The 72,089-nt window shown below is 40.8% G+C and overlaps 1 long non-coding RNA gene across 3 annotated transcripts; it reads left to right on the forward strand.

The window, feature by feature from the left end:
- Positions 1–650: 650 nt before the first annotated feature.
- Positions 651–39,575, forward strand: LOC120392294. Of its 3 annotated transcripts, XR_005591658.1 has the most exons (6): positions 651–792; positions 984–1,075; positions 18,723–18,822; positions 33,862–33,906; positions 37,756–37,844; positions 39,363–39,575. It is a non-coding gene; the product is annotated as an uncharacterized LOC120392294 (long non-coding RNA). The 3 variants fall into 3 exon arrangements; XR_005591657.1 differs by lacking the exon at positions 33,862–33,906; XR_005591655.1 differs by lacking the exons at positions 18,723–18,822; positions 33,862–33,906; positions 37,756–37,844; positions 39,363–39,575 and adding an exon at positions 2,551–2,733.
- Positions 39,576–72,089: the final 32,514 nt, after the last annotated feature.

The following is a 72,089-nucleotide window of genomic DNA, read 5'->3' on the forward strand; positions in this document are numbered from 1 at the left end:
TGTTGGAAGACAGGATACTGGGCTAGATGGACATTTGGTCTGACTAGTATGGCTCTTCTTATGTTCTTATGGTCTTAAAATGTCATTGTCTGATCCTTGGTAGTTAGCAAGCACATTCCGTGATTTATAGTGCCAGATTTGGGCCCACTGATAGCTGCTTTGCACTACTCTGAGTACAGAGACAGTTTAGCTTGCTACACAAGGATTCTACCAGTACAGGGTAAAGTCCAGGTAGCTCAATTCAACCAGACCCAAGGACAAAGGTCTGGATGTGTGTCCCCTAATATTACCTTTGCATGTATAAATTTCAGATATAAGTGAATTTGAGGCAGATCCTCATATCATTGAATCAAAATGCAAATCCCTAATGGAATCAAAATGTTGCCCTATAGAGGGGAACTATCAGATTAATTTCAAAGGCAACCATATTAACAGGGTGAAAAAGGAAATCCCTGTGCACTAGTTAAAGTGGCATTTGTTTACCAGTGCAAATATGAAACAACTAAATGCCTCCCTGCCCAGTACTCTCCTCAATTCCCTTTTATGTCCCTTTTAATATTACTGCTTTAATAAGAGATTCTTCACATGTGGGTCAGCTTGTCCTCCTGTACTGAAATCATAATCCTGGGTTTGTGACATCAGTCTGTCATGGAACTGACATTCTCTGACAAATGCAGCATTATGGATTCACTGTAGGATGAAGCACAGAAAATCTGAGACTGAGCCAAAACTCTTTTAAAATAACTAATTACCAGGATTGTAGTGACATTTCAATGGGTAATGCATCCTACAGTAGGTATTTAGGAAAAATATGTGTATCTTTATTTTGTCTGTTATGATTATCCAATTGTATATGTCTGGATCACTGGGCTATGACAGTGATGATAATTATTTAGTGCTCAGATGAGACTAAGAATTATATGGTATTGATATGTTGCAGTTTTATTTTATATCTCCATTCAACACATTTGTTCTCTTTTCAGGAACAAACACACATACAGTGGAGATATTGACTTTAGTGTCCAAGTTATGCTTGTGGAGCTGAGAGCAGAATTCGGACAGTCATTGTTCTTTGGTACGAGTTCCATTCCTTTATATGCATTTCCCAAACATTTTAAAGGTGGTGGCACCCCTCTTTTAATGTAACTAGTAATAGTCAGGTGAGATATTATTTATGATAAAATTAGAATACCAGATTTTGATACTGTACACTATGAGAACGAGCAATGTATTATGCCAAAAAACTGAGGTACTGTAAGAGAAGGTAGCATATGGTTTTAATTATATATTTTTTTCAAATGCAATCATTTATTTTCTTGAATATGAGCCATTTGCCACACACAGAATCAAACCTCAAACTTCCATCAAATGCTGATTTGACAATAAAATGAACAGGTCTTTTTTTCTCCTCAGCTTTAGAAATTCAATAATAAATTTCTGGTGTGTCTAAAGCTCTTCTACAACTAAACTATGGGACGTGGAGATAAAAATCCCCTTAACCAGGAAAATGAGACAATGAGAGAACAGCATGTAACAAAAGAGAATAACAATAGAACCTGTATCTCATTTCATATTGGCCGCATCACAAATCATCTTTGAACTGAGTATGTTTATTCTATAGATTCTGATCCATGATTACAAGCAAAATTCTGTTCTAATTTTTAACTAACAGAAAAACCCAGTAATTGTGTGTGTGTGTGTGTGTGTGTGTGTGTGTGTGTGTGTGTGTGTGTGTGTGTGAAAAATAAAGCATGAATAGAAATGCATATTGCATAACTTATGCAACCCTATCACAAGTGGTTTAGCTTGGCATTACAGTTTCAAAAGGCAATTGGGGCCTAAATCACCACTAACTTACTCCAAGGTTATGCTGGTACAAATTAGTTGAAATCAATGAAATAACACCAGCATAAAACTGTAGTGGTGAATCAGACCTGCTTAGTTCTTCATGGAGCTGTTGAAAAATGTGCACTGTTTTTCAGGAAAAAAATGTTTGAAATTTGAAGTTTTGAAAATTTTGACTTCTTTATAAGCCAGTCAAAAACAGAAAACATTCTTGCAAAAGAAGTGTTGTAATTTGGGAAATATAAAATTTTTAAGATAGCTATCTGCTTAATCTGTATAGCTGCACAGAACACCTTGTTGCTGTGGCTTGTGTATAAGGAAGACGTGAAGATTTCAACAGAAAATATGCTGATCCATAATAAAATGATGGACACAAAACGCATGTGCTCTGGACCAGAGAAGAAGGGAACAAAGATGGCCTTAATCATCTTTGCATTCCCTTGATTCTTTGGACATCAAAGAGTTAGTTCAGCTCGCTGCTTGTTTTAGAGCATAAGAACATAAGAACGGCCATACTGGGTCAGACCAAAAGTCCATGTAACCCCGTATCCTGTCTTCCGACAGTGCCAGGTGCTTCAGAGAGAATAAACAGAACAGGGCATCGAAAAGTATGCTCTCTGTAGGTGGTATTAGGTTAGCAACCAGGACAATTCTGTAGGCTGCACACTCCTGCTACATCATAGACATGATGCACATTTTTTCTAGATTGAAGAGTCACGAGTGAACAATTCTTCTAGGCGAATTCATGGATTGTCATCGATGGAAGCCTTGAAGGAGTCCATATATTGCCCAACCTCCTGGTGAAAGGAAAAGCGCTATGATGACTAGTGGGGAAATGGAAAGAGTTTTCTTTGGAAAATAAAGATGAATAGGTGGTATCAAAAAGAACATATGATTGTTGGTCATGTCTAGATGCTAGTATGATCTCCCCTCCACTGATAAGACAAGAACAATAGTAGCCATAATAATGAATAAATAAGGAAGTAAGATAAGATGAGGTAAGAAAATAATAAAAAGATCTGGATTGTAGGAGCCTAATAGAGGTGAACCAGGCAAGGTGCTTGCTCTATAAAGATGGGATGGTCAAATGCAGTGTGTTTATTTGCTTCCTGTATAGTTCCACCAGCTGTACCATAAAGACATTTTTGACTGAATCTTCACTTAAGAATTTTAGATTGAATTTCTTGAAGTCCTGAGTTTCTAGTTAGTACAAGACAAGTTAGAATTGTGGCAGGAATGCTTCAAACCAGAGCACTTAATGATTGTAATTAAACAATGTTATTGTTTGGTTCAATATAATTATTATAACTAGCAACAGTCCAATTATTACATAATATATGGGTTCACTTATTAACGTCAGCACAATAAAACCAAAGATCTGCTGCCAACAAAATGGCAGATTTGTTAGCAACATACGATTTTCATAGAACATTCGTAAGTGTGGTTTTGGAGGAATTTTGTTACTACCACAGTTTTAGAAGGCTAATATTATCCTCTTTGGTCTTCCATACTCTGCCAATTCTACTTTTGTTGAATTATGCCTGGCTGGTAGCATGGATAGAGTGGGGGTAGGTATTTATAAGCATGAAGAAAAAGGTGTTGTAGACTTTATGGGGCCTAATCTGAAGAGGCCCACTGCTTCTTCAGCTCCAGCACTTTCTGGAATTGTGTCCTTAACGTAAAAATTGATAAATAGGAGGCTGGCTGAGAAATTTAAGCCTGAGTAAATTCTGTAGTTGTGAGAGTTTATACCAGGGATTGGCAACCTTTGGCACGCGGCCCACCAGGATAAGCACGCTGGCAGGCCAGGCCAGTTTGTTTACTTGCCGCGTCCACAGATTCATCCGATCGTGGCTCCTACTGGCCATGGTTCACCACTCCAGGCCTATGGGGGTGATGGGAAGCAGCGGCCAGTACAGCCCTCATCCCACGCTGCTTCCCGCCGCCCCCATTGGCCTGGGATGGTGAACCACGGCCAGTGAGATCCGTGATCGGCAAAACCTGCGGACACAGCAGTTAAATAAACCAGCCCAGCCTGCCAGGGGGCTTACCCTAGCATGCCGTGTGCCAAAGGTTGCTGATCCCTGGTCTATACCATTATGTTTACCATTTTTACCAGACTATGATAAATTTTGTACAGAGTATGCCTTGTGAAATATCATTTGAAAACTCATAACCTGCATTATTGTACTGGTAAAATACGTGTGGCAAAATTGTATATAAAATTATAAGAGTCTGCTGTATAACATTTCTGTAACATGCTTCAAGTTAAAAAGGCAGACCCAAACCAGAGACAAAAGACACAACTGAATTCCCAGCCAGGTGTCAACAATATCAAGTGGGCTATCACTTAGATAAGCAACTTTTCTTGGCAGAAGGAGGGTATGAGAGAAAGCTTTACATATTGGCAATTAAAAAAGCTGGAGATAATCCTCAAAGAAGGGAAAATGATATACGAATAGAGAACACACACAAGACACACCACATCTCTCCCCTCATTGCTATTCATGACATCAACAATACTTGAAAGACAGAAGTAGTATCATTGAACTGGGAAGGGGAGGTCCTGGCTGAAGCAATCTAGCCAGACTGCTGTAAACTTATTGTGAAAGAAACCTTTTTGCTTTTAAATTCACTTAGCTTATTAAGTTATGCACTAGATTGTGGTTTATCTTTTTATTTTCTTTGTAACCAATTTTGACTTGTATGCCTCATTTCTTGTAATCACTTAAAATCTATATTTCTGTAGTTAAAAAAATTGTTTTATTGTTTTATCTAAACCAGTGGGTGTCTGTACTGAAGTGTTGGGAATCTTCATTTGAGATAACAGGGCCTGGGCATATAATTTTTCTTTGGTGAAGTGACAAACTTTCTATGAGCTTGTACTGTCCAGGAGGGTGCTGGTCAGTACAAGACACACATTTCTGGAGACAAATCTGGTCTGAGAGTTGGTTGATATTGTTCTGCAGTGTAATTCAGAAATGGCTTGCTAGAAACATTTCTATAATTCCGCTGGGAGTGATTTTGCATGCTGGAGGCTGTGTGTGAGCAGGACCAGGAGTAGAGGCTCTTACTGGAAAGCAGTGTAAAAGGCATCCAGGTTGGAGAATTGAGGGGGACAGATCTGTTCAACAGTACAGATTTCACCCTGGGGAATGTCACAGTGGTTCAGGGTGTCTGTGTCCCAGCTGAATGCACAAGGGGAAAAGGGTTGGGAGCTGCCAATTATGTGGCCTATATGAAGAACCATGATAGCTGCTGTCGCTGTGTTCTGACAAGCACAGGAATGTTTACTGGTGTCACATAGTATCCAAAAAAGGCACGATGGAAGAGGCAAGGTCATGACCTAAGGGATAGCACTGCTTTCTGTACCCACCAAGGAGCTAAAGAATGATGATGATGATTCCTCCTTGAGGAATATCTCCTCCCCTAGTTGATGTAGTTCCACGCCACTCTCAACACAGGGCCATTCCCTAAAGACACAATCTAGACATAGGGGTCCAATGTAATTACCTTTATCTCCCAAGTATCCAATATTGTTTTGTCCAATATTGTTTTATCCAATGATTGCTGTCACCTGAACCTTCTGACGTGAGTCTCCAAATGTCCACAGAACTACAATGACTCATATAAAGTTATCAGAGCAGTTTGCAATAGATTTGAATGTTAGGCCATGATAGAGCTGGACACTGATCCATCAGTGTCCCAGAGAGAGAAAAGGGCAGTGGCAACAACTTGTGTTGCCCTTGCCAAACAAGACTGTTAGGGTCACTTTGATGTCTTGATTCTTGAATATTTAGGAATTTTTGCACCATAAACAGAGATGGTTGAAAGTGGACTTCCAATCAAATAGACTTTAACAATTTCAGAAAGATGGTAGATAAGGTTCCACCAACCAAAAGATGGAGGCGGCCCAGAGGCCGACCACCTATTACATGGGGTCATCAAGTCTGTTCTGATTTTGGACTCTCGGGCCATTAAGAATGGACCAAATGATGAATGGTCCCTACAGCGGACTGTCTGGCTAAGCATTGAAGAAGAAGAGAGGAAGTACATAAGGTCCCATGGGAAGAAAATCTAAGGTATATGGGAGTTCAGGAGAGCTGGCAGTTTCTCAAAGAGACAATATTAAAGGCACATTGACAAATTAATCTTTAAGAAAGAAAGATAGGTAGGGAGGGAAGAGCTCAATATGGCTGCATCAGGAGCTCTTTAATGACCTAAAAATCAAAAAGGAATCCTATAAAAAGTAGAAACATGGACAAATTGCAAAATATGAGTATAAAAGAATAGCTCAATCATGTAGGGACAAAATCAGAAAGTCTAAAGAGCAAAATGAGTTACAATTAGCAAATGACAAAAGCAATAAGAGCTTCTATTCATGCATTGAACAAGCAAAGGACAAAGGAAAGTGTAGGTCAATTACTTAGCAGGGAAGGAGAGGGCTAGCAAAATGGCTGAGGTGTATAATGCCTATTTTGCTTCAGTCTTCATTAAAAAGGGTCATTATGACCACTTGCTTAACACAATTAATGTTAATTGTCCTGCTCTGTCTGGCACTGATGAGGTCTCAGCTGGAGTACTGTGTCCAGTTTTGCACACCAGACTTTAAGAAAGATGTGATCAAATTGGAGAGCCCAGAGGAGAACAACTAAAAATCCTGCCTCAGTGCAGGGGAATGGATGAGATGATTTCTCAAGATCTCTTCCATAGCTACATTTTTGTAATTCCATGTAGTAGGTATCTCCCGAGGAGGAACTGCAGAACAATGTATTAAATTGATTGATTTATTGGTATTAACTATCTTTGATTGCTTCACCTGCATCTTGTCCACTAATCCTTCTCCTCCTGAGATTACTTCTAATATTTCAAGTCTGTGAGCACCTTTAAAGAGCTGCCATTTGAAAACAAATAATAAAAAAACACCTCAGCTAGACACTTTTTAACTCTCCTCCTGCTCCAAACTCTGAAATTTCCTCACAAAATAACAACAATCTGAGGTTCAGGAAAAGCAATATTGAGTCCTGAACAAGTGAGTCTTATAAAGTTTGGTATCCTATGACATATCTGTGCTAGAAATAGAAGCATCATCTCATTAGAAAGGAAGAAATGGGCTTTTGACTTTAACCCTACTTCAACTAGAAAAAAAGACTTTTTCACAAAATGAGATCAGGGAATAAATATTTTTTGTGTGTGGCCCTTTTAAAATTGTGAGAGCACATACTAAACATCATTATTATTAGGGCTGCTTAAAAGTATTCCTTCAAAATTCCTTTTTTTTTTAAAGAAAAATTAGGTTTTCAGCTAAACAACGTTTCATGTCTGCATTCCATGGAAAATTTCAACTCATTGAAAAGCCAAACACACAAACAATGAAATTTTGATTCAGAAATGTCACTGCAGGAAAGTCATAGATTAAGTGCCTCATTCTCTTCTATGGGCTGAATTGTTCCCCAGGCCAACTACATTTCCCAGGCAGGGAATCCTATGATGTACCACAGTGCCTCAGCAAAAGGGGGAGGGGTGATGTATCATGTGAAATGTAGTTTGTCCAGGAAGTATGTTCCTTAGAGGAGAATCAGGGAATGAGGTATTTGAACTACAACTCCCATGAGACACTATGCTAGCACTTTGATTTGAAATTTTTGACATTCAGCCAAAATATTTTATCAAAGTCAAAACTTTCCACATGGGGGTGGAAAATGTATTTTCCACCCACCTCTAAGGTACATATGGAAAAATATTTTACTGGTTTATAAAACATCAATAATTTTTTTCTTCTCTCTCCTGTCCTGAACATTTGGTCTGATAAAATAAAGGTGCCTGGGTTTACAGACAGGAGGGTACAAAAACAATACAAATAAAAATATTTAAAACTCAAAAACATTTTAAAATGGTTTCTATGTAAAATGTGGTATACAGAATACCTCATGGTGTCATGTGGCATAGACATTTTATTGGCAATTGTTTGGGATGTATTACATCATTTATTTATTTTTATTTTACATCTTGAAACTAATCCAACCATCCCAAATTCACGCAGATAAAACCTTGACACCACATCAATATCATATTGCAATCTAATGTGTGTGTTGCTGTGAATTGAAATCCAGGTATTTTCCAAAAGTATTTGGCCATCATGTCTACCATCATGCCCATGAAATAGACCTGAAAAGTAAAACAGAACCTTTTTGGTTTGCACAAGAATGACAAGAAGTGACATCTTTATACCCCTGAGGCAAGGCTGTAGCTTTCTCTCTCTTCTCCTCAGGGTTATGGATTCCCCTATAAGGGTGCCTGGTGTCTCAACCCAAGGAAACCCCTTCTAGTGCAGAGAACACAGACCGTCCTTTCCTTTGGGAAAATATTTAACACACAATCTGGAGTGTCAGTCAGAGCAGACAATAATGAAATAGCTAAAACAATTCCCGGGGCTTTATTAGGTATGGGAAACTCAAGACAAGGAACAGTGGATACAAAAAGTTACATACACAAAACCTAACTCTTTTGAACTTCAACATTGTTATTAATTTTTTAGTGGAGCACAATAATTAGTGAAAGTTTAATTTCACTTTTTTAAAAAAAGTCACTAATAGCAAAATGTAATGGTCTGTAATTACTTCAAGTTTTATAATAGTTAATAGCCTAAGCATTATTCAATTATATCACTAAATATGTTTTATAAATGCTTTTTAAGCATTAATTTTCACATTTTAGTTGAATGGTTGGTTTAATGTAGCAGATCTCCTCTAATGTCTTAATTTATTTGAAGTACTCTAATGAGATTGTTCAGCTATATTAAAAGCACCAGAAATCATGAGAAAATTCAGAATTGAGATATTAAAATACAGCCATGCAATGATATTTGCTGTGTTTTAAGATTTTTTTATAATTATGGGGACATCTGTTATCATCTCTGTAGCTAGGCATGGAAAGATTAAATATTTATCAGCAAATGTTAGTAAACCTCAATTTCATCATACACATACAGACTGATGAAAAATATTTCCATTGATAATAATCTAAATTTACAGAAAGGTAAAGTAAGAAAAATGCTGCTTGAAAATTTATTAGCGTCAAAATCCAGTGATTTGGACTTAGGAATTAGCCTTCTAACAAATTGACTAGTGAATGAATAGTAAAAACAAGTCTGATTTGTTTCTTTGAGGATATTTACATTCTATTTTTAATATGATATAGACCATTTGTGTTTTAATGATTTCTAAGCTTCAATGTTGTGAATTTCAGTGTCTACTGCCATTAAATAGTAATAATACTGTCTGATATGCCCATAAACTCCTGCAATTGTGAAAATTTAAATAGATCAAAACCTAAATAAAATACTCAAAAATACACATTGATGTTATCTATCAAATATACAAATTAAATTCTGCTAACGCTACCAATAACTCTAGCTATAATGCAAAATGGGCTTAAAATGGTTCATGAATTTGTGTCCAAGGGTTGATGGCCAACTGATGTGAAATTTTATATAGGGTTTGTTTTGGTTCCCTTTGAATTTTCTGTTTAGTTTTGGTGTCATTTCCTCTCACACATTTTTAATTAGAAGACTTTGAAAATTTGACTGAAATTTGTCAATGGCAGTCCTACTTTACATTGCTGACTTATATCCCTTAAAACCGTATCTATCTATACAAAACTCAGTACTGGGGTGAAACCTGAGAACTGGTAAAAGAGGGAGCTTGTTTGTTTCTTTATGTCAGATTTAGGGTCATTTTTAGCCATTTTTCACATTATGCACTCTGTGTCTAAATTTGATTGATAGGGTCAGATGCATATAATCCTGATTGACTGGGGACAGGCACATGTGAACTGGGTTGTTGGGGCTGGGAACACAAAAGCCTGATTGGTTGACTAGGGATGAGAAGAGAAAAATCCTTCTTTCTCAGGAACTAAATTTTTCTGTCAGATTTTATCCTACTACAGCAAAGGTGTTCTGAACAGTGGCTGACAAAATAGTCTCTATTCGCTGTTGTGCTTCTACCTCCAGCAGGTCTGCACCTTCCCACCTCATCACGTCCACTCCTGATTAAACACTAAAAAAACAAAACAAAGAAAGCTAATATACAAATATTTATTATGAAGCAGTTAGGGTTGCACAACACACAACATACACCCATACATGCAAAAAAATCAAAAGTTAAGCCACCTAATAGTATATACCATCTTCTCCTTCACCCAGAGACACATTTAACCATGGCTAAAACTACCATACACAATATAACAGGAACCACAATCCTAACTAAGGATTGATTGTTATCTTTTTAACAGGTCTTCTAAGCACAAACCTTTACCAAGCTATTCCCTCACAACACATCATCTACAACCCCTAACATCCACAACTACTAGTGCTGGGCAAGAGAAATCTATTAAAGGAGTGTGTGTAAAAGGGCAAAAAGTAGTCAGAGTTAGGGTTACAGTAAATGGTCTGTGATGGATAGTAGCCGTGGTGTTTGCCTGTGGATGGAGGAGAAGGGGCTATATACGGTTGGGTCACCTATGTCTTCATTTCCTGGCTTTTGTGGTGTGTGCCAGTTATTTTGTGGATATAGCAATCCGAACTGCTTGACAACAAAGGTTTTTTTTATTAATATAATAGGAACATTTGATTTTACAATCTCTTGCAATAAACAACTGAAAAAATACAAAAGAGTATACTTTCCAAATAGAGGATTGACCAATGCTCTAAAAAGCAACAAAAGTATTCTGCAGCATTCCCTTTCTTAGTCTCTTGATAGCTGGAGGGCCACCAGAACAACTTCAATTCCCCAATAGCATAACAGGACTTAGAAATTCAAAGATTTACAAGGAAGACAAAAACAGGAGAAAAGATAATTACGAACTTTCCATTCCTCTTTCTAAATATTTACTGACAGAGAGTACATGGTGCAGATTTGAGATCACTTTGGAAAAACAGTGCTGTTATAGTTCATTATGACAAGCAAAACCTTAAGGAATGAAAAGTACTAATGCAAATGCATGTAAAATGGTGTCAGTAATTAATTGCTACTAAAATGTACATGAACACAAAGTACACAAGCTAAAATTAAAACTGCGCTAAGCTAATATGCTTTGGAATTTCACAGACAATGCAAATAATAACATTGAACAAAGATTTCATATCTTGGTGAAACAATCTGAATGCAAAATCAATATGTTATGGTGATCAGGGTTTGTTACCATGAGGAAATATTTAGATATAAAATGTGGCTTTAGTAGGTTTTGCATGTGTAGACTGATGGCAAATCAAATACCCCCGGATCAATCTCTGACAAGATGCTGTTTGCATATTCAGTTTATGTCCATCATTGATAATCTTGTCACAACACTGAAGCTTTTAGTGCCCATGTGATCTCTGACCGTACAGGAACATTCCTTGGTACACAAGCTTTGGAATTTGTTGGTCTTCCATTCTTAAAATACCAAACCAATACTCCAAACCAAGAACGCTTCTGATATTGTACGAGGGCTGATGGAGGCAGTTGCTTGGTTTGGTTTCAAATATCCTCATTTCTGATCTTGTATTGCCATTAGATATGGAGAACCTGATGAAGACATTGAGAAAGTGATGTTCTTCAGCCTTTCTCTTCCATACACCAGAGTTTGTATAACAGAGGTTCTAAAAAGACAAAACTTTGTAGCAAGCTTGATGTCATGACTTCCCCACAGAAGCTGATGAAAAGCCCAAAACATGGCAGCAGCCATAGATGCTGACTTCCCCTCTTCCTGGTGGCTGCTCGACCCCACCTCCCCCCTCCCCGCCCCTGGCTCCACCCATGCACCGCCCTCACCCCAGTCCCATTCCCACCTTTCCCCAAAGTCCCCGCCCCCATTCCACCCCCTTCCCTCAAGTCCTCGCTCCTGGTCTGCTTCTTCTCCACCTCATCCCCTGAGTGTGCCATGTCCCCTCTCCTCCCTCTCCCTCCCAGAATGTCATAAGCACTGCTAAACAGCTGTTAGGCAGCGGGGCAGCGGGAAGCACTGGGAGGGAGGAGAGGAGTGGGGACACAGCATGCTCGGGGTGGGGGAAGGAGGCACGTGAGGGGAGCTTGGCTGCCTGTGGGTGCAGAGCACCGACTATTTTTTCCCCGTGGGTGCTCCAGCCCAGGAGCACCCACGGAGTCGGTGCCTATGGCAGCAGCTACTGCTATATGAGAGATCACATCTTTCGAGCATCTTCCAGCACTGTCTATGATGGTGCACCCATGTTGGGGGTGTATACATTCACTCTCTGAGGGTGTTTATACTGAAGTTGACCACTTGTGACAATCTGGTCAATTGTCCTTGTAGCTGAAATGTCCAAGGGTATCTCTGTCACTGAGGCAAAAATGACCATTGAAACCTTGCAAAAGGGCCATTCCAGTGTATTGTGTGTTTGTTGCAACTGTAAAATTGGTGCCTGGGATGTCTGAACATAGTCTGGAACAACTAAAGCCATCCTTCTCATCAAGTAGTTGAAACGCCTGAACATGGAGATCTATGCTTTATCTGAATTGCACTCACCAGCAAGCTATGAAAAGCAAGTTGAGAATGATAGAGTTTAAAAAAGCCCTCCTCTCCAGTGCTCCTTGCTTCTCCCTGAAAAAGGTTCACTACCACAATTATTTTGTGAGACACTTCCGCTGTTTATAAGTGTCAAATCAGAGACAAGAGAAACCATATGATCTGGCATGGGTGACCAGTCATACAGATTGCAAATCAAATTCTTAATATTGAATATACAAGTGAGCATTCACTGCAAACAGCTCACAAAATCAATAGGCTAAATATGCTCATAAAATTATTTATTGAATAAACATTTGTAAAAAAACCCAGGATCAATTCACAGACCATTTGCAAACAGAAAAGAGCATATAGAATACAGTGAATAAATTATTTGCAAAGAATAGTTTAATCAGTTCTATATACGGTATGTCCACACTCAACACTTTTTATGGCATGTGAGTACAGTACATTCACTGCATACCTCCACTCTCAGCATGGGTATAAATAGCAGTGTAGATGGTGAGGCATGGCTTACACAAGTAAAGACATGCCTTAACCCTTAGGGTATGTACCCTACCTAGCTGTCTATGAACCCAAGTAGAACATTCCCCATACACATTGCTATATTTAGCAGTGTAGTATCCTGCTTCCTCTGTGCTGCAAAAGCCTTTTCCTGCCATTCAGAAAGGCTCCAGCAGTGGGAAAAGGCTCTGGCAGTGGGGAAAGGCTCCAGCAGCTCCCGCACTGACAGATGCAAGAAGTTTCTAGAGCTTTTCCCCACCACAGGATTTTTTAAAAAAATATTTATATAATCTCCAAGTTATGGAGGAGTCTATATTAGAACTTTTACTTGTAGACCTAGGAGTAACCAGATGGAATGGCTGGACCTCAAAAAATTCTATTATTGTTCTGAGTACATTAGACTATATTAGAAAAGGGAAATAGCTGCCATTTCAGTTGAACGAACTTCAAAAGGACAAGGAGATTTGGTGTGGACAAACAACTAAACATTCAAACATTTTTTTACCCAAACTTATCCTGAACAAACATTAGGGGTAGGGTATCAGAGGGGTAGCCGTGTTAGTCTGGATCTGTAAAAACAGCAAAGAGTTCTGTGGCACCTTATAGACTAACAGACGTACTGGAGCATGAGCTTTCATGGGTGAATACCCACTTCGTCGGATGCATATGGGGTAGAAATCTTATGAAAACAGTGTCTGCGGATAGTTTTTCAGTATTTTGCAATGTCTTAACTGATCCAATAAATATACAAAGATTTTTTGGCTGACCATCAGTCACTGGTTGTCACACTGGATAGCTAACTTTGCCCCATTAACCAATATATCCAAGTACAATGAACGCTTCTTAGAGCCAAGCTGCAGGTTGTCCCAAGTGTCCAGTTTTAAATCTTCAGTGTACTTGGGTTTTTAATAAAATATCTGATTTGGGAGATAAAAGCACAAAAGGATTATAAGTGACAGCTAATCTGATAAATATTTCAATTTCAGAATAGATATTTAACATCCAGAATTAAGCTTCTAGTATATGTTTTATATAAAAATGTACTGCTAAAGTAAGATTTTCTGAACACTACTTTTTCTTTTCAAGAAACAATTTTGATGTTCCCTGGATTTAGTTAAAATGTGGTGGGTTGTTGGGTTTTTCCTTTAAATGTATGTTTAAAATAAGAGATAGATGTACTGGCATATGCATGGTTTCAGTTCCAGATTGCTCATTGTGTTTAACTTCCAGTTTCTTACTTACAGTCATATAGGGCCTGATCCAAATCCATTAACATTGGTGTCAAGTATCAGAGGGGTAGCTGTGTTAGTCTGGATCTGTAAAAGCAGCAAAGAGTCCTGTGGCACCTTATAGACTAACAGACGTATTGGAGCATGAGCTTTCGTGGGTGAATACCGCCGAATGCATCCGACGAAGTGGGTATTCACCCACGAAAGCTCATGCTCCAATACGTCTGTTAGTCTATAACAGGGGTCAGCAACCGGTGGCTCGCGGCTCGCCAGGGTAAGCACCCTGGCGGGCCGGCCCGGTTTGTTTATCTGCCGCGTCGGCAAGTTCGGCCGATCGCGGCTCCCACTGGCCGCGGTTCGTGGTCCCAGGCCAATGCGGGAGGCAGGAAGCGGCGCAAGCTGAGGGATGTTCTGGCCACGGCTTCCTGCCTCCCGCATTGGCCTGGGACCGCAAACCACGGCCAGTGGGAGCCGCGATCGGCCGAACTTGCCGACGCGGCAGATAAACAAACCGGGCCGGCCCGCCAGGGTGCTTACCCTGGAGAGCCGCGAGCCACCGGTTGCCGACCCCTGGTCTATAAGGTGCCACAGGACTCTTTGCTGCTATTAAAATTGGTGTGACTGTTAGAGGGCTTTCCCTTCACCCTCTCCCCGAAGTCCGAAGTGCAAGAAATTTGATGTCTGTTGGGGTTAGTTCCAAACAAGCATATCCATAGCTCTACACGCCGGCAGAGTCTGTTTCCCAATGTGCCATTCCCAGCTCTGACGCCGCATAACCTTGCCTGTGTCCCCATTCCCCATTCCCACCTCCCCATTCCCTATTCCATATTCTCAATTCCCACCTCCTCCTCCTTAGCAGGCCTAAAAATACCTCCAGTGCACGCACCTAGTCACACCCCTTACAGCTTATAGTCATGTTCCGTTCTGGAGGGTCATGAGTCTAGGGCAGTATTTTCCAAACTTGGGATGCTGCTTGCGTAGGGAAAGCCTCTGGCGGGCTGGGCCAGTTTGTTTACCTTCCATGTCTGCAGGTCTGGCTGATCACGGCTCCCACTGGCCGTGGTTCTCCACTCCAGGCCAATGGGAGCTGCTGGAAGTGGCACGGGCCGAGGGACGTACTGGCCGCTGCTTCCAGCAGCTCCCATTGACCTGGAGCAGTGAACCACGGCCAAAGACTGGAGACCACTTGGGATATTTGGGACAGTATATTTGTATTTCTTTAAGTAATTATTGGAATGTATGATAAGTAGGGCTGTCGATTAATCACAACACGCAATTAACGCAAAAAAATTAATCATGATTAATTGCAGTTTTAATTACACTGTTAAACAATAGAATACCACTTGATATTTAATAAATATTTCGGATGATTTTCTACATTTTAAAATACATTTATTTCAATTACAACACAGAATACAAAGCATACAGTGCTCACTTAATATGTATTTTTGATTACAGATATTTGCACTGTAAAAATTATAAACAAAATAGTATTTTTCAATACACCTCATACAAGTACAATCTCTTTATTGTGAAAGTGCAATTTACAAATGCAGATTTTTTTTGTACATAACTGCGCTCAAAAACAAAACAATGTAAAACTTTAGAGCCTACAAATCCACTCAGTCCTACTTCTTGTTCAGGCAATCGCTCAGACAAACGAGTTTGTTTATGTTTACAGGAGATAAAGCTGCCTATTTCTTGTTTACAATGTTGTCACCTGAAATTGAGAACAGGCATTTGTAAGTTTAACTTTTGTGATAAAGAGATTGTATTATAGTACTTGTATTAGGTGAATTGAAAAAGCTATTTGTTTTGTTTTTTTTCAATGTAAATACTATTTAAATAAATGGTATTCCATTATTGCTTAATAGCACAATTAATCATGCGATTAATTTTTTAATCGCTTGACAGCCTTAATGACAAGTTTTAGTTTTATTCATATTCCATTGTATCACTTTATTCATAAAGAAACTTAATTTACCACTAATCATTCTTATAATCACAGAATGATTTTATTAAGGCAGGGTATAACTACTTCAGATATTATTTGAATCCAGCAAGGTTGTACAAACTAACTGTCTGCTCCACTGTATAAGTACATTTATATAAATGGAGAGGTAGGCATTGGGAGTTGCTTCATAGAAGGAAATGCATAAAGAAGAGCTGAGAAAATGCAGAAAAACATGGAGTACAGACAGAAACATAGATAGGAGGTGTTGGGTTTCCCTTGGGACCTCTTCCACTCAATTCCCCAAGAACTCAGATTGACTCCAGTCTCATCACTCAGGTTCCAAAGCTATGCTGAGTTGATCAGACTCAAGAATAATGGGGTGGGTATAGGGCATACCACACATCCAAAGTTACACAGCAAATTTCTTCTTTAAATACATATCACATTGCATTTACTATACGTTTCAACACATGTTCTGGGATTTGGTTGGTCACTTTGTAGGAACCAATCCCTGTACAGCATACTCTGTACATGCACTGTCCATGTATAATTTACTCTTAACCTCAGCTCTGTATAAGCTCGAAAACTTGTCTCTTTTACCAACAAAGTTGGTCCAATAAGATATTACCTCACCCAACTTGTCTTCCATTGTTATCTTGGCCATTGTACATGGTTCCTTGTGTTTTCTCTTCTCTTAGCTAGCACAGACATTTTATTTTAAACCTACTGAACCTAATCCTGTCTCCCAAGAAGTGAGATCTCACCCATGTCAAGCCAGGACTACATTCCACCAGTTTTGTTTTCCTTTTTATATTAGCATTCACAGAAGCAATTTCTGTAATTTTTACTTTTATTTTATTTTAATTACAGTATAAAAATGGTACAAAAATCTTTTTTTATATATATTACCACAGGAAACCTAGGTGTGAAACAGAAGATAAGCCAATTAAAATATTATTTCTTGGGTACATGATAGAAGTGGTCCTTTTCAGCCACCACACAATACTAGTTATTACCCGCATGGACAGTTTTTACTTTATCTGTGTCCAAGCATCTCAGCCATACTGTGCAATTTGGAGACTTTTCCCCCAGAGTGAACCCACATGCTGGCAATTCTGTGTGCAAGTGTCCCCCAGGTGTAAACAGCAGAACAAGTCTCAGGGCTTTCCAGACCTTTCATTGTCTCACAACAATATTTGAGGAGGGAAAGCAAACTTATTTCACACTGTATGGGTTATAGAGGTTTCACATTTAACTTCATGGTATTGAAGTGGACCCTTGCTAATTTTCTTTCCTTGAGGCAACTGCTGTCACCTCTCTTGTAACATTTTTTTTAACTTAACTGTGATGATAGAAGAGGGCAAGTTTTCTTTTACTTTGCATAGCATGTATTCCTGACATACTACAAATGTTGTTATTATTAGAACACAATGACATAATTGTATACTTAAAAAAACAATTATAACATTATATTATATTTAATTAACATAACTTTATTAATGAGGCTTTGACTTTTTTATTCAATGGATGCAGTATTTTTGCTGCTACTTTCTGTTGAATTACTTTGTTATGTTTTTATAGCATTTTTATGTTAGGTTGGTTTTAAAGTAACATATCAGTTTAAAATAATTTAGCTTTTGTGCCAATCTTATTAATTTTTTTCTGGTGTAGTTGTTTCCCACCTTGGCAGGCTTATGCGTTCTAAAGTATAAATTTTTTATTTAGAAAGTTTTTAAACATTTTTTAATTATATCTGACTAATTTTTAACGGACACAATTATTTAGGTAACTGCAGATTGGTAAAATTCAGTTATACTGAAATAAATAAACTGAACATTTTTGTACAATATTTTAATAGGTTATAATGCTAAACAATTTGGACCTGTTTTCAGTGTAGGACATTTAAATCTCTCTCTTTTTTTTATTTACAGAACTCCACCATAAAGTTTTTGTTTTTATGGCCTTAGTAACATTTATTTACACCACAGGTAAACAGACCTTTTGGATAGGATTTTAATGGTTGGAGGTTTTGAAGTTTTTTGAATGGCCACTACACCATTCAAAGTAGCTTTATTATTTATAATTAATAACCCATTAAAACAAAATTTGGATGACACTTTCAAATAGGATTTGGTGGTTGGGCTTTACTTTTAATTTGCTGATTTTTCATCGTGCTGGGTTGGTTTGCACTTTTAAAGCATACAACCATCTGCTTCAGCCAAGCAGATCCAAATCACAGCACCGCTATGTTGAGGTTCACCCAAGACCTCTTCCATTCTGTTCCCCAAGTTTAACTCATCATTCAGGTTCCTTTATTTGGCATACAACAAAGCTGAGTTGATCAGACTCAAGTGTAAAGGGTGGCTATAGGGTGTATCACACATCCAAAATTACACAGCAAACCTTTTCCTTTATATACGTTTACATATCTCATTGAATTTACTTTACATTGCATTAGACATTTTGGTATTGGCTTAGACACTTTGTAGAAAACAATTCCTGTGCAGCATGCTCTGTCCACTCACTGTCCATTCCTGACTTATCTTATCCATTGTTATCTTGTCTATTATAAATGGTTCCCTGGGTGTTTCCCTTTTTCTTAGCTAGGAAGAGTCATTTTGTTTCCCGCCTGCTGATCTATTTGCCTCCCAAATCCTTTCTCCCAGAAAATAAGGCATCACCCATGTCCAATTACTCATGTGAAGTCAGGCCTACAGCAGGATGGAGAAGGAAGAGAATCAAGTGGCATCAAATAGTGGTCTAAAGGTAAGCATATTTTGTCACATTTGGTATCATTCAGTGATAATAAGGTGCTAAATAAATAATGACAACTGAACTTTTTAGTTACACATACAGGCTAGGTTCTACCCTTGCTCTTTACACAAACTTCTCATTAGCATTAGTGGGGATGCAGCTATTGATCAACAATAGTCTTAAATGCATAAGCCAGCCCACTGACCATAATCACAGAACTGAAAGGGACTTCAAGAAGTCATCAAGTTCAGTCCCGTGCACTCATGACAGAACTAAGTATTATCTAGACCATCCCTGACAGATGTTTGTCTAAACTGCTCTTAAAATCTCCAATGATGGAGATTCCACAACCTCCCTAAGCAATTTTTTCCAGTTCTTAACCACCCTGACAGTTAGGAAGTTTTTCCTAATGTCCAACCTTTGCTGCAATTTAAACCCATTACTTGTCCTATCCTCAGAGGTTAAAGAGAACATTTCTTCTCCATCCTCCTTGTAACAACCTTTTATATACTTGAAAACTTATCATGTCCCCTCTCAGCCTCCTCTTCTCCAGACTAAACAAACCCGTTTTTTTTCAATCACCCCTCGTGGGTCATGTTTTCTAGCCTTTTAATCATTTTTGTTGCTCTCCTCTGGACTTTCTCCAATTTGTCCACATCTTTCCTCAAATGTGGTGCCCAGAACTGGACACAATGCTCCAGTTGAAGCCATATCAGTGCAGAGTAGCATGGAAGAATTACTTCTCGTGTCTTGCTTACAATACTCGTGCTAATACGTCCCAGAATTATGTTTGCTTTTTTTGCAACAGGGGAAGTGTCACTAGCCTAACAGCCAAGGCAGATACCAGGAAATAAGTACCATCTCCCTGGCTAAAACACAAACTGTTTTCAAAGAAAAGTTTGTAGATAACTAGCTTTCCTGTGATAGATTTTAGAAAGCTGCAGCCTTTCAAATATATTCACTGGAAATGTTATGCCGTGCCAAGCCAAGTGGTTCACTGACTTCTCATATTAACCAAAGAATGAAAATGGGTGTGATAGATGGTTTGTGTGCATACCCTTCATCTGCCAGTGTAGAACACAAGAAGGGTTTTTCTTGGATTTGGTCACGCTAATCAATTTGTTTTACTACCCAGAACCATGACAATAATTCTAACCCCTCATTTAACATAGCATAAGTGCATAATGCTATATAGGCTGATAGATTTTATAATCATTCAGCTCTGCCAACATACATCATCTCACTGGGGTGTACAACTAGCATGTTCCCTCTTCTGTATTTTTAAGGTTGTAATAAAGTAGGCAGTATATGGATTCAAAATTCTAGTTTATAGTGAAAAATGGCCCTCCGGTGCACGACAGTGACACTGTTGATTTTTTCAGTTTATGGGATGTTTTACTTCTCAGTACAACCTACTTCCTTAACTCTATATACATGTGTGTATATTATTTCTTATTTAAGATGTACTATCTATCTATCGTCATAGATACAGACACGATATATACTCTTTCTCATGTCTGGTCCACCTGTGCCAATGAGTCAAGCATGGAATTCCATTCTGAAACTTTTGCAAATTTTAATGAGTCAAATTTCTAGCAAGTTGAGTGATTTTTTTACCCTTAACTTTCAAATAGCTTTGAAGCCCTGGTTAATATAGATCCTTCTCATATTTTAACAGAAAATACTAATGATCTTAAACACTTTAATTCACCATAACCTAAAATAAATCCCTGCAGAGTTACAGAATATCTCACCCATGGAATGTGATTATGTTTCAATTTCCCAAGGAAATTTATGATATCATGTGTGGATCCTTCAGAGTTCTAAAAGAAGAAGTAAAACAAAGTATTCCCTTTCTTATGAGTGAGGAGATTTGCCAGCATCAGAATATTTCTGCACATCTTTAGCATTTTGTTTTACTATTCACACTTTTAGCCATCACACCTTCTAGGACCTCACTTCAGTGCTCATTGCCTCAGACTGTCTTCATGACTCGCAGCTCATAATGCTATCCCAGTAACATCATTTTGGCTAGATTAGAAGTACATTTATACTCATTAGCTTTATCACCAAAAATGAACATTTTAAACAGTGGAGCATGCTGAAGGAGGCATTAGTACTGCATGGATTAAGCGGAAATATGTGGGTTTCTCATGCATAATTATAAGACGGCATCTTGCCCAGACATATCTAAGCACTGTAGCTCTTTCACACAAGATCAGACAAGGCTGTTAAATCACAGTTTATTTTTTGTGACTCTAAATCATCCCTTGGGCTGCTCAGTCTACAGTTAGTTTATTTTCACCTTCAAAGGCTAAGCCTCCTGTTTCCAGGACACATTAAAATGGTTCAGGGACTTGACGATTTATGTCACTTTGCTGGGAATAGGGTGTTGAACTTGTAAATGTAGCTCAATAATAAATAAGCAGTCCTCCATAATGTTGGTTTGTAAATAACATAGAAGACCCTGCAATTATACTGGTCTAGTGGTCTGAACATGGGATTTGGAGCCAAGATCACTTCGAGTTGTAATCCCAGTTCAGATCCTCCCTCTCTTTGTAACCTTGGGATAATCACTGTTTTATTTTATTTTTTAATTTTTATTTAGGATCCCCATCTGTAAAATGAGGATACTAGTACGTACCCATCTAACAGGGAGTTATGACATGTTAATTCTTGAGTGGGCTTGATTCACCCCTTTTACTGCAGGAAGGTGCAACATCAGACTACTAGATACTGGACTACTTGAAGCTTTTTAAGCACTGTGCTCATACTTAAATATATGGAGTTGCAGTAGTCCAAACCGGAGGCCACATAGGCATAGATCACCATGGCTAAGTCCTCCATTATTATGGGGCAACGTCTTCCATTATCATTATTATTATGTGTATTACTGCAGCACTGGAAGCCCTAGTTGTGGACCTGTTGTTCAAGGCACCATACTAACACAGGACAAAATGACAGTACCTGCCCCAAGAAGCTCACAATTTAACTATAAGACAAGAGACAACAGATAGATACGGATAGATAGGGGAGTAAAAGGAAATAATGAGATGAGATTGGTTGGCATGATACGTAGGGATCTCTGAACACCAGCAGCTTAGCCATTGTCAAGTTTGCCATCAGGGCAAAGGAGAGTTTTAATGAGGGTTCTGAAGGAGGATAATGAAGTAGCTTTGCTGATGATTGTGGGGAGCTGTTCCCAAATATGGGGGCAGTTTAGGAGAAAGTATGAAGATGTTAAATTAAAGAAACTGCTATGTGATGGAGGCTGGCATCGTGGGCCAATGAGCAGTGAGTATTTTGTCTCTGTTATGGGAACTTGTGTGAAAGCCAATCGGGAGGGGCCCTGTGTACTGACAGTGGGTTAGATGACTCTTAGTTTGTTTTGCGATTACCTTGGTCAGAAGTGGATATCAGGGATTGTTTGCCAGGTGATGTTCTTGAAAATGCCCAGACTGTGCTGTACTTTGGGGGTTGATAGTAGATTTCCTGCATCAAAATTGGAGGTGTATATATTAAGTATTCATGGATGTAGGGACACACCCACCCTCCCACCCCAGTTTGTGCCCTAATCACAAAGTTAGAATAATTCTATCTCTCTGGCCCAATGACTATTCGTGTATTTTGTACAGAGTGGAACAGTTTCAGCAGGAGATACTGAGAGAGACCTGCCCCAAAATACCCACCAACCAATGGCAGCATTGTAGAAGGTATAAGATCAGCTTGTCCGCCTGAGTGGAATCTATTTGTGAATTCATGTCAACTTTGCAAATAGTTTCAGTTGGACTGAAACTGCATTTTTTGGCCAAAAAGCTCTTTGTCTAAAAAAAATTATCCTGCTCTAACGAACTTGAATATGATTCAGTCCTATGTGCCTGTAAATAGCAGTGGCATGATTTGTGCCTATAAAACTAAAAAAGTATAAGTAATTATTTATGGATTTATAAGCCAGGTCTGAATGAACTCTCACTGAGAACTAGTGATGAACTGGGGGAAAAGACCTCAGGAGCAGAATGTATTTGCATAGACACACCTACTCCACTTAGGGGATCAGCAGACAGACCTGCATTGCCAAAGTGATCAGTTTTGGCTCTTTGGGGCTAAAATTCATTTTAATATTGAAAGGAGTGGTGTTGTTATCCTTATTGTATGAGTAAAGGGCAGCAGTACTGTACTTAGCATGTCCTGATTCAGGGGTCCCCATAATATGAACCTCACTCACTAAGCAGGGTGTCATGATGGCAAATCCAGGTAAGAGTCAGATGGGGTGAGAATAGATAATCCTATGTGTGGGTGGTCATGTTTAAAGGATCCTAGAAGATATTTGATCCATCTCCCTCCAGTGTTGATTAAACTAATTTGAAAATCTTGGTTCTTTGTCAGTGATCACTAAAAAAGAACTCATAGATAAGTTGATCCAAGAGGGCTGAACTTCAGGCCTGGTGTAGAACTGTGTTGCAGTGAAAAGACAGCACACAAGAGATAGTATCAGAAAGGTCCCCTACTGTCCAGTGAAATCACTAAAGGGCTGAAATCACTGAGAACTGGGCTGAGTGGTGGAACCTCAGAACAGTGTCACAGTAAAATGGCAGTGAAGACGGCAATGACAGCAGCAGTGACAAGGAACAAGAAATGACAAACAGTGGCAGAGACTGCAGATATATTGAGGAGCATAGGTGGAGGCAATATTCAACCAGCATCTCCCCTCAGAGGTGGGAGATGAACCCACCCAAGTGCATACCCGGATTCTGTGGATGTTGCTGACCTCAGACAAGACACTCTGAGTAGGGTACAGAGGAGGGAAAAGGGGACTGGCATGTTAAAGAGACATTTACGCCTTGGATTTTCACACCACAAGGTGGGAAACTGAGAAAAAGGACACTGATCATAATACTGGGGGATGGATGTTCCACTTATTGGTTGCATACTTTCAAGTCATTGTTGCAGCGTTTTCCCAAATTAATGCTTTGTTACCTTCTTTTAATAAACATTTTCTTTTGTAATACAGGGACTCAGTGCTTGTGAGTGGGGAATTATTGCCTCTTAGAGGTGCCCAGGGGTAGTGTTTACAAACTTCCCAGATTACTGGGAAGTTTAGAGATGGAACAACCACATTTGAGACCCTTGTTCAGAGGCTTAGCATTTTTCCAGCTGTAGGCCAGAGTGTGATCTCACTTTTATGTAAAACTAGAAAAATTCCACTGACACTTCATCAGTGCGAATGGGTGCTAAACTGATTGTATGTATGGGACAATGTTACTGCATTTCTACATGTACCATGATTCCTAAAATTAGTGCTTCTAGAATCAAGGCTTCCCAGGGGCATGAGTGCTGTGAATAACAATTGGCACTATTGCTATTGATCTATAGCCAGAATTTCTCCTTTCCTGTAGTAGTACTTACTGCTATAGTAGGCTATATTTGACAATCTAGCAATTCAGATTGGAGTTCTTGTAGATAGATACAAGGTTATGTACAATACAGACTTTCAATAAGTATAGAATATCAGTTAATTACAATATAAACTGCAGTCAGACTATCTACCGTATGGCAATGGGAATATTTCTGGGAGGCTAAGATTCTACATAAGAGCCATTTCAGCAGAGAATACAAGCATGTGCTTAAATTCTTCCCTATTCAGCAAAGTACTTAAGCACAAGCTAGTCCCATTGACAGTAATGAGACTTAAACACATGCTTAAAGATAAGCATGTGATTAAGTGCTTAGCTGAATAAGGATGGATCAGAGTTCTGATTTGGCCTGCTTTTCAAATGGTATAAATCACTGAACTCAAAGCAGCTATTGCAATTTATATCAGGCAGGGATCTTCATACTGAGAAACTTCAGTTTGCAGAATACACATATCATTCATTCAAATTTAATTCTAGCCCATTCTCACTGCCCACAATTTCCCGCAAAGTGGGCCTGCTCCTCAAGGCAAAAGAAGTTCCATAAGCAGAGCAACTGCATGGCACAGCTGGGCCTGTTGTCAAGATTATTTTATGGAAGTGGGGGGAAAATAAAACTTGGTGACTTTCTTCAACCAATGCCTGATAAATATTTAATTCTTTTATGTTCTTAGAATGAATTACGCTGAACTAATTTGGTTGCTAATCTGGATGTTAAATAAAACTTTTCAAGCTGCCTCTGCAAATACAACAAATCACATTTAGTAGAACAGCGAGCAAGGTTAATTTAAGATATATTAATAATTGCAATGAGTTTAAGAGGCTTGTTGCTAGAACATCCCTGAAGTCTCATTCAAGAAAAACAGTAATACTCCACTTCCATGCTTTAATAAACATTACTGTACTGGAATTCCTATGAGAATACACTGTGGTATCTACATTGTTTCCAAAGATATACATTAATATGTTGTTATTATTATTGCAATAATTAACAAGCAAAAAAAAATGTGATAAGACTCCAGAAATAATATATTACCCCCAACTGGATAATAAATGGCTTTGCAAGGATTTATGAGCAGGGACAATAGAAATTGTTGGGGAGGAAAGGGCCTTTCTGTGGAATTTCTGTGGGGGAGTTTGTTTTGAATTTACTTTCTACTTGGCCCTATTCTTGAATTTTAAGAGTAGATTATCACTGAGAGTCATTCAGAAATATTTATTAGGTTATTAAAATGAACTACCTTCACTGCTGCTGGACCAACTTTTTATTTCAAAACCACAAAATCCCCCAAGCTGCACTACAGGAATCCAACTCTTTTTTGCTAACGGCAATATAGGTGCCATTTCCCCTTAATTTCAAGAACAACACAGCAAGCATCTGAATTATCTGAATAATCAAAACACTGTCTGATCGAATATTTAGGCATACTGGAGTAGAAGTGGTTAAAATTCAGTTTCAAGGTTGATAGTCAGATGAGATGAATGGGAAAGTCCTGTGCAAGAGCTACTCACATGGACAAAATGAATCACATCATAAATGTTCCCAGGATCACACACTAAAGTAATAAAACACTTAACAGTAGCATTATTTTTAAAGGAAGACAACTATTCCATACTATAACAAAATAATTGTAGGTAAATGACCAGATTTTAAGCCTGGTGGTCATTTTTGTGGATGCAATTTTACACTAGGAAATATTATGCCTTTAATGAATCAAGGATACAAAGAGAGATAGCTACTGTAGATGTTCTACTTCTAGTATCTTGCCCACAGCCTTCCCAGGCAGGATGGAGACAAGGAAGAAGCACCATTATAATCCTATCTCCCCCAATACCTGACATACTGATTAATAAAAATCCTGATGTGTACGATATTTCTAATGTCTTTTATCTTGTTTGCTGCAGTTTTGCCTTTGAATTATGCTAAGAAATATTCCACAAGCAGATCACTGAAAGATTTAGGCTATTGGTGGGCTAAAGACTGGGAGCAGCCAGGCCTATGCTTATTGTATTTCTTGGAGTGTGGAAGACATATCACTTCTGATGTTTTGTTTTAAGCATGAACATCCATGACTTTTCTTTGTATGCTTACTCTGCGTGCTGTATATCATTTCAACATGTAATAGCTATGATGACAGAAAGCCTTAGGTGATCAATATAATGTATGTTCTGATATTATAGAAAACCACATTCTAATACTTTTATTCACGCTGCGTAGTATTTTACTTTACAAATATTTTCATTGACTTCTACTCAAGTAAGGTAATCAACATGAGTGGCCCAGAATGTTTCAATAATTATTAATCTCTGCTTGAAGACTGATCCTCTGTCATATTTTCATTCTCCCAAAGAGAGTATGAAGGGGCAAACAAATTTTAGATATGAACTGATCCAATATTTTTATCAAACGTATACTTGAACCCATATAAAATCTTTGGCAAATTTTGAAATTTTTGGATTATTATAAACTGTTACCCACCAAAACAGGTGCTCTAGGAAACCTAAGAACATAACAACATAAGAACGACCATACTGGGTCAGACCAAATATCCATCTAGCCCAGTATCCTGTTTTCCGACAGTGGTCATTGCTAGGTCCCTCAGAGGGAATGAACAGAACAGGTAATCATCAAATGATCCATCCCCTGTCGCCCATTCCCAGCTTCTGGCAAACAGAGGTGAGGGACACCATCCCTGCCCATCCTGGCTAATAGCCATTGATGGACCTATCCTCCATGAACTTATCTAGTGCTTTATTGATCCCTGTTATAGTCTTGGACTTCACAACATTCTGTGTCAAGGAGATCCACAGATTGACTTGTGTTGTGTGAAGAAATACTTCCTTTTGTTTGTTTTAAACCTGCTGTCTATTAATTATTGCACAAATTCCATAGTGTTCCCCACCATCACACATATATCAATCAAATACACTTTTCCTCCCCACCCACCAAAAAAGATCCGTTATAACTCCTTGCCCAGTAGCTGTCAATCCAACATGCTTCACTCTCCCCAGCACCTCATGGAGGCTCCTCTTAATAGCTTCCCTATCTGACAATTCTTCCTTACAGTAACAGTGGTTTCAAGTGGATGTTCTATCACTTTTGCTGGCAGCAGCACTGATTAGGCCTCAGGATGGGGATAGTTATTTAAAACCCAACAAGGCTGTAGAAACTAGTGTCTGAAGCACCTACAATGTTTGCCTTCAAGTGCATGGCTAAGGTTAAGTTTCTTTCACAGGTATTTTTAGAAAAAAACAGGGGCAGGTCACAGCAATAAACAAAAATTCATAGAAGCCTGCAACCTGTCCCTGACTTTTACTAAACAGAGCACTGCAGGGGCTTGCAGCTGCTCCAGCCTTGTGGCTTCTCCTGCAAAAGGGGCTCACCGCTGCTGTTCCAGCCTCAGGGGGGCTGACCCATCCATTGCTTTGGTGGGCTGGGGACTGCTCTTTCAGCAGGCCAGAGCTGGCCACTGGTCAGCTGTTCTTGGGGGCACTACTGTGGGGCTGGCCACTGCTCTGGGGGCCCCAGGACTGCTGCTTTTCCAGGGACCACTGTTCTGCTACTCCAGGGCTGGCATCCTGTTAACTATTCTGGCAGCCCTAGGGCTGACCACTGGTCAACTATTCAGCAGCCCCAGGGCTGGCCATCAGTCAGTTGTTCTAGCAGTCGTCGCTCTGGCAGCCCCAGAGCTGACAGCTGCTCCAGCCCTGCCCCAGAAGTCACAGAGGTCCCGGAAAGTCACAGAATCGTATCCTTACTCATGGCACACACAACTCACTACAAAATAGCTATGTAAAAAAGACCAGTGTACCACAACACTCAAAGCAGCACCCTGATGTGAGGTGGTTATACTATAAAGAAGTCTAATAAGGGTATAACAGCACAAAATGTTGAATAAGTTACATGTAGTTATGTATGTAACTTGAGTTTTATCCATTGTAATTTCATAGATTTCATTGCTATGATAGAAAATAAAGTTTTCTGCATATTTTAATATTTTAAGGGTTTTTTTATTAGGGACTTTGCAATTGCTAATGATTTTATGTGGAAGGCACTCAGATACTATGGAGATGGACAGCAGTATAAAACCCCTACAATAATGGTACTGCCTGTCTAGGTAAATTTTTGTACTGAATTATATCAGGCAACAGATGTCACATGGCCCATATTTACTATGATATTAAATCTAAATATCACTGTGTTACTTCCCTTTCCTACTTTGGATTAACATGTATATAGCCTAACAAATTATGTTTTCATTGCTAAGAAAACAAGACCTTCCATAATCACATGTTCAAGATCCCAGTTTTATTTTCTGTTTGGGAATATTTCAGTTTGGTGTGATGAAAGATAAGTGTGGGGAGAAATCTTAGAAATTGCTTTTAACAGAAGAATAACATGTAACCTACATGGAATAAAAGGAAGTTCTAGCTGAATCAAAGACTGGATTTGTTTGTGGGGGCTTGAATGGAACTATGACAATTTACACCATCTGAAGATCTGCCCCAAGAGAAGGGATTGCAGCCATCTTCAATGGGAGTTTACATAATTGAAGTAAGGAAAGTTTGCTTATCTGAAGATGAAAACCAATTACTTTCTGGATTCAAAAGTCAAAAATGTGTATCCGGTTATCGTATAGCATAAATCTCTCACCTCATCATCTTGGCAGCACAGGAATTACACGTCTCTCCACTGAGAAACCTTACATCTCTCAGGGGGAGAGGGAGCTGACCCTGAAGAATCAACCTGCAAGCCACGAGGAGTTGATGCTGACAGAAGTAAAACTTCAGTTGTTACAACTGCATATTTATATGCCCAGACACCTCTAGGAAGATCTCATTTTAAATGATTTGGGTATTCAAGTAGCCTTTCAAGAATTATTTCAGTAGAATGAAGATTATTTTAACCTCTATTTTAAAAAACATATTACTGCTCTTTGAAAATCAATAGTGCCCTGAACAGCAGAATATCTGAGTTCTGCTCCAGCAGAGCACTTAAGCAAGAGCTTACCTTGGAGCATGGGAGCAGTCTCATAGTTTTCAGTTCTATGTTTCCAATTGGACTATTCCCATACTTAAAGTTAAGCACATTGTTCAGTGCTCTGCAGGATCGGGTTCTTAGAAATCTCAGCTGTGTCAACCTCCCCTTCACTCAGAAATGATTCTTTTGTATGGTTACTGTGCATTTCTTTCTGCCCACTGGAAGATGCCAGTTGTAATCACAGTACACTTTCCACATAGCATTTAAAACTGTGTCATCCAGAAAAACTATGAACAGTGCTAAAAATGTTAATCTAAAATGGAGGCCTCATACATTTTTCATTTTTCTTCAAAACTACCAGTCCAGTGGAAGTGCCTTGCATTAATGAAATATTAAATCAAGTTAAACATAGGTTTTTCTGGGTTGTAAAATGTATTGGGAATGCATTGTGAGAAAGGTGCTATATAATGGCAGATTGTTTTGTCATGAAACCAATATTTGGCGTTGTCGGCATATGATTGGCTGAATTGTATAACCTGTGTAACACCACTGAAGTTAGATTATGTAGTACAAAACAACTCATCACAATAAGACAGATAAGGAAAAAAGATATGCTATGGATGTACTTCTATCTCAAACAAATTCTCTTAAATACACACGGCCAAATTATGTTCTCGGCAAAAGCTGGGCAATCCCACTGAAGTCAATGTGTTGCACTGGTGTAACTGAAAGGCACATTTGATCCTGTTTTTACATTTTCCCCTTAATTTAATTGTAATATATATAATTTATAATAGCCATTCCATAATTATATTTTTTTCAAATATATCCAAGATCTTAGCCAATCTCCTTTTGTCCCAAATTTTTTAAATAATTCTGCCTGTGATGGGATGAGGAGACCTGGTCTAGTGTGGGGTGAGCTCACCCCATCCTTCAAGCTACGCTCTGTCTCCAGGCTGTGAGACCTAAGGGCAGGAATCCATAGAGATGCCCTGATCTGCAGGGCTTTAAGGTCCAATGGCCGGAGTCTATGGAATTGTCTTGCTCCACATGCCAATAGGGTCACATGATCAATGTTCGGGGGGTAGCCCTTCTCTGCTGGGCATTAAGGCCTAGTTGCCAGAGTCCATAGGGGCACCCTGGGGTTTGCAAGGCAGTAAGGTCCAATGGTCAAAGTCAGTAGAGCTATCCTGGGTCTACAGGGTAGTAAGGCCTAGCAGCCAGAGTCATTAATGATACTCTGGGGTTGCTGGCAGCCTTGCCTAGCAGCCAGAATCAATGAACATGAGAACATAAGAATGCCATACTGGGTCAGACCAAAGGTCCATCTAGCCCAGTATCCTGTCTACCAACAGTGGCCAATGCCAGGTGCCCCAGAGGGAGTGAATCTAACAGGTAATAATCAAGTGATCTCTCTCCTGCCATCCATCTCCATCCTCTGACAAACAGAGGCTAGGGACATCATTCCTTACCCCATCCTGGCTAATAGCCATTAATGGACTTACCTGCCATGAATTTATCCAGTTCTCTTTTAAACACTGTTATAGTCCTAGCCTTCACAACCTCCTCAGGTAAGGAGTTCCACAAGTTGACTGTGCACTGTGTGAAGAACTTCCTTTTATTTGTTTTAAACCTGCTGCCTATTAATTTCATTTGGTGACCCCTAGTTCTTGTATTATGGGAACAAGTAAATAACTTTTCCTTATCCACTTTCTCCACATCACTCATAATTGTATATCCCTCTATCATATCCCCCCTTAGTCTCCTCTTTTCCAAGCTGAAAAGTCCTAGCCTCTTTAATCTCTCCTCATATGGGACCCTCTCCAAACCCCTAATCATTTTAGTTCCCCTTCTCTGAACCTTTCCTAGTGCTAGAATATCTTTTTTGAGATGAGGAGATGACATCTGTACATAGTATTCAAGATGTAGGCGTACCATGGATTTATATAAGGGCAATAATATATTCTCCTTCTTATTCTCTACCCCCTTTTTTATGATTCCTAACATCCTGTTTGCTTTTTTGACCACCTCGGCACACTGCGTGGACATCTTCAGGGAACTATCCACGATGACTCCAAGATCTTTTTCCTGATTTGTAGTAGCTAAATTAGCCCCCATCATATTGTATGTATAGTTGGGGTTATTTTTTCCAATGTGCATTACTTTACCTTTATCCACATTAAATTTCATTTGCCATTTTGTTGCCCAATCACTTAGTTTTGTGAGATCTCTTTGACATTCTTCACAGTCTGCTTTGGCCTTAGCTATCTTGAGCAGTTTAGTGTCATCTGCAAACTTTGCCACCTCACTGTTTACCCCTTTCTCCAGATCATTTATGGAGATACCCCTCCGGGTGTGGCTGTATGGCCAACCGGCCAGAGTCCATAAAGTCACCCTCCGGGCGGGGCTGTATGGCTTAGCAGCTGGAGCCAATAAGGTCACCTTCTGGGCGCAGCTGTATGGCCTAATGGCCAGAGTCAATGGGGACACCCCTCCGGTTGTGGCTATATGGCCTAGTGATGAGAGTCAATAAAGTTGCACTCTGGGTGGGGCTGTATGCCCTACCAGCTAGAGCCAACAGGGTCATCTTCCGGATGTGGCTGTAAGGCCTAGCCACCAGAGTCAACAGGGTAGCCCTCTGGGTGGGGCTGTATCATTAAAGCCAGAATCACTAAAGTTGCCCTCCAATTGGCCTCTTGTGGGGATAGGTGTTGGCTGCCACCTGGGGGCGGGAGGAGGGTGGTGACCAGGTAGGAGGACCCGGGGCCTCCCTGCTCTGCTACATCCTATCCCAGAGCCCTTGCAGTGGTGACAGTGTCTGCCACTGGGTCAGCAGGGATCCGTCCACAACACTCTGACCGGCCTCGAGACAATGGCTTGTCCCCCTTGGACTACTTCCTACCCTGTCACTCCAGTCAGCGATCTGAGCATCTACGAGGTCTCCGAGTTCTTCAGCTGGTGCAACTTCCTGTAGCTCTGCTCTCCCTGAGGTGTCCATAGGTAGTTGGCCACCTGTGTGGGTTTCGGCACCTCTTGCTTCTGAGGTCCAGGTCTCCAGTGGTTCCTGAGCAGGAGCCAGCAAGAAGCGTCCTTTCTCTCCAGTGGTCAGCTCAGACTGAGCCAGGCTGCTCCCTCTTATACCACTGCTATATCTGGAGCATGCCTGGTAGGGATCTGGGGCCGTGGCTTTCTCTGCCCACAGTGAGGAGTTAACCCTTCCCCCTCCAGTGTGGTGTGAATTCACCCCGTCACACTGCCGTTGCCACTGGCATTCAAGATGAGTGCATACGATCTCCTACAGCCCTCACTTGCAATACCTCTGCTATTCCTATTTTGGCCATTGTGGTGTATTGAAAACTGTTAAAATAACAATCATTTTCAGTTACAAGACATTTCCCAATCCTGCTTGTGGACTAGAGAAGTGTGTGATATGGATCTTCTGTAGTCAGTTTGCAATGAAGCCAGCCAGGAGCAAGTTACACCTTTCTGCCTTAGGGAGCAGCCTGCTTTGTCTGTCTGTTTTTGGTTCCTGTGTGTTAGGGTTCTGCCTTTAAAGAAATAAAGTAATATTGCATTGCAACATTCCAGAAAGAGTATTTTCTATTTTTATGTAATTTCTCTGTGTATGCGCTGTGAACATAATAGCTGTCCCCTAAACAGACACCAACAGATAACGCTCAACTGTTTAGTAATTTTGTGATGTGGACAAAATGCCACCACAACTTGAAATAAGTAAATGTATTTCATTTTTGAATAACCACAAACTTAAACCTATGTTTTCGGTGGTGGTGCAAACATATTCTGAGGCATTTCAAAGCTTTTTCTATGTGCCAGGCATATTTTAAGTTAACTTTTAGAGCAGGAGAAACTTCTTTCTTTCTATCTTTGCCTGCTTATTTTGGGGACTGTGCTTTTTGTTCCCAATAAGAAGTGTGTGCCACTGCATCTGCCAGGGGCAATACTTTGCTCCTATCTTGCTCTGTTATTTACTGATGCCCTTAAAAGGAGATAGCTTACTTACCTTTGTGCATCCATCCAGATCTGCTGAGCAAAGAACAGGGAGGTGGAGCCAACGCCTAGCTCTCTCCCCACCCCTCTCTGACTTCTCCCTGCCTTCTTGTTCCCAACATGGAGCATAGCCCCTGCACTCCACACAAGATCTGCTTCCAAGATATGGGTAGCCCTTAAGTGGCTGGGAGTGGGGCTGTACCGCTGCATAACCCTCTGTGTAACTGTGTTAGGACTAGTTAGACTCTACCACTAATTTAATAAAGTAAAGTGTAATAAATAGGCAAATTGGAATAAATATTATGATTAGAATGTTGCCATCACATAAGCAGGAATTGTGAGTGTTGATGAGGTCTAAAGGATGGCTAACTCATGAATTTGATCCTAAAAACTACTATCAAGAGAAACAGCTGTAATCAGAGGAAGGCGATGTGTAATGGATTCAGCCTTGGTAAAGCCTGAGTCAGCCCACATTACAAGCTAAGACATTAATCCACAGCAGTCAGTTATCAGTCACATATCCACTATAATTGCTCAGACAGTATAAAAGGGATTTATATGTCAGTAGCCTGAAGGTCGAGATTGTAAATGAGTTGCAAGAGTTCATTAAAGAACCATTTCATACTCCTGTCAATCTGTCATTTGTTTCAGGTTACTGCCATAAGAAGAGGTTAACCCAAATGAATAAAGGCTCATGTAAGAAGATTTTTTTCTCATTTGTAGAGCTCATCAACTTGACGAGTTCTTTCAATAATGCAAGGCATTAAAAGGGTGGGGAGGGACCATAAAGCAATTGTGTGGGCACATCCTGCAGTGGGGCCTGATCCAAAGGCTTTTGATCAGCTCCATTGTGTTGGCCATTCTTTGGGAGCCTAGAGTATATTGTTCTATTCAGACATGCTTCCCCTCTTATTGCCTGAGATAATCAACTGCCACTTTTTATTTTACATTATAATCACAATAATATTGTTCATTGTTCAAGGCTGTAGTATCAAAAGTAAACAACGGAAAGGTAGTGTTTTCTTTACAGAAAGTAAGATCTGTCATTTCAGGAAAATAATAAAAGTTTCCAAAAAGGAAATCTTTTGCCAAAAACACTTTTTAGTCCTTTGTGAAATATTGTCTCTTTTTTTTTATAAAGTATGTTCTTTTTTCTTATTACAGGAAACCAAAAACTGTAACTATTAAAATGTAGTCCAATAACAACATCTCATCTGTTATTTTCTAGACTGTATGTTAAAGGCAAAGCATAAATAGAAAGAATTGAGAAATACCAATTTCCTTTTGGAATTCAATGAATCATTCCCAGGCTATGGTTCAGATTTCATGTTTGTGCTTGTGGATGGTTGAAACTTGGAGATTTTCAAACAGGTTCAGATTAAGTTAGAACAGAACTTGAATCCCCTTTGAAACACTGAGCTTCTTAAACTCTCAACCAGCTACAGTAACCATTGCTTTAAATGGATTTTTTGACTTAGTAAAAGAGGAAAGCAAAAGTCAATACAAACACCAGAACCAATTGGATTTTTCTCTGTCTGATATTTTTAAAATAAGTTCATTTGAAATTATGCTATCTATACACACGCACACACACACACATGCACACACACACACACCCCACATTTACACTGTGAAAGTGGAGTTTGGGGAGCTTTTGAATCTGCTTGGGGTTTAGATTTGGAAACTTTGATAGACGTAAATGCAGCTGACAATTCACTCATTCTTCCTGTCGCTCAAATTTTAATCGCCAGAAGAGAAGAAAATAGTGACAGTGATTTCGTTGCTAATAGCATTGTCAGTGTCAGTGGCAACAGTACTATGTGCAGTACAGATAAGCAGTATGATGAATTAATGTGTTTCGGTGGTCTGAGGTCAAGCTTCAAGAAAGAGGGGACCTTATCGGAGAGAGAAAGGATGAGGAAGAAAGAGGTGGAGCTGAAAGCTGGGGATAGGGAGATTATTACAGCCCTTACTTGGCCAAACTAGGGAGTAAAGAGAAGCCCTATATACACCAACCCTCAGATTGCAACTGTTAGCTGAGGAGGGAGAATGGGGACTATTTACCCTGTATTCTCTGCTCCAAGATAATATGGGTTGAAGAGGTGGGGAGTGAGAGGAGACTTTGGTCCTCTTCATGCCTTACTTGTCAACCAGAGACACTCCCAGGGTGCACCGGGATGGAGCAATGAAGCCGCTCCATGAAAAGGGATGATGTAACTTTCTCTCCCTGCAGAGTAAGGGGGGGCAGGGGCAACATTTTGACTTTATGGAGTTACAATACCCCCTGGGTGCAGAAAACAAAATCTAAGCCAAAGGGGAGAGAGCTGAGGACAGCGAGAGGGTGTGCAGAGTAAAGGAACTATAGTTCTGTAACTTGGGGAGATAGAGTTGGAGCAAGACAAGGAAGATGTTAAAAGAGAAGGAAAGGGCTTGCCAACATATACATACACTATGAATGTAGATATAGCTCTACCAAAACAACATTCCCTTATTTAGGACAGAGTCATCTTTGGATGAAAGGTGCTGCACAAAATGTAATTTATTATAGCTCTCAATCTCACATGGGCTGCTAGTGAGCAAACGAATAATCAAGCTAATCTACCAATAGTTATGTAGCAGAGGGGTAGCCGTGTTAGTTAGCTTCTACCAATAGTTATGGCATAAAGGGAGCAGAGATTCAACTGAAACACAAGTATGAAAGACATAAAAATAGGCCTAATGGCTGGAAAGAAAAATAATCTAGAGGAAAGAAATGGCAGGAAAGAAGAAGTAAAAATAGCTTCAGTGGTGAATGAGGAAGGAGGCAAATACCTAAGTATAAGCCTGCCAATCTGAATCTTAAATGTTAGACATGGAAAAGACCTACTGTATTATCCAGTCCAGCCCCTGCAAAGTCAAGATTTCCCTATGGTACATTTTATAATGTTTTCTCCCCTTCCTTTAATTGTCCCAGGTGATGGAGTTTTCATCACTTCTCTTGGGAGACTATGACACAGCCTAATAAATCTTATTGACAGGAAGATTTTCTTTATATTCACTCTAAATTTCCCCTTTCTTAATTTCTTCCCATTACTCTTCTCTAGATAGCCCTTGTAGCACCCTAAATGTTCTGCTCACTTCAGAGTACTCATAACACCAATACAATATTTGTAGACATCTTACATATTCTTCTTCCTTAATGAAGCTGCCATTATATGTCTTTAGCTCTATTTAACCTTTCCTCATAAGTCAGTCCTTCGGCCCCTGATTATTTTTGTTGCTTTTCTCTGAACTCCCTTAAATTTGTTAATACTTTCTCATAGTAGGGTATTTTAAGTGTGGTCACATCAGATCTGTAAAAACAGGGTCTGTAACTCCCTGTTTTATGATGCTTCAAACTGAATGGCCTATTTTAGCTGTCCCACTGCAGTGCAAACTTATGTTTAAGTTGCTGTCCTCTATCACTCAGGTGTCTTTAGCCATGTCTGCTCCTAGCTTTCTCTATCCTGTTGAGTATGTGTGTTTAGCATTATTTACCGCACATGCATTAGCCTGCATTTTGAATCCCATGTTATTCTCTGACAATTTTTCCAATCTGCTTAAATAGAGAAATGGGATGTGGGTGGGGCTCACCTTCAGATGTAAAAGACAACAGTAAATTGCAATCTTCTGTGAAGTCCAATAGAAGAAGGTACAGTAGAATGTTCAAAGGTTAGTAATAGGAAAGAAAGAGAAACAATTAAAGCTAGGGAAAGTATATTTCCATGTGAGATTTGAAAAGAGATCAACAATGGGCAAGCAGACGTACTAGATACTACAATACTCTCTTTCCTAAAGACATGCTGTAGCTTAAGAAGTAGCTATGTTCTTGATGCGGGAATTACTGGTTGAAATTCTATGGTCTGTGCTTGTGAGAGATCAAACTAAATGATCGTAATAACCCCTTCTGGCCTTGAAACCTAGGGATGAGATTCTGTGTTGTGCCTCTCAGTGGCGCAGCACAGAACTTAAAGCCCGGGGAGGGGTGGTTGGAGTGGCAGGTTATGGTTGTGTATGGTGCTCTCCCAATCCCAAGCAATTTAGAAAGGCCTGGGGGAATGTCAAAGTTATATCAGCCTCCCCAGCCACCCAGTGGGCAGCAGCACTGCTAAAATCTCAGTAGGGCTATTGTTCCTTGTTCTGGCCCCCTGGCATATCCCCTACACCAGGATTTTTGAGAGGGGTCTTCTGCAGGTAGCTTATAGGCTTTATGCTCATCTGACCCCCTTTTCAAGTGTACAGGGGCCAGAGTGGATGTGAACATCTCGCATGCATCAGAAGTCACAGAATAGGTGGCTTTCAACAGTCTTCAGAGCTGCAGTGGAGATATTAAGAAGGGGGAGGAGGGGAGGAAACAAAGAGCATAAGCTACTAAAATTCAGTGAGGAGATTCAGGCAAGTCCATGGAAGCTTTTTCCTCCATTTGTTACATCTTGTGTTTTTCTATAATTAAGTAACAGATGGTGTTCTAGCAAATGGACTGTGTTCGTATAAGAATCTGTAAGCATCTCTTCTTTCTTCCCCTAGGAAATGAAATGTTACAAAAAGCCAATCAGAAGTACAAAGAGCCAATCCGAAAAACAGTACAGAAACATGGAATATTATATTAGAAAAGGGTAAATTGGTCCAAATTTAATTCCAAATACTGAACCAAATTTGATTCTAGATGTGTTCTATTCTCAACATACTCCCTTACCTTCATGGACATCCTGCCAAATCTATTTCAGGGATATCAGCAAAGGCATACTGGACTAAGGAGCGCATCTATACCAAAAGGACAGGCAACTGGCATGGCTACTGTCCAATCATCTGCATTATGAGGCTTCCTTATACTCACAGGAGAGCTATGAAGTTAGGGCTGTTTCTGACCTAAGGAGGCTAAAATCTGGCAAGATTCCATGAAACAGAGTTCTTACGATACAGTCCATAATATAATAATATTCAGTGAAGTGTTGTGATGTATTATTGTAGAATATGTCAATATTGAGATGATCAGGAGACTGGTCCACTAGACATGCTAAAAACCCATTACAGATTTGGCATATCGGCAGAGGGAGGGAGTACCGTGAAGGACAGAACAAATCTCAGGGCCTGTCTATACAGTGTGTGAGGGGGAGGGGGTGATTTCTAAAGTGCACTAATGTGTTGTGCATTAATCGTCCATGTAGACCTTATGCTATGCACTAAAGGCTCCCATATGCACTTTAATATAGTATTGTTTCAAACAGCACTATGTTAAAAGTACACCAGAAGAGTCTACATTGACCAATTAATGTGCAACACATTAGTGTGCTTTAGAAATCACACCTCCTTAGAGCACATTACCCCACCATGTAGCCAATCCCCTACATCAGGTCAGGATGTAGGAGGAGAAAGAATCATTGTGGAAGGAGCTAGAAGTTATCAGGTCAAAAGGCAGGTATGAACCAGCTAGCTGCCAGCTACTTGGAGCAAAGAGGGGCAAAGGTGAATTCAAGCTAGGTGGAGGAGAAGGATTTGGTTGGGCTAGATGAGGAATGAGATGGGGAGAGAGAGATCTATATCTGAACTTTCTGGAGTCTTATGCATCCTTATGATTTTTACCTTTCTCTCTCAGCAAAGATACAAGATCCCTGGCCTGGAAGACAGAAAGCTATGGCTGAAAATTTTGCAAGGGATGCAGTTCTGAGAGATCTATCTGACTATTAGGGCTGTAAACGGAGATTTGTTTTTGTAAATAGATCTGCCTAGTTAATGACAAAAGCAAAACATTTACCAAAAATAGTTAATTTAATTCCCGAGCTCTCTCTTATACCCTTCCAATTAGCTAGTCTAGAAAAGCAAAGTAGGGATTTGTTAGTTTCATAAAACAGATTTGTTTGGCTTTGTTTTCAGAGCTAATGAGTAGAGCTGGTCAGAAAATGGTGGTTTGGGGGGGAAAAATCATTAAAATAAAATTGCAGATATTTTCTATTTTGGGATGAAATACTGAAAATGAATCTTTTAGTTTAAAAAAAAGGAAAAAATCATTTTAAGGCAACTATTTTCCATAACAATTTGTTTTGAAAAAAAGACCATTTCATCTTTTTTTTTTTTTGTCAAGGGAACATTTTGACCAACTCTAAAAATATCTTTCTATATGGCTTGCTTCTTAGAAAGAAATCCACTTCTATCCTGCTATGTCTGGACTTTATTTTTTACGGCATACTATACAGACGGAGCAATACAAGACTGAGTTGGACACGCTCCCATTGGACCACTGCATGTACTCTTTAGCCTTTTGGAAACCTTATGAGTGAGAGTCTGTACAATTTTATCTACTCTCAGGTCTGAAATGCACACACCCACACTGTTGAGCTTTATGTAAATTAAATGCTTTCTGGCAACACAAGGAACATTTCATGCTTTGTACATTTCCAGTCCTGCAGCAAAACGGTAGGTGTTGAATAAAAGCCAAATCAGAGCCATTTTTGTAAGTGTTGGATACCCTTGTGACCTACCACTCAGAAGCGATACCATTGAGCTCAGTGCCAAACCCCTACAACTTTCAGATAGACAGGATTTTTATTTCCTTTGGTCTCTGCTAAACTGACATGCATTCCACCCGGCTGACAGAGGCCTCTCCAATTGGGAATTTTTTTAAAGCCAGGAAAAATCAATCCAAATTAAGGTAGGAGCATGAGATCAAACTTCCCGTAATTTATTACAAGCAATAAGTCACTAAAAAGCTAATAACCCTTAATGACATGGGATTTTGGTGAGCTCCACTGTGGCACTAGATTAAACAATGTAATTATATAATCTATGCATTGATGTTGAACATTAGTTCCTTCATATCCCTTTGTTTTTTAACATACTTTCTCCTCAGTAGCTCAACAGAACTCTCAAGCCAGCTGTGCTGAATCTAATACTAACATTCTTCTTTTGTGGGACTGTGAAAGACGCTTTAAGGACCCATTGTTCAACCTGATCTAGCCATCCAGCTTGTGTACCAAGGAATCCTTACAGCTCCTTCACTCCAGGATCATGGCTAGTCTAGGCAAAGGCTATTGCGGCTTTCAGTTATTCTTCATTCCAAGTTGCTACTGTTTTTGCTGCCACTTCCACAGGAAGTGTCCACTGGAAGTGGCAGCAAAAACAGCAGCACCTATAACCTAGCAGCTAATATATGATAAGAAACTGATGTCAAACAAGTATGTTAAATGACAATTTATAAAATAGACATGGATTTTATTAATAAACTAACCCTTGCACAAATTAAGCAACATTATAAGGTCATGATAAATCCAGATATCAAGTACGGACCCAAAAGCATTAATATGAAATAGGGATAAAGACACAAGTGCTGTCTTCCTGGATGAAAGGGTGCAGTCCAGAATGCCAGGGATAATACGATGGGCAGAGCCTGCCCTTGATTAGAGATGCCTCTTCCGTGTTTTGGAAGTGGAAAAAGGTGGAATGACATAGGTCCAGAGAACAAATTGCTCAAGGACATAGGTCCTTCCATGCCTTACATATTGATCTGGAGTCTGCATCTGGCCATTTCTCTGACAAAAACAAAGCAGTCAATCCATACAGACTCCTCCTCCACACGTTGGATGAAATCTTTAAGGTAAGTGGAAACTGCGGAAGACAGAGTGCTGTAGGCGGGACTGGGAAGGTATTAGGGAGGGACTCATCCAGGCAACCATTAATCAAAGGGCCCAGATACAAATATCTCTGTAAAGGGTAGTTTAGATGTATTTATAAGAGACCGATAACATTATTGTTTAGATCTGCTCTTTTATACCATTTAAAGTATTTGGCTCAGCTTCCCCGTGATCTACGAACCTTTCATCATGAGGTCCTATTTGCTTGCCTTTGAGACCAAGCGTCACGGATCTGGTAGACCTCCCCCTGCTGGATACTCACTAGACTGCTGTGAGGGATCCAAACACTGTCCTTGGGTTTGGGCTGCTAGGCTTTGTATCTGACACCCCTCTTGGTAGTGGGCCCCTGTGGTCCAATTGCCTAGACCCTGACAGTAGTGCCATCTTCCACAAAACATCTCCAGCAGCTTTTGCACATTCCCCAGACTTCCACCACAGGTGTGAATCTTCTGGTTTACAATGTACTTCAAGGATCTGTGGTATTGGAAGCAAATAGCCACAGACTTAGCCAATGTTTTTTAACACAATTCTCCTTTTCTTAAGAGATGAAGCACCAGAGAGGTCTGATCATTTAGAAAACAACAAACACCCTGAACACAAGGCCCCTCATGCTAGCTCATCTTTCCCTTGGGAGTCAATCTGTGTTCCACCTGCTGCAGCAGTTCCCCTCACCTTGAATTGGTGAAAATGACCAAAAACCCAGAGGAAAGCAGCTCCTGCTCTTTCACAATCTTCCTGTCTGTGCCATCATGTGACCTCCTGATCAACCTTAACAGATGACCGCAGACCCCTGTGAGGTGACTTCATTGCTAGGTGACCTCTCCTCTAATAATTCTGTGCTTCTAGGTAGCCAACCTACTATTTAGGGTAGTTCCAATTGAATGGAACAGCACTTAAATTAATGATCCTCTATTGTCAATCCTGTGGCACTACCCCTTAGAATGCCAGTCCAACATGGAGGTGTGTAGCGGGGTGGTCACCCGCTCCAGCCCGGAAAGGGTTAAAGCCAGCCCTGGGAGAGGACTGGGGCTGTGAGAAGCGGCTAGGCTGATGGGGAAGGCAACCACAGCTGGGGTCATGCCCCAATCAGTTTCTAGCTGGCCCTATAAAAGGCCAGTGAGCCCACAGCTTAGGAGACTCCCTCTCCAGCTTTTGAGAGGGAAGGACCTAGCTGCCTGGGAGCTGAGCAGGGACCTGAGGTAGGGCAGTGCTGGGGAAAAGGCAAGAGGGGCTGGGGAGCTCCAGCCTGACAACCCCCCAGGCTGCAGGACCTTGTGCAGGGCCTAAACCAGGTACTGGGGTTGCAAAGGGGAAGCCTGGGGCTAGACAGTGGCAGCAGGTCCTACCCCCCTTGCCAATGATGAGGAGCCATTACGGGCTGCAGTCTGCCCCAGTGAGCAGGGGCTAAATGATGACTGGCAGTAGGCACTGAGGCAAGGTGGGATTAGGGGGTTGGGGGTTTCCCAGAGAGGGGAGACCCAAAGACTGAGGGGATACTGCTGGGACAGAGCCTCCAGATAAAGGGGCACTGAGGTCCGGGAGGGACACAGGGGCCAGCGAGCGGTGATGACACCGGCCTGCAGAGGGTGCTCCAGAGCTGGAAAATGAGCTAATTCCCAGACAGCCAAAAGGAGGCACCGCAGGGGTGAGTTGCGCATGGCTACAAGGTAAAAGGACAACAGGAAGGCAAACAAACCCCATATTCACCATGGAGTGCATTCTGCCACAGACACATATAAAGAGCTCCCTATCTAACAGAATTCAGAAGCTATACATAGGTTCCTCAAATCACACCTGGCATGGGCAAGCAGCATTGCAGTGAGCTGAGCTGACCCTGACCCTTCCAATTAGACTAATTGCAGAGGGTCATGATGAACAGCTACAACTCCCCCTCCACTGTTCTCCCCTGTGGTGTTCTATAGGTTTTTCCCTTTTCCTCTGAAACAGAAGAGATTATGAATTTGTTTTTCATGGGTAAAGAGTGACTCTGATGTTTGAAGAAAATAAACATGGTTGACTAGAAATCAGTTTCTGAATTTGAACAAACATTCAAGGATTTTTCAGCTCCAGCTATCAGCTGATCTTGTAGGTTAACCTACTTGACATTCAGGCGTAGGAGGTAGGTAGTTGTAAATGAAAGGGATGCTTATATACACTCATCTAAAATGTAAGAGTATTGGTTGCACCAGTCCAGTTCTTTGATCACAGGAGAAAAGAGCTGGAGCAGGGGGTGCCTGCAGGCAAGAGCCAAGTGGAGCTGCTTGCGCAACTCCACCTAGGAGCCAGACCTGCTGCTGGCTGCTTCTGGGGCGCAGTGCAGTCCGTGGTGACAGGACAGGCAGGCAGCCTGCGTTAGCGCCCCCGCTGTGCCACTGACTGGGAGCTGCCTGAGGTAAGCCTGGGCCCCAATCCCCTGGCCCCATCCCAGCGCCTGCACCCCAACCTCCTTGCACCAGCCCAGAACCCCCTCCCATACCCTGAACCTCTCATTCCCAGCCCCACCCTGTGTCCCAATCCCCTGCTCTATCCCTGATCCCCCCAAACCCGGACCCCCTTCCTGCACCCAAAGCCCTCATCCCTGGCCCCATCCCAGAGCCTGCACCCCCAGCCCAGATCCCTGAGCTCCTCCCACACCCCAAACCCATGATCCCCAGTTCTGTTGGGTCACGGGCATCAAGAATTTTCTTCAACTGGGTCCCCAGAAAAAAAGTTTGAAAACCACTGGCCTAGACGACCCAACCAAGATTGGGGACGAAATGTACCCAGGAAAGCACAGTCTCCCCAAACTCTCTGTTGCACATGAAATTGCAGTCTGCATCATCCGTAAGATGTAACCCACTCTCCACCATGCCCCTGGTACATTTTTAACTTGGTTAGTGCAGATGGTAGTTGGGTCTATGGTCAATCATTGCACCTCTCTTCTTGTGCAAAGGGTACCACTGAACACCCTGTACTCCTTCAGGAGCAAGGAATGTGACTATCCTTGGCGCGTGCATGGGGTGTACAAGAAGAAGGTAAGAGTCTCTCCTCCCTATGCACCTATTCAAGGGACAGAGAAAATCTAGCCTGCTGAACATGATCCTATGGAATGTTGAGGGGCCCCCACTCTCATTGAGTCACGGGGCTGAGAGCTCTGAGCATTTACAGTGTTCCTGTTGTTTGTTAATTACCCTATCTTTGACAGAGTTCAGCTACACTCCTCACCAATTTCTGAGCAAAAAGCAGCTATCAAAGCACTCTGCTCTTTGTTTTGGAAGAAACTTCCAAATTAGATGAATAGGGCATTCTACTTTTTTCCTTTCCAAACTGTTTAGCTCTCATGTGCTCTAACATTTCTCTAAACAAGGGTTAACTCTCTGAAAATCAACCTTCCCATTTTACACTGCGGTCAACCTCAAAAAGACTGGTTGTTCTAAATTATTTGATTCACAAACATTCTCTGTAACCAACACTAATAACATCTTGCTGAGGTTTGGAATCTGCCCATAAATATTCATAGTTCACACACACACACACACATATGCGTACCATAGACACAACCACATATAGATGGGATAGCCATGTAATAAATTTCAGAGCCATGGACCTTTGATCACTCTCTGCTGTTTTTATTCCAGCTTCCCTCCACTGATCTGCAACGTCATTTGTTTTAGTCCTCGATCCTGGAAACAGACCAGACTGGTGCCTTAGAAGCTCTTACTTTGGGAATGTTGCTTTCCCCTCCACACGCCAGATTTCCCCCCATCAGTTTGATTTCTGCCCTTCAGTGGGAGTTGATCATTTCTTAATGGAACTGCTGATGGCTCCTAAATGTTGGGCTCTTTGGACACTTCTGGAAATGGGACTTTTGCCTGGTGCTCTTTAGCAGTGTTAAATAAATAAGTGCAAGGAGATGACGTCCTTTAAATGACTTTGGATAGGAGTTCCAAAATGTCAGTTATGCTTAAATGGTGGATTTAGACATCTAAAGAGCTGATCAACACCTCTGTACCTTTAAGGATCTGGGGCAAATGCCTTGTATCTCTGGTAAAAGAAGTGTCATGACTTTTAGGGGGGAAAATATCTTTGGTTTCTAGCCCTTAAAAGTCACAAACTAGCATACCTTAAATCTGTCATTGGCCTAGAACTAGATATTGCCGGGCCTGGCCCTAAAACCTGGGTGTACCTTTGTGGAAGAAATTTCACTGCTGATATGAAGAAGGAAAAAGTTGTTCTGGAAGTTATCCTTTTAAAAACAAACACAGCTGTTTGAAGTTGATCAGAAGTTTGGGGTATTAGATGTAGCCCCTGTGGAGGTGGATTAATGGGCAGAGTGCAGGAGAAGTGTTCAAAGGTGCATGATAAATGCTATTTACTAAATAGTTGTACAAATTATCACGTGGCTATCACCACTGTATATAAAGCATGAGATAATGTATATACACAGAGAACCCTCTCTTAAACAACCGCTACACCATGAATTAACTACATAGACATACAGTAACATGGAGAACATGCAATGTAAGTTAATTTTGCTGTAGCAACCTTGGGCTAGATCCTCAGCTCCATTGATTCCAGTGAAGTCATCCTCATTCACACCAGCTGATGTCGTTCATTAACTTTTGATTTCCTGGGGATCATTTATTTATTTATTTATTTATTTTAATTACACAACCATGGCATTGGATGAAAATAGCTGATTAAGAATTAAATTTTAGTTCTTAATTTTATGAAGCCTTTTTTGCTTAATGGATTATCACATAACCTTGGTTGTCACTAAGGCCCATTAACTACAATGGAATCAGTCATGTGCAGATGATTAAGAATATATATAATCTTTTTGCAGGAATGATCCTAAAATATATTGTCATCAAATTATAGCCAGAATTTTCATTGGGGGGTGGAGAGCAGAGGGGGAGGGCAGAATGAAAACCGTTTTTTCCTCACACTTATATTCTCACTGGTAAACTAACAGGAGCAATACCAATGCAGCCTATGAGTTTTAGTTTCAAGATTATTCAAGTGTCCGCTTTAAAAAGGGGAACAAAACAATAATACAGTACATTGTATTATTTAATGTAATGATTAACAATAATTTAGAAATTCCTCTAGGGATTAACCAGATCAAAAGAGATTTAAACACATGTGTTCTACATTAGAGACTTCCTGCGTAGATAACCTTCTTTAGGGGTATATATATTTTCTTTTTTTGGCTATTATGCTTTTCTTGCTGAAAGAGAAGGATACATTACCTAATTTGCTGACAGTTTAAAAATCTGAGATTAATAAGAAGGAAAAAATACTATTCTAATAATATACAGGAACCTTTGTTTTATTTTTCCTATAGAATTGCTAGGGAAGGCTCAAGTTACAAAATTCAGATCTGGGTGCAGATTTCAAATACCCCAGAGTTCAGGGGTGTTGGAGCCAGGATTTTGGTTCAGGCCAGGATAGAGATAAGGGACAGCCCTGAAATTCGGTGCTACATCTGAGTTTGAATTCCATTCTCTCTCCTTCAGATAAGCAGGGTGAAATCCTGGCCCTACTGAAGCCAATGGGAGTCTTTCCACTGATTTCATTTGGGCCAGGAGTTTCTCCCTTGATGCTTAAGTATCAGATCAGGGTTCTCTTTACTTACTTGTTGTTTCTGCTACTGGGAGTTCCTGAAGGAAACCACAACAGTCCTGCAGATGCATACTCCCTAGGCTAAAGTCTACTTCGTGGACCCCAGACTTGCAGAGTATCATACATCTTACATGACACACATACATTTAGCAGCCCTGCCCACATATCTTGTAAAGCACTAATCCATCAGTGGGTGAGTGAGCAGATTGACAGAGTCCCCCTATTAAATTCTTGAGGTAAAGTGCAGTGTGTGAAGGATCATTGAACCCCGGCCCTCAGGCAGTGCTTAGACTGCAGCCACCACTCTGCAGCTCACTGGAACTAGTGGAGAACAGGGCTAGTGCCGCTCTAGTGTAGCTCACCAAGGGCTCCATCCACAAAGTTCCTGATTGGGGGAGATATTTGACCCCACCCATTAGTTCAAATGCACCAGTAAAGCCAGAAGGAGGCACAGAAATTTGTCTGAACAACTAGGTGGATACCTGCCACTTAAGACACTGACTCCTGTCTGTTCCTGGTTCCTTCCCCTCAGCCTGTTCCTGCCTTCCTTATCCCAGATTCTCCTCGGCCCCCAGTTCTGCCTGGCTCCAGGTCCCTGCTCCTTTGCCCTACTCCTGGCTCCCAACTCTGATTTTGACCCTTGGCTCCAGTTCTTGGCTCCCAAATCCATCCACTAGGCCAGGTTGCCCACACCTTGGTCCTTACACAGTCGGCTGTGAGCCAAGAAGTCAGGAGCTCAAGTCTGCTCTTCTACTGCCTGCAGTTAATAATTCATAACTCTTACTAAGCCCAAAGCCCCTCTTCAGGAGGTAGGCAGCTTTCATTCACCCATTTTACAAATAACATAAAGTGACAGGTTGCACAAGGTCACTTCAGGCAGAGCCTGGCAAAGCTAAGTATCATCCACTTTGCCACTCTGCCTTCCCACTTCTCAGAGAGCCAGAAATAGAAACCAGGAATCCTAATGATGAACATTCTGTTGCTGTCACACAAACAGCTGTGTGGCCCATTGGCAGAAAGTGTCCCCCCTCCCCTCCAGAACTGGTCTACAGCAAAGATAACAGAGTATTTCTGCTATAAACTTCTCCTTTAGTTCAAGCGAAAGGGATATAATATTGAAGAGCCTGGAGTCACACTTCAAGTGGGGAAAAAAACAGTATGTGATTATGTCATTTTAAAACTGCATCATAATACATACAACACAGTTGACTGAATTAAAGTGACACAGGTAACCTTATCGCTAGTATTTCCTAACTTTCAGAAAATGTCAGTTTAACAGTCTTCTCTATAACTCTTACATGTGTTAGTTTAAGAAGAGACCCTAGAGCCACACACAAGTATATATATATAGGACACCTTCTTAAATTAATACATATTGGGGGAATGGGTGAGTCAGGGCATTGTTAATGACTGGGCTACTTTCACCTATAGGTCACTCATTTGAATCCAGACCAGCTCACTTGGAATTAAAATTTGTTGCCTTCGAATGGTGGTCCCTATATGAGATGTGTCTATTCTATCATAAACCTTACCAGCACACTTTTCACTGATTGGCAAACTCAGTAGAAAGGCAAAGGATTCCATGGCCATGGATACTGAACTACCCTGCCACCTCTAGAGTAAGTCTTCCCCTATATCAGGGTTGAAGCATGCTCAGGGGCAGTTTTTGTGGGGAACCTGTCTGGATGCTGTTTTAGAGATAAAGAGAAGACTTAATTCACAAGGGCTGTCAATCTAACATCTGTCACCAGAATTAAATCCACAAATGTTTTTAAACCTGAGGTTAAGGGTTATTCGCAACTTATTTACAAACATGCAAATTAACTCATATGTGTTAAACATCACATGGGGAGCTTCTCAGAACTTGACGCAGATGGGATTCCCAGCCACTGCTGTCCAAGGTCTGGATGCTCTCCACTCCCAACAGCAGCAGACCTCTCCAGATCTCATCCCAGCTCCTAGCCACTTATTCCCCAAATGAGGACTGATCCAGACGCCTGGTCCCCACTCTCCCCAACTATGGTCTGCTTTGAGGGCAAACCCACCTGACCTCAGCCCATTTGTATGATGCTACAGTTGTCTGCACTATCAGATTCCTGTGGGAAGGGAAATTAATTGGGGAACACAATCAAATGAGCCTACAGCAGACCAAGATGTGTGTTAATCAGGCCTACTTAGCATAGGCTAAGATTATAAAATATATATAGCTGGAGACAAACGGATCACCAGCATACAATGATGTAGAGGGGGTGTGGTCATGGCTTTCCTGCAATCCAGTGATCCTCAGCTACTGAGGATCAGCCCTTGGAACTGTTCTCAAACAACATTGAAAGCTGTTTTAGATTAACCAGGGAACTGTTCCGCCATATTGCGGACTAATCAGATAATTGACCCAGGATTGGGGAAGCCACAGCTGCGGATCAGGGCCTTTGCCTATTTTAGAACAATTGCCTTCCCTTGGTTTAAAAACAACTTGTTTTTTTATTCAAATGAAGTTTTGTTTTGAAAATTGCAATCTAATCATGATTAGTAGAAAATGTCAGTTAATTTAGATTTCAGCTGAAACCTTTACAAGAAGCTAAAGACCATATTGCATCTCTCAAATCTGCCCATATAGAGGGCATGCATCTTCCCAGCCTTACGCAAAATGGAGATCCATCTAACACTTCCTAAGATCCCCAGATGGGCTCTCAATAGAGTCAGAATCTATGTGGGCAAGGAACTGTGTAGACCCGGGAAGAGCCTGGGTTTAGAGGGGCCAGACCGGGGTTGAAATAAGGTGTTAAAATCAGTAACACTAAGTGAGAATTTCTTCCAGTTTTCTAGACAGTAGAAGACATAACCCTCAATTATTTCTGAGCCTTTAACACAGTGATAAAGAGCACACAAACATCTTGAGTTCCTCAAGTGCATCAAGGAAGTCAATGAAAGTTTTTCCTTTGACTTGAATGGAAGTAGGATCGTGCCCTACATGCTTGGCATGGATACTGCTACAGGTGCATACTAAACGGCTTTAGACTGCTCTTAAAAATGCACTTTATGAATCCACCCTTAAGTACTTTGCCCTTTAGCGTAGGCAATAGTGCTATTGTGTCGGATCTGAGGGCCTTTGGTTCAACTCCCAAGAAGGATTACATCCCTCACAAAGCAAGAGAAAGCTCAAGAACTCAAAAATGCAAATCTCTTTAGAAATATTTAGCATATCTCCACTTTCACTTGTTCTGCGCAGAGATATAAAAGCTTGTGCCTAATTTGTTGGCTCCAGGGGAAAAGAGCAAGCTAACATTATTTCAACAAAGCAAAGCAGCAATGAATAGCACAATGATTCCATGTTTTGAGTGGGTGCTAGAGGACAGCCTTAAAATACAGTGGGTTTTTTTTCCCACTGTGGAATTTCAAATGCATTGGAATACAAATCAGCATATATACCAGTATTCATATGGCAGGACTCATCAGGCTGGGATGTTTATTGTGTTGTGTTTGCTATTAAAAAATCAATTCAAACAATTAAAAGATGTTAATTTTAAGAAAATGAAATGCCAGTAGCAAAGCCATTGTGCTGCTACGAAGTCTCATTATAATAAATAAATCTTGCCACCACGGTTTCCATAGTGTGACTGTCTTATGTACTCAGGAAATGATCTGAAAACAAAATATTGGCAAGAGATATATTTTTCTTCATTAGTATGGTATTTCTTGCAAATCTTATTTACACAGGGACTGTTGAATCTTGATTTTAATGCTTAGCAAAATGTATGTCTAGATATTTAGTTTACGTTTCTGGGCCTTGAAAAATATTTAGCTTCACAGTAAATGGAATGTCAATAAAGGAACAAAACGTTTAGTAACACAACTGTATGGGAAATTAAAATGTTTTCATTAGCCAGGTTGAAGAAAACCACATTATTCTGGCTTCAAAATTTTTTTTTTTTTGCCTTTAGATCAGAAAAAAAAGAGGAACAATGGACAATGCTCTTAATTATACCATTCATCTTTATTTTAAGTAACCTAAGGATGAGATGGACCTAGATGATTAAATGAGTTGATTAACTCCCGAGTAGTGTCAAATTATGGAAAATGTCCCTCTGGCAAGCATTTGATGAACATTTCTGAAACATTAAGGTAGAACTTAATTTTATTTATATAGTTACAATTATGGCTATTTATAAAAATCACTTTTCTAAAGTCAGAAATAAAATATAAAGATTGTAATAAATATTAGAATCTATATAATTTGTAGGTAAATTCTCTTTGTGTAAGCAAATCTATTGGGGATTATCATCTAGAACCTAAACTGGCTTCCCTGGAAGTCAGTAGAAGTTTTACTATCAATCAGTGGGATGTGAGCAGGACTGGGTTCCTACTAACAGCTCAGTGAATATTTTTTTAATTCATTCTGAGTATGCACTGGGCCAGGCTGTGAGCCCCTTATTCACACTGGTGTGCAGTGACACAAAGTGAATCACAGTGAGTCCAACTACCTATGTGAGTAGCTGTTCACCATGGCAAGTCAGGGATTCCACATCTTACCCTTACATATTATAAGGTAGTTTTCTATCAGCTTTGGCATTCTCTACCAAGGACGACATGATGATATGGGGTGATTTTCAGAGTTGCCATGTTTTCTTTATGTAATTTTGTTTTCAGATATTGAAACATCTGACCACCTCTTACAAATACTATAGCTCACATGATTTTTCTTGCTTCCCAAAGCACTACTTCTGTTAGTATATTATTTATTTCAGCAAAAAGGGCCTGTGCTCATTCAAGTCCATGTAAAAACTCCCACTGATGTGCAAGATGCAGGATCAAGCAATGAATGTCCAGTATGGCTGACACTGAAGTCCATGAAAAAAACTCTCTGTAACTTCAGACCCTACATTTCTGATTGTACAGGAAAAGCCATCTAAGCTAAAGCAACAACTTTTACCACCTGCTACCTTATGTCTTCCCTTTCTGCTCCTGCTTGACTGCTGCACTTCATGATGCCTGACAGAAACCAGAACATGCTGAGCATCCCACCCTACCGTGCAGACTCCTGGACGGCAGGGCACTATCCTGCAGACAGCAGAGTGGCTAGCTTGCTATCCAAATGTGCCTCCATATACCCCCCAAAATAAAGAACTCTTTGAAGTGAGAGAAAGGAATCTGTAGAATCCATCTGATTTAGCTATGAGCTCTCTGATTTGTAACCAAACCTTTGGTGTGGGGATTGGAAGGGGTTGATACAGAGATGGAACATTCTGTGACTAGCTCCAGCTTTGTCATTTTTCCAGGATTTTGGGTAGGAATGTTTCATAGTAAAGTCTTTTAATCTCTTTGGGAAAGTACACAGCCATAAATCTTTATTTTTGTCTGATGCTTCACCCATTAGAACGTGTGCTTTATCAGTGGATCAAAATTCAAAGCAGTTCTCTGGCTTCAAAGATTGAGGCTGAAGTTGAAAGAGGCACTTATGCTGTTCCTGTACAACTATGCACCAATAATAATGAAACAAAATGTATTCCAGAATTCAGCTGTAAACTATAGTAACTTTCACAGGCTGTGCTGCAACACAAACTATGATAATCCAGCAAGAGGAGAGGAAATTTTGTCATCTATAGATTTGGGTATCACACAAAGGTTGTGAATGGTTTTAAGAAAATTATTCTTCAATTAAAATGTCTGTTAAATGCAATATATTTTATATTCATAATTTGCTAGTAAATGGACTGATTTTTAATTTCCTTTTGTCATCTGTGATGTGGAATTGCCTGTCCAAATCCAGTTTAAAGGTCAAATAATACAAAAAGTAGATCAATGTTCTCCTGCAGCTTTATAATGGGAAGGTAATGAGCTTTGATCTCTCATTATGTACTGTAAAGACTAGATTTCCACCACACCTCTTAAGGCCAGAAAGTATTCAGTTGGATTCCTGGCAGAAGCCATGGCTGAGACTAAACTCCATCTCGGGATCAAAATCCCAACCTTCTATTGCAAGGATATGTTAGACACCAACCAATTTAGTACCAGGCCACGTACAAAACTCAGCTCTGTTATTCAACCTGCCTACATGAATAGATGTATCTACTTGTCCAGTTTAACTAGGCTCTTGAGTCAAACTCATAGAAATTATAACACCTAGCCAACCTGGAGCGAACATACTTCATCTTTATAAGAAACTTTCCATCTAGACAGGAATATTGCCTGATACACTTTTTACAAAGCTATTTTTTCCTTAAAAGCATCTATTTTATTCTACACAATCAGTTGTCTACTGCTCTACTTAAGAGTATGGTATTGCATTTGGTCCAAAGCCATGCAGCAAGTATAATTTTTGTTTATCTCCCTATTCACATTTCCCTTTGTTATTCTTCACTTCACTGGCTTTCTATTCTTGTGTGCAGCTCATAAAATTCTCACATTTATATTTAATGCTGCCACCCAAAACGGTGTTTCCTTACTTTCTTTTCGTATTACTCCCTGTCTTCTTCTGTTCACTTTCTATCACAATCTTCTTCCTTCAATTCACTGTCCTATTACCATTTCTAACTGCATTTCTTTGCCTTCTACACTGTGGAACTTTCTTCCCCTCTCTGTTTCACTGTCTCTCATCATGAGTTTAAATTTTCTCTCTGCAGACCGCTCTCTTTTTGTCATTTTAAGAGGCCAAAATTAACCCCCTAAAACAAATCTCCCTTGTGGGTTGAAACCACTCCCTGGTTATAGAATAATCCTTGTGGTTTTCATTCCAAGTAAGATTCACAACCAGAAGGGAAGTATTTCCACCTCTGGTTCACAGTATTTCCTCCATGCTTTCTCCCTTCTGGCTGGGTGTTACTCCTAATTCTATTTTTCCACACACACAAACCTGGACATTTCCCTGGTTCCTTACAGCGTCATTTCCCATAACTTACAGAGTCTTCTTCATGGATTCCCTCGATGTAGTGGAACAATGACAGTTCAGCGGCAGGCAATTGAGCAGCTCAATGACTGCCATTGTCGCCTGCGGCATTTCGGCGGAGGGTCCTTCTTCAGCGGCGCGATGGGAATGGAACTGGAAGCTCCCATGCGCCCCGTGGGGAACGCACAAAATGCCGCCCCCCGAATTCTGCCTAGGGCACCAGAAACTCTGGCGCCACTCCTGTCTAAACCCAAATAAATCTGTTTTACCCTGTATATACAGGGTAAACTCATAAATTATTCACCCTCTATAACACTGATAGAGAGATATGCACGGCAGTTTGCTCCCCCAGGTATTAATACATACTCTGCGTCAATTAATAAGTGAAAAGTGATTTTATTAAATACAGAAAATAGGATTTAAGTGGTTCCAAGTAGTAACAGACAGAACAAAGTAAGTCACCAAGCAAAATAAAATAAAATGCGCAGATCTATGTCTAATCAAACTGAATACAGATAATCTCACCCTCAGAAATGCTTCAGTAAGTTTTTTCTTCAGACTGGACCCCTTCCAGGCTTGGGCACAATTATTTCCCATGGTACAGCTCTTGTTCCAGCTTAGGGTGGTAGCTAGAGGATTCTTCATGATGGCTCCTCTCCTCCCTTTGTTCTCTTCCACCCCTTTATATATCTTTTGCATAAGATGGGAATTCTTTGTCCCTCTCTGGGTTCCCACCCCCTCCTTCTCAATGGAAAGACACCAGGTTAAAGATGGATTCCAGTTCAGGTGACATGATTACATGTCACTGCAAGACTTCATTGCCCACTTGCCAGCACACACCTATACAGGAAGACTTACAGGTGAAACAGAGCCATCTGCAGTCAATTGTCCTGGTTAATGGGAGTCATCAAGATTTCAAACCACCATTAATGGCCCACACTTTGCATAATTACAATAGGCCCTCAGAGTTATATTACATATTTCTAGTTTCAGATACAAGAGTGATGCATTTATACAAATATGATGATCACACTCAGTAGAGTATAAGCTTTGTAATGATACCTTACAAGAGACTTTTTGCATGAAGCATATTCCAGTTACATTATATTCACTCATTAGCATATTTTTATAAAACCATATAGACCTCAGCATCACAGGCAGGTTATATTGTAGCTCTAAATTTTCTGGTAACTAGAAGTGAGGTGGGTAGGGAAAGTACCATAAACCCACTTGTAGGTGAGAATTCCTGTGCTCAGGAACAGAGTTAAATTATGGGGCAGTTCTCTCTCATGTTCGAAGGAAGCAGAGCCTTTTCATGCAGGAGGATATGTTTATGGAGAGATACTCATGATTATTTTTCTTCAAAGAGAGCTATTCTTTTAGGATTTGATACTGCATAGCTATCAGGTGTTTTCTAACAGCTAAACAGCTAAAAATTCTAAACTACACAAGGGTGAGGAGACAAGCATCTTAGAACCAACATCTTTTCTATAAAGAGTGAGAAGGGTCATTAAACCGACTCTTATTTGGTTCAACTCATGGCAGTAGGGCAGCATCTGAGAACTGACAGAGAATGCTTTTGATGCACAACCTTCCGCCATGATAACATGTATTCATTTAATAAAATGTATTACAGGCATCTATTTCAAATACTTGAACAATACAGTATTTCATTAGGACTGTGTTCTGAAACTGATGCAATCTGAGCTGCCTCCATCTGGGCCTGTCTTACACAGCTAATAGAGCTGTGAAAAAAATAATTGAATCAGAAGAGCAACAGGCAAAATGTGCCTATTCAGTGATTTTGCTAAAAGACAAATAATCCCATATTTTGCTTGGAAGTAATGTGCAAATTTCATTTCTTGTTAAAAGCAGCCCCTCCTCCCATCTTTAAACTCTAAAGGTGAGTTTGGATGTGTTTATAGTTCCACACACGTAGAAAAAATAATACTAATATGTTTACTACATGTGACAAACAGTATAGTGTGGAATATATATTACACACTCAAACACACATAAATATGTATTTCCCTGTTTTAATATAAAATTAAGTGAGCAATTTTCATGATATTCACACAGCTGGCAGCAACTGAAAAGAAAGGCAAGGTTAAGCCCACTGCATAAGCACACTGTGTAAGTTCCCAGAAAGTGTTCACCAAGGGCATGTTCCAATGCCCATTCCACCCCTTTAATGGGCTTTGGATCAGTCCCAAAGAGCTACAGACACACAAGTACTTAATCTTTGCCTTAGGATCCCTCTGGGGCTTAAGTGTAAGACAGGCCCAGATGGAGGCAGCTTTTCACACGCTCGCTAGTAGAAACTAGTAGAAATTTAGGCATATACACAATTTTAATTGTGGAAATTTAGTTGTCTAGGGACGTTATGCATCTATAGCACTAGGCAACAGCTGAGCAGAATCTGAAGATCTCAGTTGCACCTAAATGTTGGACTTAGGTGCCTAAAGGGCTGTTAGTTGTCTAAGCCTTTTTGTGTCTCTTGCTCCAAGTGACTAGCACAGGTAACACTATAGAGAACCTTCAAAAATTCTACAATGCTCTGAGACATCCACCAGAATCCCACCCAGTGCAACACTTAACACTTGAGAATTGCGTCTGTTGATGAGAACAGCAAATGGCATTTAATGAATGTTTCAATGTACAAATATTATGCATATGCTATTTTCCTTTAAAAGTACAGTAGATAACTGACGATATGTGTAACCTCTGCTTTACAGCTGTGATTGGCAGTTAGGCCTGCTCTTCTACAGGAGTTTACTGTGAGCACCAGCAATAATTTTAAATCATAGAAATTAGTGATTAGAAAGACTTAGCTCATATAGACCATGCCCCTACTGGAGACAAATTGGTCCCTTTAGGGTGTTATTTCACTGCTTTGGCCAGCATAGTTTTTAAATGTCTAAAGTGACAGGAATTTCATTCCTTCCTTTGAGAACTCATCCAAGATCTAGTAGATCTCATTGTTAGGAAGCTTTTTCTGATGGAACACCACTTTCTCCATCATGCTACTAATAGTGTTTATATACAGTGTATGATTTTTATATAGTATAATAAGGTACTGAGTTTACTTTGCCCCCAGTCTCAATTACAAAAAACACACACTGAAAACACTTCTGTTATACTTAGTGGTTCATTTCTTTCATCTTCCTGCTGGTTACCTTGGTAGGATGACAGATAGTGAGTGATAACAGAAATGTGTCTTTTGGTGATTTACCCAGAGAGACCAGCTTAGATATTTACTTGGGCTGTAAGCAGCTTTCCCCTTCCGAAATGTAAAATTAGTTAAAGAATGGTTACTTTGCTTATAGTGGTTATGTAAGATCTCAAGAGAACAGTCTTCCTTCTTGGGTGGTTGAGGAGATGCAGGCATTAGCAGTTATAAATACCTCATTAAATTTCACAGGCAGGGGCATATTAAAATGCATAGGTAGCAATGGGCCTAATTCTACAGAAAAGTTTTAAGACCATAGCTCTGGTCAGAGTCCAAATCCACTTAAAATGCTGTCACTGCAAAATGCTCTATGTTATAGTCAGGCCAGGAAAGATTTCTCAAGCAAAGTGGTTTACCATAAAAACTTCATAGCAGTCCCACATCAAAACTATTTGAGAAATGTAATATTAAGCAACAGTGTTATTAAGAGATGTTCAGAACTGTTATGTCTATGGGAAATGCATGTGCCAAAACTAGAACAGAAAAGTTAAAGGGCCTGATCCTGCTTCCACTGAAATCTATTTTGGGGTTTTTAATAGCACTTATCACTTAATACCTACACATTTAATTTGAATTTTTCTGTTGGCTTCAGTAGAAAGTAGGAGCAGGAGCAGGCTTCAGGTTTGAGTTTTGGTTCAATTGAACTTCAATATGAGGCTGATCCAAAGTACATTGTAATCAATGCGGGGCGGGGGGACACGGTTGCTTTTAGTTAATTTTGGATTAAGTTCTATCTTTGTAAAATTCCAAACTATTCAGAGCTACATTGTACCCGGAGCTGTGGATCAACCCTGGAATATTACTGTGAATGGAGAAGCTTCCAAGAGTTAAATGCAAGCTTCAAAGATTGACAAATGATGGCGACTCAAAGAACAACAGTTGCTTGCTGCCAAGAGTTGACAGCCAGAGGACCCCAGATTTTTGTGTTTTACTATTAGTATAGGAGGACTGAACATTCTAGTCCCTTGTTTGCTTTCTATTTTTCTAGTGCTGTGTAGCTGGGCCAGAGCCTATCCCAGTGTAAATCAGTGAAGCTCCACTTATGCCATGGAGCTAAGCCAATCTACACTAGCTAGGATCTAGCCTAAATTAAAATCTTCACGGCACACATCTTGCCTTCTTACTTGTCTGTAAAGTTTCTACTATGCCACTGGCATTAAATACATAATAATAAATGCATGGCAAGAAAGGTGGCGTGGGGGGCTTGAAGGGCTTGGAAAATCCCCATAAAGACCTGATCCCACTCCTATTGGCTTCACTGGTTCAGAACTGGGCCCTAGAGGACAGTAGACAGTCTTTTACTATGCAATTAAAAAATCCCCCAAAATATGTACCCTGAAAAAGGTTCTATCTCAGTAATAAAGAGCAAGCACTGGACACTTCATTGTGAATGGGTGACTTGGTCTGACTAAAGTAAGAATTGAGCTGAACTTAACACAAAACTTGAAGCAAACCTTTGAGTTCATTTAACTTTAAAAAATATAGATATGACTTATTTTCACATTAAGCATTTAGCTGGTTTATCAGAACAAACCTCTGAATCTTTTGAGTTCACCCACTACTATACCTGGCTGACCAAAAATAAAGTCATTTGATTTATTGCATTTTCTCTTCCTTCTATTACAACTGAACATAGTGTGGTTGCTGCTTCAGCACATACCTGCATTAGGTGAAATATTGATACTCAGATTAGTCAGGGGTGAACCACAGAAGGGTCTGAAGTTTCAGAACCCTTGGGCTAGCCCTGTGCATAGTGATGTGATCGCAGAGGATATGGGTTGGTTACGTTTTGGTGGCTGGAGGGGAAGGAAGGAAAAAAAATGTTTGATGCCCCCCCACATAAAAATGCTAACCACATTTCTGCTGCTGTAGGTCAGAAATGAGGTCATAGGAAGGAAGGTTGAAAAGAGGTTTACAGGGAATGGAAAAGATTAGTTTTATCTGATGTCACAGGGTAGCTGGTCCCTTTGGGCAGACCCAGCCCAGCTTCCCTGGAGAGGGAGATAAGCAGCTGGAGTGGTATGGTAAACTGAGGGAATCGTAGGGGGAAAGACCGCGGGTGACCAAAACTTGAAGGATACACAATGGGTGAGGATAATGTAGACCAGCATCTCTTAATACGCAACTTGTGTATCCATGGTGAGACACACGTCTGCCCTACAGCAAAAATTGACCTGGAGATCCAGGTCCAGAGAGCTAAGCAGTACATCAGCATGGTCAAGGATCTGCCTTGGCTCATAATTCTGGGTAAAGACTGGATGGGTTTCTCAGCCCTTATGCTGCAGGAAGTAGGACAACAAAGCAGGACAGGTAGGATCCAAGGTCCACTGGAAAAGAAAGTACGGGGGCTGGAAGCTGGAGTAAGGATAGCAAAGAAGGGCCAAGAGGGAGCTCATGACCAAGGCTTGTAGGAGTATCTTAAAAGATGTCTACAAGAGTTGGAGGAGGTAAGCACCTCATAGGAACACATTATTAAGCAGTTAGTGGGTTTGGAACAAGAGTTAGCCCGGGTTCAAGTGGAGATTGAGAAACAGCAATGCTTAATCCTGGAACAAGAGTTGGCCAAGTTCCCTATAGAGAAAAGGAAGAGAATGGAGGCTTGTGGAAACCCAAACAGAGTCTCAGGCCCAACCTTCCAATTAAACAAGGTAGCTTGAGACTCCGATAGACCTCAGCAACAAGAAGAGGCCCAGGAAAGAGGCCAGGGTGGAAGCAAAGCTCCGGTATGGGAAGGGAGATGGGGAATACCTGTTTTAGGGCTTCAATCCTGAGGGGTAGGGAAATCTCAGAACAATTAGCAGTGGCAGAATACAAGTCACAGGACATCAGGTATGAGAGAGAGCAACTGGAGGCAGACCTTTGTTTCACCCAGGAGGAAAGAAGATGCTTAATCCTCTTGGTCAATGAATTTCAGATTGAGTTAGGAACTCTGTGTGCAGAGACTGAAAAGCCTATGGGTTCAGGGCCCTCTAAGTTCAGGCAGAGAAAATGAAACTATATATTGACCATGCCCAGTGAGGTTCAGTAGGTGACCTTGACCCCACTGTATAGGACGCAGAAGGTCTGGGACTCTGGGTTTGTTCCTGTGGGACTGTGTTAGGGTCCCATGGCACTTGGGGGACCCTCTGTGCTGTGTTTGAGTTTATGTGTAATGTGAAATGCTTTATGGAATGCTTGTGTTGTATTAAAAGAGTGTGGGGAATGTTTCGGTTGGTTTGGGAAAATTTTGGGGTCTCCTTTGGAGTGGAGGGGCCTGGAGTATTATTATATGGAATTTTTTCTCAAATATGTCTGTGGGGAATGTATTTTACTCAGGGAGGGGAGAGAGTAGCCTCAGGAGACATCTCGCAGGTCAAAGAGAAAAAAACAAGGTTTTTTTTTTCCTGAAAAGGGGTGAGGTGTTACAGAGGAGTAGGTCCCTGTGAGTACACCAGGGCCAGCTCCCCTGTGTCAGAGGAGGAAGGTACAATTGAGCCAATTAAAGGGGTCAGGACTTCACCTGGGACTGGGACTATAAAGGCCTTTTGCTAGTACCAGGTATTCTGGAAGGTGGCACTGGTAATTTTAGAATAATTAGTGCCAAAGAAAGAGGCACTTTCAACAGTTCCCACAGTTCAAAATCACAGACTTGCATCCAACAAGCATTGACCACTCTCAGAGGCTAAAAGCAACTTCCATTGAGTAAGCTGCAACTTATCAACCCTTGCTACCAAATCTCCCGAGCTTTCCCAGTGGGTAGACATTTAGCAAAAGTTTTATACAATTTGAATACATTCCTTAAGTGGCATTTATTCAAACTATTTTAGTGGATTGAAATTGTTGATCTTCATGTTAACACTATTTCAACAATGGAAGTATTTAAAATGATACATGTGTCGGGGAGATTTATTTAGCTAGCAGTGAGGTAGATAGCATAAATCCCAGGGACACACCGCATGCATACATGGTGTGTGCACTAACTGGATGCCACATAAATGCTCATCCCACTCTTCAGGGTGCAGAAATACCTTCTGGGGTCAGGAAGAGAGAAGAGATCTTAGCTGGGAACAGCTGAGGCCACATTCCTATTTCTCCCCTTTATTTTCCCTTGCCTTCACATCTGGGGGCTAGTTCTGCTCTCTGTCCCCTTCTCTCCCCCTCCTTCATTCTTTCTGCTCTGGGCATAAGGAAGAGTCACATGCTGCATCTGGGCCTGGGTGCTGTCCTGCCCATTTCTGCTACCATTTGGTAATGAGGGTGGGACTGGGACTGGGTAATTGGCTCCCATTTGATGGCAGTGGAACTTGGGGGAGGGGACTGATATAGTTTGCTATAGTTTACTATATAGTTTGTAGGCTACCTGTTCCAGGCCAGTCCTTTTCAGCCTCAATCTAGTTGCTGAATCTCCTTAAGTGTCGGGAATCAGAGACAATGTTATATGGTTTAGTGTTGGATCCAATAGGCAATCTACTGGGTGCGTTTTTTCACCTTCCATCTGACATCCATAAGGTCTGGTTTGCGGGGGAGGAGTTAAATTACCCATTGTCAAATCTTTGGCAGGTTCCAGCATATAAGCCACTGGGCTGTCTGGGCATTGTTTCTGAGCACAGGAATGCATGGGGAGTGAGACATACCTAGGGTAACCAGACGTCCCAATTTTATAGAGACAGTCCTGATTTGGGGATCTTTTTCTTATATAGGCTCTTGTTACCTCGCACCCCGCCCTGATTTTTCACATTTGCTGTGTGGTCACTCTAGACATACCTCTATTTCTCATGCACTTTGTGGCTTCCCTCTTCTTATGGGTAAGGATGCTGGTTTCAGGTTAGAATCCTTGGCAGTCCTGCAGATGTAAGAGAGAATGACTTTCATACTCACCCTTAAGTTTACAGCACATAGGATCCATTGGTGTTGGTCGAGATCATGATCAGTCAACACTTTCAAGTATTTTTGGAATGGCTACGCCAGTTAGGTAATAGTTTTAAATAGACTTCTGGCCTTCACATTTACCCATAGTATGGTGTTTGTGTCTCACTTTTTCCATAGCCTCAGGCTCAGGCTGAAATTATGCCCCTGTTGAAGTCAATGAAAGGTTTGTCATTCAGTTAGATGGGGGTCAGGATTTCACCTTCAGTATGATAAGGCTACCAGCTATGTGACATAGTTGGAACTCTAGTTTTCCATTCCATAGAGACCACAATAAAAACAATTTCTTTGGTAAGATGCATCTTATTATAATGTTATCAAATAAAAACTACATGTAGAGGCTATTAAGATTGTGTCAAGATACCTCCATCCATCTAAAAACCTTAAACAACGGAAATAAGCAGATAGATGAAAGACTGGCACATGTCTTTCCACTTGCACATTGCTTACACCTCTGTCGATAACATACTCCATAAGACTTTCACTTCCTTCTCCAACAGATACCATCAAACTTGAATTCTAACTAGGGATGTCAATTAATCACAGTTAACTCAGCGATTAACTCAAAACAAATTAATCATGATTAATTGCAGGTTTGATTGCGCTGTTGGTAATAATTGTTATTACCTTTTCATGAATATTCCATTCTTTCACAACATCCAAGAAATGCACTACACATGTTTCAGCATAACATCTCTCTTCAGTATGTATTACTGTTAAAGCAAACAACTGCAGTGTCCATGCATCTTCAATCAGGTGTGCCGTGACTCCAAGACAGCTGTGATTGCTTAAGGAAATGATATTCGGTGATTAGTCAAAGCAACAACTAGTGAATTTTTTAGACGCTCCAACTTTGTAGTCTTCTCATTGTGATACAGGCCATGTATTCGTGATGCAATGGTTCTTTGGGAGGGCAAGGTGTATGACTGATTGGAAGATGCAATTTAAACAACATCTCATAGGCTTTGTCTATACTACCACTTTTGTCGGTAAAACTTTTGTCAGTTGGTGTATGAAAAAAACGCACTGACTGACATAAGTTTCACCAGAAAAAGTGCTCTTTCACCAGAAAAAGGAAAAACACTCCTGCCGACATTGCTAATGCTGCTCATTGCAGAGTGGTTTAATTATGCCTGCAGGAGAACTCTCTCTTGCTAGCAAAGAGTGGCTGCACTGGACATCTTATCACAGCAGTACAGCTGTGCCTCCGTAAGGTCCATAGCATAGACATAGCCATAGCCCTCTGTCAGTTACAGTGTTGACTGGCCTGCAGGCAATAGCTATCCACTTTGGAATAGCATCAGGGTGACCATATATTCCCAAAGGGAAAATGGGACTCCCCACGGGACCAGCCCAAGGTCCCCCTCCAACCCTGAAGTTCAGGGCTGGCCTGGGACCCCCCTGCTGCCTGCCTGTGTGGGGTCTTCCCAAATCATTCTCCAGAGCTCTCCCTCCTGTGCAGGGCTGGCGTTGCCACTCGCTCTCCTGCACACTCCTCTGCGCCCTGCTGGGGTTACATGCCACTTTGGGGGCAAAACTGAGGATTTGTCCTGTTTGCTCTTGCCAACTGATGATCAGTTAGCAAGAGCAAATAGGACAAATGCCCAGTTTTGCCAAAAAAGTCAGGATAGCTGGGACAAGTCTTAAAAAAGGGACTGTCCCAGCCAAAATGGGACATATGGTAACTCTAAGTAGCATTGGTTAAGCTGTTGTACTTTGTTTGATCAATGGGCTTGTAGCGATCCTGAAACTCCTTAAGCGTACTCTTTCACAGCTGGAGGGATTCATTTGCTGTCAATAGGTTATCTGTAGCACAAGAACTGGAGGCAAAAGCATGGTTAGCGTGTAACTAGGGGTAAGTCTACACTACGGGACTATTCCGAATTTGCATAAACCGGTTTTGTAAAACAGATTGTATAAAATCGAGTGCGCGCGGCCACAATAAACACATTAAATCGGTGGTGTGCGTCCACGGTCCGAGGCTAGCATCGACTTTTGGAGCGTTGCACTGTGGGTAGCTATTCCGTAGCTATCCCATAGTTCCCACAGCCTCCCCCGCCCCTTGGAATTTCCGGGTTGAGATCCCAGTGCCTGATGGGGCAAAAATCATTGTCGCGGGTGGTTCTGGGTAAATGTCGTCAGTCACTCCTTCCTCTGGGAAAGCAACGGCAGACAAGCATTTCGCGCCTTTTTTCCCTGGATTGCCCTGGCAGATGCCATAGCATGGCAATCATGGAGCCTGTTTTGCCTTTTGTGACTGTCACCGTATGTGTACTAGATGCCGCTGACAGAGGCGATTCAGCAGCGCTACACAGCAGCATGCTTTTGCTTTTGCATGACAGCAGAGATGGTTATCAGCCATACTGTACCATCTACCAATCCATAAATTGGTAAAAAGATGAGCATGGTTACCAGTCGTTTTGCACCATTTGCTGCTGTCATAAGTGCCCCTGGCTGCTCTTAGCCAGGGGCGCAAAAGCCAAAATTGGGAATGACTCCCAGAGTCAATCCCTCCTTTTTGGTATCTAAAAATAGAATCAGTCCTGGCTAGAATATGGGCAAGTGTACTAGAGAACCACTGTATCAGAGAGTGCAGCTGCTCTGTGTCAGATCCTGCAGAAATTATGAGCTGTATGCTATTCACAGGGGGTGCTCCTGCAACAACCCCACCTGTTGATTCCGTTCTTCCCCCAGCCTTCCTGGGCTACTGTAGCATTGTCCCCCCACTTGTGTGATGAAGTAATAAAGAATGCAGGGATAAGACACACTGACTTGTTAGTGAGAAATGAGTGGAAGGCAGCCTCCAGCTGCTATGATAGTCCAGACAGGACAGTAAGGAGTGTGGAGCAGAGGAGCCCAGCATCCCTCTGCTAGTCCAGGGGCAATTGAATCTTTTTTTACACATGAAGGGTGGGGGCTGACAGAGCTCAGCCCCCTGTTGCTATGACGACGATGGTTATCAGCCATACTGTACCATCTACCAGGAAAAATTAGGGCCAGGCACCCTTGATAGACCTCACCGATGCTAGTCAGCATGGTTACCAGTCCTTTTGCACTGCCCCATGTGCCAATACGCTGATGACGAGGACGGATACCAGTCGTATTGCACCATCAGCCACCCATGGCGGGGAGGGGGAGCAAGGATGTTGGTGTTGAGTGCTGCAGCATCGGGTCTATCTGCAGCATTCAGTAAAGATAGGGTGACATGTAAAAGAGTCAAGAGAGGATTGTTTTCCCTTTCACTTCTGGGGGTGGGGGAGGGTGTGTAAATTGCCGAGCTATGCCCTGACCCACCGCGGACACTGTGTTTGACCCTAGAAGCATTTGGAGCTCAGCCAAGAATGCAAATACTTTTCGGAGACTGCAAGAACTGTGGGATAGCTTGAGTCCTCCAGTCCATGAGCGTCCATTTGATTCTTGGGCTTTCCGTTACGTTTGTCATGCAGCAGTGCGCTGAGCCCCTGCTATGGCGTCTGTCTGGAGATTTTTTAAAAATGGTTTTGAATTTCATCTTCTGTAACGGAGCGCTGATAGAACAGATTTGCCTGCCCTTACAGAGATCACGTCCGCATCGTCCATGCGGGAGCTCTTTCTTTATTTTGATTTTTAACTGCATCACCACACGTGCTGATCGGAGCTCCACACTGGGCAAACAGGAAATATTCAAAAGTTCGCGGGGCTTTTCCTGTCTACCTGGCCACTGCATCCGAGTTCAGATTGCTGTCCAGAGCGGTCAGTGGTGCACTGTGGGATACCGCCCAGAGGCCAATACCGTCGATCTGTGGCCACACTAACCCTAATCCGATATGGTAATTCCGATATTAGCGCTACTCCTCTCGTTAGGGAGGAGTACAGAAACCGGTTTATAGAGCCCTTTATACCGATATAAAGGGCCTCTTAGTGTGGACGGGTGTGGCGTTAAATCGGTTTTACGCTCCTAAAACCGGTTTAAACGCCTAGTGTAGACCAGGCTTAGTACTGAAAACTTGAAGTATTTCGATGGTATTGGAACTTGATCTTTCAATAGCTACATATAACTGTCTTTTTATCCAGTGTGATCAAAACTGTGATTAATCGCAACTAGTTTTTTTTTAATTGCTTGACAGCCCTACTTATCAAGCTCAGTCTTGAAACAAGTTCATTTTTTTTGTCCCCACTTACTTCTCCTCTGTCACTTCCAACTGATAAGTCTCCATGATCTTTCTCTTTGAACTAGGGCTGTCAATTAAGTATTGATTCACAGCACGATTAACACGTTTGTTTCTTAATGTGTTAATTGCACTTCAGAGGCAGTGGGGGGGCTGGAGCTCTGAGCCCTGGAGCTCCACGGGAGGCAGTGGAGCTGGATCCCCAAGACCCACATGGAGCTGAAGGTAGAAGCTCTATGCCCTGAGTGAAGCTGAAGCCTTGAGTCCCAAGGGGGGGCTGAAGGTAGGGGAGCACAATTTTTTCTAGTGGGGAAAGGGTCACAATTTTTTTTAAGTCCAAATGGGGTCACCAGCACAAAACGTTTGATAAACATTGCTCTAAAGCAGGGATCGGCAATGTTTGGCATGGGGCCAGACCGGATAAGCACCCTGGTGGGATGGGCCTGTTTGTTTACCTGCCGCGTCTGCAGGTCTGGCCGATCACAGCTCCCACTGGCTGCGGTTAGCTGCTCCAGGACAATGGGGGCTGCGGGAAGTGGCAGCCAGCATATCCCTTGGCCTGTGTCGCTTCCTGCAGCCCCCATTGGCCTGGGACAGCGAAACTTGACCAGTGGGAGCCACGATAGGCCGAACCTGCAGCGAACATTGCCGATCCCTGCTCTAAAGTTTTACATTGTTTTATTTTTGAGTACAGCTACGTACAAAAATAATTCTGCATTTGTAAGTTGCACTTTCACAATAAAGAGATTGCACTACAGTACTTGTATGAGGTGAATTGAAAAATACTGTTTGTTTATCATTTTTACAGTGCAAATATTTGTAATAAAAATAATATAAACTTAGCACTGTCAACTTGGTACTCTTTGTTGTAAATGTAATCAATATATGTGAAAATGTAGAAAATAGCCAAATTATTTAAATAAACGGTAGTCTGTTATTGTTTAAGAGTGTGATTAAAACTGCAATTAATGGTGATTAATTTTTTTAAAATTTGCAATGAATCACAATTCATTTTAGAGCCTAGGTTTGATGAAGTTGGGGTATGTATTGGTATTAGCTGGAAATGGAAGTGAAAGTAGATGGCTTTTTATTAGTTCAAAATGTATTTTCATACGACAGCTTTCCCTGGCTGACCCCCACCAAAACACATGTGGCTAAATTCAGACCTAGTGCAAATGGGTTTAACTCCATTGTATTCCACTGTCTGCATTTAAATTTTATCATCTTACACTAGATGTAAATCTGCCCAATGGCACTCAATTCCCATACAAAACTGTTAAAGAGCTCCTATTCCAGCAAAAGAGGCCGCCAGGACAGGGATAACAGAGCCCTGGCTGTGTCCCTTTTAAAAGATCACATTATTACACGCTTTTATTAAATATAATGGTAATACAACCTTTGGGCTCTATTTCACACAAAAACTTTGAAACCTGTAGTTAAAGTTTAAAAATGTATAATTTCAAACAAATTTAGAGACTATTTTCTTTAAAAAAATTATATAGCTTGAAAGTCAGAGTTAAGATGCCATGTGTATACATATAAAGTATTCAAATATACAGTTAGGGTAGCCCAAAAACCTAAATTCTGCTTTCATAGAACTCCCAAAGTTAGATGTTGGGGGAGAGAGCTGGGGAATGGCTGTGAGTGTAAAATATATAGGTGGTGTAATTTCTCATAACCTTTAAATACAGTTAAGTTGGTTCCTTTAAACTTTTACAAACATTTAATCATGGCTGGAGTCCTTCAACCTCAAGTTTGAACCCTTAGGGATTTTTTTTAGCACTGGGTTATAAACACCTGATAATTGGGTTTATACAGAAATTCCTGACACAACTTCAACTAAGGTGGCATACCAGTAAAGTTAGGAAAACACTGGATGATGTGATTAATGCCATTTTAAGTATATGACCTAAGTCCCTGTAGAATTATGTGATACTTGCTGATGGCTGAATGTATTCAAAGCACAAAAGTAGAAGTCTCTGCTTCTCATTCAAGGTTAATTTTTAATTATTATCTGTAACAGGAAATAATAGCAAAGCATAAATTATAGCTACTTTGTTGTCAAAATTCAAAATAATTCCTATCATTTGGGCATTTATTGATCTTTGTTCATATCTACCTATCTGTTTATATGAACACAAACACACAATTGATAATGATTTTGCAGGGTAATAATTCCACTGATTTGTCACTACATGTTCGAGAAGCACTGAAGTAAATAGAAATGTTTGCATTAGTGAGAGCTACAGGATTAGGTCCCAGGCATGACAATTAACTGGCTATTCGTTGATCCTATTAAAGAAATCCTGGTGGGCTGGTTGTGACCAGGTTGAAGGTGTGGAAGAGCGAGGCAGTTGATCTGCACTCCAATTTCAAAGGAGTGCCAGATTGCTGTGCCACTGCTGATATTTTTTTCTTTCTTCCCTGCTGTGATTGACAGGCCCATTTTGGTTCCACTGGTTTGCCAGCTGTGCTGGTGTTTTGTTTTTGTTTTCCTCCACTGCCAAATGTTTTCCACCCTGGCTGAAAACATGAATGCCCCAGGGCCAGTTATAGCTTTTTGATCCTCTACCTGATTCTACCTTTAGGCTAGCTGGAGCAAGTCATAAGAATATATAAGAACATAAGAATGGCCATACTGGATCAGATCAAAGATCCATCTAGCCCAGTATCCTGTCTTCCGACAGTGGCCAACTCCAGGTGCCCTGGCGGGAATGAACAGAACAGGTAATCACTAAGTGATCCATTCCCTGTCACCCATTCTCAGCTTCTGCCAAACAGAGTGCATTACTTTGCATTTGCATTTATCAACATTGTCATGCTCTGTACACTCCTCCTCCCAACCTCAACACATCCATTGCACTAAAAAGCTTTGGAAGAGTTATGGCAAGTATCTGTTCCCTTTGTGGTTCGAAGGGAGAAGAGCCGTGGTAAGATTCTGCTCCAATATTATCTCCATTTAATGTCAAAATACTTGTAACTGCTGTTGAGTATGGAAACAAGATCTGTTTGGAACAGCAGCATGGAACTCAAACAGCCTCTCAAATTTTGCAGGCAGAGAGAAAAATAGCCAAGGTATATATCTTGATGAAATTTTTCAAAAGTGACTGGTGAGTTTCAGCCCCTTAACTTCTGGGACCAACTTTGAACACTGCAGACAAGTCTTATTTTCAGAAGGTGGGTGCTCATCACTTTCTGAAATCAGGTCCTTTTAAAACTGAGGCACTGAAAAATTACTAGCCACTTCTGAAAATCTTGGCCATAAACTTCTCATTGAGTTTTGTGAAAATATGGAAATTTTACATAACTAGCATTCAACAAGTAAAATATTTAAAATAATATAATTATGCAAGTCATGCTATAAAAATAGAGCATTCATCAGATTTCCCTGATTTCCCTTCCCCACCTCCACTTTAATTCCAACCAGGGGCGGCTCTACAAATTTGGCCGCCCCAAGCAATCATGCCCGGGAGGCGCCCCCGAGCCGCGGGAGCAGGGGATCTGCCGCGGGCATGACTGCGGAGGTTCCGCTGGTCGCGCGGCTCAGCTGGACCTCCCGCAGCTGCGGACGGTTCGCTGGTCCGGCGGCTCCGGTTGAGCTGCCGCAGTCATGCCTGCGGGAGGTCCAGCCGAGCCGCGGGACCAGCGAACCGTCCGCAGTCATGCCTGCGGCAGGTCCGGTCGTCCCGGGGCTCCGGTGGACCTCCCACAGGCATGACTGCGGCAGGTCCACCGGCCCAGCCTGCCGCCCCCCTGGGAAATGGCCGCCCCAGGCGGGTGCTTGCCCCCCTGGGCTCTAGAGCCGCCCCTGATTCCAACATGAATTTAACAATACAATCACAAACTCCTATTGATAGAGATTAATACTTTATGCCCTTGAAACACTAGGATTAGAAACCGTCAGATGATAACATTGATTCTACTGCTTACAGCTCTTAAAAAAGAAAAGACCACTAACATAAGATTGGTACTGAGGTGAAGGAAATAAGAGGCATGATGGTAATCAGAATGATGTAATAGTATGGTCTTATATCTTGTGAACTCTCTAAGCTGAAAAAAAAATATCCTCCTCATTGGAAATTGGAAATTGCTAGTTCTTCGGTGATATATAACATTAGTTTCTGTTCCAGATGGTTTGTGAGATAATATACAGTAAATATGTCACTGGTTCTTCAGACCAGTCTAATTTACAGGCAATTTACCAGTCAGATCCAGTTTTTTTCAGCACCCTAAGCATCTTGAACCAGCCCACTTTGTCACCTTAGGCCAAAGCTTTCTTTCCTGTGTAAAGTCTGAGTAGATGTTCTCTGCCAAGGATTCTTCTGATGAGCCAGGAAAGGAATCCTACCCTGCACGCTGTGGAGTGCCCACATCACCATTTCACAGCTCTTACTGAGTTCATTACTATAATGATGTGTTCTGGTAGCATCTATGGCTGCTGCCATTCAAGCTTCCTGGTGGTTGTGGGTGAAGAGACTAGGATTTATAAATGTCGTTTCCACTAAAAAGTCTAAAAGATCCATCTAATTATTCCATATAAATAGATGTCTGAGAGCCAAACATGGTGAAATCCTAGTTCTGTTGAAGTCAATGGAAGCTTGGCTATTGACTTCAAGGAGGCCAGAATTTCACCCATGGTTTTTCTATTTCATCACAAAAATGTGGATTTTCTAATCATTTACTTATAGCACACTTGAGTATGACATTTTGATAGGTAAAAAGAGAAAGGCACCTGCTTTCTATTAAGGCACATGTTTTTTGGAATTCCACATAATGAGTAAATTATTATGTTGGTTGTGGCATCTTTTTCAAAAACATTTATTGTGGTCTTCAAAGCATTACACTGGCATGAACCCATTCTTGTCAGTAAATTTTAATTAAATTAAAGTTAATGTTTAATATTGTTTGTTACAAAGTGTTGTATGACACATGCTTTCCAGGCCTTGATGTTCCTGTTGAAAAGCTGTTTGATATAAACCTAAAGAGAACCCATATATTTCACTTGTCACCACAGAACACTACACAACAATTGGTCACAGCTCAAAACATGGCAAATCAGTTTTTGTTTTGTTTTGTTTTTCTTAAGCAAAACTTCAGAGGGAAAGAGGAATAATCTTTTTATAGTATTTTAATTAGTCATGGTAAAGTTGCTTGACTAAAATATATATTATTTGTACAAAAAAAATTGAAGTTGGAAAAAGTTTGGTTTGCTTTTTCCCTCCATTATTTATATTTTTAGATACCTCTGCATTTCCGAGATCAGGGCAAGACAAGAAATCATTCTAACCATTCAACAGTATGCAAATAGAAAAAATACTTATAGACAGAAGTGGTTTCTATTAAATGTGGGAAAATACTGCTAACAAGTATTTGCAAACATTTGTGCCAATAATAACATAAAAATTTGCTTTGATGTTGCTTGCAACAATCTGCTTTATTTGATTTCTATGAACACTTTCATGAACTTTTTTCCTGCACAAACTGCTTGTGGAAAGAAGAGCTGTCATTAACATTTGGCCAAATATGTATTCTTACAAGTCTTTATGATGTAAATGTTTGTCTACCTTCTAGAATTTTCTGTGAATTTGGGAATTATCTAGTTAGGAGTCAGAGGCAATATTATATGGCTTACATATACAGTCACATAGTGCTATTAGAGCTATTCTCATTGAAGCCAATTTTCTTCAGTGGTGCACAATCACCATCGTGAATTACAAACAGTAAATATTTAGGCAGAGGTTACAGAGAATAATTTTTGAACTACCCATCAGCTGAAATATGTTTGCATAGACCATTTTGAATCATACCTCCATGAAATTCTAGTTCTTGTCTTAGATAATTTATGAACAAAAAAGGGACTACGGTTTGATGACTATATTATCCAAAAGCAAAGAGTTCACTCAGCTCTAGTCCCCATTCCTTTAATCTAGTTCAGCCAATGTCTATAGGGGAGTCCAGGCTTAGCACCACACATATATTGTTTCAATACATCAAGAAGCCAATATTATATCATCAGATTGCATTGCCAAGGAAAGGGAACTGCTCAGTTGTTGATTCAATCTCAGACCCTTTTTTGCTAGGTTAATTTTTATAAAATTGATACCCAATATTTGATTTTTCATAAGCAAGCTATCTGAGCTGATATTTCCTCATATTGGTTAGATGAAATGGTGCACTAGTACAATCATGTATGTAACAGTGGACGTTCAGGTTGTGCCTTTTAATGATAGATCTTAGATAAAATATAGATAAGGAATAGAATTGTCCCTATAATAAGAGATACTAGAGAAATATTGCAACAAAAAGCACAGATATGAAATTATACTGACCTAATGAAAACGATAATCAAACATGCTAAGATTTAGAACCATTCCTATGACATCCTACTCAAAAGGTTAATAATAGATTCAGAATATGTTATGTAGTTGTCATAATCCACTGTATTCATTAGGGGACGAGAGCTA

This window comes from Mauremys reevesii, linkage group 1 (assembly GCF_016161935.1).
Source record: "Mauremys reevesii isolate NIE-2019 linkage group 1, ASM1616193v1, whole genome shotgun sequence".
NCBI classification, from domain to species: domain Eukaryota; kingdom Metazoa; phylum Chordata; order Testudines; family Geoemydidae; genus Mauremys; species Mauremys reevesii.